We start from the raw sequence: 71,530 nt of genomic DNA, 5'->3' as shown, positions 1-71,530 counted from the left end.
TGGCAGTAATCTCTGCAATCCCTCCAGGAATACGGTATTGCTTTTGATTTACTATTTTGCTTGGTAGGGGCAGTTCTAGTGGCTTCCACTTGGCCTTTCCCACCATAATAGCCCTCACTACACGAGTTAGAGAACCAACGTGGGGATTCTGCCAGTTGCTCAGTATGTCTATGCCAATTATACATTCTGAAACTGGGGAAATAACTACAGGATGGGTCCAGGGGCCCACTGGACACACTGTGAGATGGACCTGAGCTAAAAATCCATTGATCACCTGGCCTCCATAAGCCCCCACTCTGACTGGTGGTCCAGAGTGACGTTTTGGGTCCCCTGGAATTAATGTCACTTCTGAACCAGTGTCTAATAATCCCCAAAATATCTGATCATTTCCTTTTCCCCAATGCACAGTTACCCTGGTAAAAGGCCTTCGGTCTCCTTGGGGAAGACTTAGAGGAAGATTAACAGTATAAATTTGTGGCAGTGTAACAGGTTTCTCCCCCATAGGGAACTGGCCTCCCCTTCATTCAAGGGGCTCAGGGTCTGTAAGCTGTTTCAAGTCTGGAAATTGGTTAAGGGGCCGTGACTCTGTGTTTTTGTAATTCAAGTTAGACTTCTGTTCCCTTGACCTAGAACTCTTTTGTTTATACAGCTCCAACAAGAATTTAGTAGACTGCCCTTCTATTGTATTTCTAGGCACCCCATGGTTTACTAGCCAATGCCACAAATCTCTGCGTGTCATATAATTTTGATGCCTCCTTTGAGTTTGTTGTCTATTATAATAGCCGCGTCTACCCTGTCTTTGGTGATTAAGTGCTGCCACCTGGCTTCTGCCAACTCGGGATCCTGTCATCCCCATTGTGTTTAAGGATTCCAGCTCAGTGACAGCAGTTCCTACAGTAATATCTGACCTACAGAGAAGTGCAACCACAGAGCTCTTGAGGGATGATGGTGCTAGTCTCACAAATTTATTTCTCACTGTTCTGGTAAAAGGTGCATCCTCTGGACATTCCTGGGTTGTAAGAGCAGGCTTTGCATGACAAATCCACTCTAACATCCCAATCTCTCTAAGCCTCTGGATCCCCTCATCTACATTATACCAGGGCAGTTCTGGCATTTCAACCTCAGGTAATGTTGGCCACCTTTTGATCCATGTTTCAACCAACCACCCAAACAAGCTGTTAACACCTTTTCTAACTGCTCTAGCTATAACATTGAATGCAGAATCTCTGCTTAGTGGGCCCATATCAATAAATTCAGCCTGATCCAGCCTTATATTCCTCCCACCATTATCCCACACTCTTAAAATCCATTGCCACACATATTCCCCTGATTTCTGTCTATATAAATTGGAAAACTCACACAGTTCTTTTGGAGTATAACATACCTCCTCATGTGTGATACTTTGTACCTCACCTTTAGGGGCCTGTTGGGACTTTAGTCTAGTTATAGGTCTAGAAGAAATGAGGGGTGGTGGGGGTGGGTCATGAAAAGAATCATAAATATCTTCCAAGCCATTTGCTTCAGGGCTTTCATTTGCAGTTTCATTTGGTGAAACAGGATTAATAACTCTAGGGCTAATCCCTTCAGGAGGAGGTTGGGTGGCCAATTCCTCAAGGCAGGCTGGAGGTGGGGCGGCTATGTCCTCAGGGCAGACTATTACAGGGTTATCTAAAGAAGGCTCAGCATGGTCTAGGGTTTCAGCCTCACCCCCAACATCATTATCAATCCATATGTCAACATCCCATTTTTCAGGGTCCCACTCCTTTCCAATCAATGCCCTCACTTTAACGGCAAACACCATGCAAGACTGAGATTTCAGTTTACGTTGTAAAGTTGCTACTCTAACAATAAGATTCTGAGTCTGATTTTCAGAGATCTCAAGTCTACGGCTACAGGAAATAAAATTTTCCTTCAGGATACTCATAGAAACCTCTACATCTTTCAGACGGTGCTTAAGCTTCTTGTTTGAAGCCTTAAGCCCATCCCTTTCACCCTTTAATGTAGACAGTGTATCTAACAACAACCAACCAACATCTCTATAACTCTTATTTCTACAAAACTCTGTAAAGGTGTCAAAAACATTATCCCCCAGAGTCTGGCTTCGTACAAGCGAAGCATTAGGAGAATCGAATGATGATATTTTGACTATCTCCTTTGCCAACTCAGTCCATGGATTGGGAGTGTCATTCTGATTATGGGAATCAGAGTCCTTAGTGTCTCTGAGCCCAGTCAGAGTAGAAAACCATTCATAAAAACCCATTTTTAAGATTCTGTTCCTTAAGAACCACTCCTGGTACCAAGATGTATTAGTTAGGGTTCTCTAGAGAAACAGAATCAACAGGGAACACTTGCAAATATAAAATTTATGAAAGTGTCTCACGTGACCGTAGGAGTGCAGAGTCCAAAATCCACAGGGCAGGCTGTGAAGCCGATGACTCCAATGGATGGCCTGGATGAACTCCACAGGAGAGGCTCACCAGCCAAAGCAGGAATGCAACCTGTCTCCTCTGAGTCCTCCTTAAAAGGCTTCCCATGATTGGATTTAGCATCACTAATTGCAGAAGACACTCCCCTTTGGCTGATTACAAGTGGAATCAGTTGTGGATGTAGCTGACGTGATCATGACCTAATCCTATGAAATGTCCTGATTGCAACAAACAGGCCAGCGCTTGCCCAATCAGATGAACAGGTACCACAACTTGGCCAAGTTGACACCTGTCCCTAACCATGACACCAGCCATTGTGTCGTCCTCAGCCATTGAGTTTTCCCAGCAGAGGTCTCTGATAATGTGAATCAGAGAAAAGCCATTTCTGCTTGATCATGTCCGAATTTCTGACCCACAGAATCTGTAAGCATCATAAAAGGGTCATTTTGAGATTACGTGATGGGGTCTGTTTCTTGGTAATAGTAACTAGATCAAGTCATAAGAAGTGAGGCTAGAGAATCTGGTTGGGCTGGACCATGTCATGCTAAGGTCTTTGAACTTTATTCTATAGAAAACCAGTTTTCAGGGTGGAAAGGGTTGCATCATAGTCAGATTTACTTTTCAGAGAACTCATTCTGACTGCAGTGGGAAGACTAAATTTAAGAAGAGCAGAACTGATAGCAAGGAAAATGGTAAGAGTCTATTGAGAGATGTTGAGCACATTTACTGGGATGGTAATGAATAAATGAGAGGGGAGAGGCTTGACAAAAACATTTAGGAGTATGACTTAGTTTTCCAAGGCTGTTATAAGAAAGTACCACAAAGCCACTGTTGTTGGCTTACACAACAGAAATTTTTTATCTCACAATATTGGAGTCCAGAAGTCTGAAATCAAGGTTTTGGCAGAGCTGTGCTTTCTCTTAAGGGAAGAATCTTTTCCATGCCTCTCCCTCCTGGCTTCTGGTGAGTGGCCTGCATTCCATGCTGTTCCTTGGCTTGTTGTGGCAACAAAATTGGGAAGGAAGAAGTAAAACTCTCACTGATTGCAGATGATATGATACTAAATGTTGAAAACCCTGAGAAATCCACAGCAAAACTACTAGAGCTAATACATGAGTACAACAAAGTGGCAGGTTACAAGCTCAACACTCAGCAATCTGTAGTGTTTCTATACACTAGTAATAAACAATCTGAGAAGGAAATCAAGAAAAATTCCATTTACAATTGTAACCAAAATAATAAAATATTTAGAAATAAATTCAACTAAAGATACAAAAGACCTATACAAAGAAAACTACAAGAAATTGCTAAAAGAAATCACAGAAGACCTAAATAAATGGAAGGGCATACAGTGTTCATGGATTGGAAGACCAAATATAGTTAAGATGTCAATTCTACCTAAATTGATTTATAGATTCAATGCAATACCAGTTAAAATTGGAAAAACTGGTATGCTAGGTAACTGAATCTTTTTTTCTCTATTCTGCCAGCATTCCAGAGACTTGTGGCACCTTAAAAAGCTTCAAAGAAACTGTTTCCAGTTCCATATCCTGACATCTGATGGGGTGAGTGGGTTATCAGGGTGAGAGTGGATTGGGTAGTAAATAGGTGGTTAAAGTCTCCTTGATCTAGACTCTTTAAGAGCTTCCAGAATGTTCCCCTTTGCTCTGACCTCTACACTTGTTTTCTGGGTACCATGCTCTAAGAGGTTAAAGCCTTGACCTAAATTTGTCAGTTGAGTATACTCCTAGAAAATGAGTAATCCAACAATTAATTGGTATTTAATGAAATTCAGTAGGTCTGTTTTTAAAGTGCTAGCTGCTGTGTTACCTGGATACAGTAAGACTTTAATGCTTGTTTAATTGTTAATTGGTGTGTTAAGCATTTAATGTCTGTTTAATTGTTAGTTGGTGTGTTTGATCAAGTTATTAATTGATGTGTTACTTAAATATAATGCGTTAAATGTCTGTTTAAATTTATTACTTGGTATATTACTCCATTTTTATTAGCCAAATGTTCGTAGTTGGTTTCTGACTAGGGAGATCCTTTTTAAAAAGGAAACATTTGGGCTGTATTGAAAATTGAAAAGATTGTAGTTATGAGTCTATAATAAAAGGGTTTATTTCTGTAAAATAATCTGGCTTCAAAATGATCTAAAATGAGAATAGTACCATTAGTTAAAATTAACAATATTACAGTTAAAATTGTTCTTCAAAAAGGTAGAAATGGGATGAGACAATATATTCAATCCTTTTGTTAGCTGTCCCTCTCAGAAGTATTTCTGTTTCTGATTTTTGTACAGCTAACTTTCTGTTTGTGTCTGTCTGTTCAATGTATAGTCTTATACCTCTGGATGGTGAAAGAGAAACAAAGATTCTTTAAAAAAAACCCTTTCAGAATTGCCTAATAAAAAATAGGTAATTTTATATAAATTGGTACTTCTGAAGTTAAAAGAGCAAAGAGAGAGAAATAACTATCTGAACTGCAAGATGCAAAACTTTAGTTTTGTAATTACTATAAACAAACCTGGACATTAGAAAGAACCAGCCTTGGGATTCCCCTAAGGGCTGCCTCTAGAAAAAGCAAAGATCTTTTCCAATGGTCCTGGTCAGAGCTCTTAGTAAAATGAATCTAATAACTGCAAATAATTAAAGAAGGGCATAGAAATGCTAAAATGCCATGGCCCTCACCAAAAGTTTTCAATAAGCCAGGCTTCATTCTGTAACTGAGAAATCAGGAGTTAACGTGTGAGTTTGATTACTGACTCATTGCAGATATTCCTTTTTGCTTTCTGTTATATTGGAGTAGACAGAAGGAAATTAATGAAATACATAAACACTCTCTTTTACATGCCAGGTTTTTGCTTTTTCATATCTATAATTTCATCCATGAAGTGTTGATTATCATAATATAATTCTTACAAAATTATAAAATTGTCACAAATTCAATCCAAATTTTGTGCAGTGTCCATTGATTTAAATTACAAAAAGGTTTATAAAGCTAAATGTAATAAATTAATAGATTAATGTGAATAAAAAATATTAAAATGAGAGATTATGCCTCAGCCAGTAGATGTTTATTATAGTCAGGTTTGTCCTTATTTGAACAAAGATGGATATGATTAATCTCCTTGTACATGGTCAAGAAGTGGATGAAAGGCCAAATTTAAGGATGATATAAAAAGAAAACCAAGCATTGATTCCTGGCCCATGTGCTTCCCCAAAACAAGCAAACAAACAAACAAAAAAACTAACAAAAATTCAACAAATGGTACTGCAATAATAGGATACTTACATGGTAAAAGAATGAAATGTTACCACCCGTGATACAGTACACACACAAAAAAAGAAAGAATGAAAGAAAGAAAACAAGCATACAATAAAGGTTTAATTACTTATGTTTATGGTCCTCTTGCAGTGAATTTGGGCTGAATGTTGACCAGAAAATATGATCTAGATTCGGAATTATCAGCCAAAGCCAACAACATACCAGGTAGAAGTCAGTGACAAATTTTTAGAATGTATTTAATAATGAGGAGAATAAAACCCAAACCAGAATAATGTATAAAGGCAGGTAAATCTCTAGGCATAGTAAAATCTGGCTCTGAAGCTGGAATGAAGGGAAACTAATTGATTGCTTGGTATTGGCTCTACAAATCTTGCTGCAATTGACATTCTGTTACTCTATTGAACACCAACTCAAAATAAAATGTTTCTCCATTATTCTATTTTCCTAAAAGTCTTAGTAAGAGAGGATTATATTTCCTGTCATAATGTGAATATTTTTTCTGTGGTATCAATTAATTTTATTTTAATAATTATGGAATAAGCAAGCAGAGTCTTCTCCTCTATTCCTTCTCAAATCGCAGTTTGTTCCACTGTAACTTTCTCACGGCATTTGAAGCTTCTGCATTCCACGGTTGAGCAAGAATGAACCAGTTGTGTAAAATACGGCTGCCATCTTGACCACTTGGAAATGTGGCTGGAGGGTAATTGTATGTGAATAAACATGGAACAAAGAATAAGTTAATCACAATTATCTGGGAGTTGCAGGTGGAGAGAGCTCGCTTTCTTCCTTCTGCACTCTGGTTACACAGAGAATGTAAGATTCAAATACAGATGATCAGAATTATAAAATTCACCGCATGTATGGCTCCACTATTAAAGACTATGAGTAGATGCAGGCAAATTTCAACAGAGTTTGCATATCACAGAAGTGATCAGTAACATTAGGGCCACAGAAGGGTTATTTCAAAGCTAAAATAATCTGTGCTGAAGAGTGGATGCAAGATTCCTAATCCCCACCCCCCAGGCCAGATTCAACAGCACACCACAGACATGTGGCTTTCCATTGTTGTGCATCTCAGGGGATTTCAAATGGCAACATACTGATCAAAGGACATGAGGAGGAGCAGCGACATCTCCATGCACTGGAAGAAGTGAACTGCAAAGATTGGGTCAGGTACTCATTCTAGGAGATGATGTTCTTCTCAGAAAAAGCATCTCTAATCAACTTGGGAGCCATGGTTGTGGAGAAACAGACATTAGCAAAGGATAAGTAGAAAAGGAAGAAATACATGAGGATCCCTAGCATTTGCTTCAGATGGTCATAACAATAAGTAAATTTGCCAGCAGAGTTGCAAGGCAGAGAAAAGATGACAAACACTATTTCCTCTTTAGACCATCCATCCCATGTTAACCCAAACGGAAGAACTCATTCACGCTGCTATTCAGGTCCATGCTTACAATAGATGTGGAAATGACACAGGTGATGAATGGTTTATCCTCAAAGAGAATTGAGAAAGTGCTTATTTAGTAAGAGCGTTGGAGTTGGACTCAACTATTACCTTATAATTCTAATTGATAGGCAACAGACTCAGTTGTTCCAAAAGGTTTTCGTGCATTATAATCCTATGGGAATTCTTTCTAATGCCAATTCCCAAGCTTTAACTATGGAAACTTCCAGGGGAAAACAAAGGTTTGTGGAGGAGAAACAAAAACAAGTAGGTGATTCATTGTGTTCTCTATCAAGGTTTGAGAATTGCTGACTTTGCTGTGTGATCTTAAGCAAGTTATTTTAATGTTGTCAAATGTTGAATTCATGTGAAAACTAGAGACCCTTACAGACAGTTTATTAAGTGTATGCATATATGTATGTCATGTGCGTAGATATTGGTCTCAATAACTGAAAAACAATACTCCTATAATTCAAAAATATTCAGTTTGGAGATTTCCTATCACGAAAAATATGTTTTTTTTTAAATATATTTATTGCCATAACAAAACAAAACAAAAAAATGCACATTCTTAACATACGAACATTCCATACTTGGTGTACAATCAATGGTTTACAATACATCACATAGTTGTATATTCATCACCATGATCATTTCTTAGAACATTTGCATCATTCCATAAAAAGAAATAAAAAGAAAAAACTCATACATACCATTCCCCTTACCCCTCCCTCTCTCATTGCCCACTAGCATTTCCATCAATCCAATATATTTTAACCTTTGTTCCCTATGTTTTTCTATACCACTTACCACTCCATTTCATTGATCACCAGTATTTCAATCTACTCAGTTTATTTTAACATTTGTTCTCCTATTATTTACCTATTTTTAATCCGTATTTTTTACTCATCTATCCATACCATAGATAAAAGGAGCAGCAGACACAAGGTTTTCACAATCACACAGTCACATTGTGAAAGCAATGATTTGGACACCTATTTGTATTCATTATTCTTGATCCCTTCAATTTCTTGATTGGAGTATTTTAAGGAATTGTTTTTCCAACTTTTGGCTCATGGTGGACATATTACCTTCATTGTCATTAAGGACACATGAGATGTTTGAATAAATCGCAGAGCCTGGAATTATGAAGGGAAATTACCATGTACATGAAATTATCCATTACTCATGCTAGATGCATGATATTGCTGTTTTAAAAATCCAACTGGTTCTACATCTTTATATACTTATGTAGCCTGAGTAATGTCTTCACTCACATGATTTTCTTACCACTATCTTTCAGATGTTTTTCTACCAATTTTTATTCCTTTTGAAACATAATTTTAAAAGTATTTCAGAATCTTCATGCAGATGTTTCTCCATTATTCTTCATTATATCCTTTCTTCAAAAATATACATATTTACATAAGTGCAATTATCCTGTAAAATTATTATACATTCTCATTCTCAGTTTGGATTTTTTTTCAAGCATTTTTCCTTGTAACTAAAGGGGATCCTTAAGCAATTATGTACTTTAACAGCTGCAAATTCACATAAAAATCTCTTAATATCAAATTTTACCATTTGTCTTTTTGTTAATCTAAGGAATTTTCAAATTTTCACTCGTAAAAAAGCTTCTGAATGAGTCTCTCATCATTTGTAAATTTTTCTGTATTTTTAATAATGCATCAAAATAATTTCAATGGAATTACTGAAGCAAAAGAGATGCATATGTATAAAATTATTAGTAATGATTATTAAGCATCCTTCCAATTTGGTTTTATCAGAATTTATTAGAATTATTTTAATTATAGAATAAATATATTGCATATTAAAAATATCCAAAGTCTGCAGTAGGGTGAACCACAAAAGTGTCCTCCCCAAATTCTTTATTTTTCCAGTTCCATCCTCCATTTACTCTAATAAAACTACATAGTCAGGTGCATGGTGGTTTTGTAGTAGAATGCTCACCTTTCATGCCAGAGATCCAGATTCAATTCCCAGACCGTGCAGCCAAAACAAAAAACAAAACAAAACAAAAACTACATAGTCACAATAAAACTGGAAGAGTTTATAAGTCCAGCTACAATAATTTTGCTCAATATGATAACAATAGCTACATTATATTAATTAGAAATTCTGAAAGCAGTTCCCAATTATTTCTTGAGTATAAAAAAGAAAATGAATTAATTATTATTTAATTTTGATACCATTGATTCCTAAAGGAAGCTAAAGACAAAAAGGCAGTTTCCTTGGCTATGAGGAAAGGAGCAGTAAGTTCAGATAAATAAGTAAACTATTATAAGGGACTTCTCTTTTAAACTACATTCTTATGAAATAAAAAAGTGATGGAGATAAGTTTGTGGGCAGATAATGGACAGCCATGAAAGCCAGGTCATGAAATTCTATTTTGTTTTGAATAAGAAAAAAAAAATTGAGGACGTGAAGATAAGAAACTGGCACTTTTAACTCTGTGTGTGATTTGTTTCAAAGCAACACTGCCTCAGAATTTAAACATTTAGTTCTTCCATTATTTCCTAATACTCCTGGACTGTGCTACATTTTTGTTTATAAATCTCCACATACCCAGTTTGAGGGATATATTTTCTCTTCTTTAAAGTCTCAAGTTTTCCATCCACCTGTTTGAATTTTAACCTGTTCAAATGAATCTGTTCCCAGGAGTCTGTATGTATGCTCATCTTCTCTTTTTTACAAGAAAATTAACATCTACCTTTATCCTCTATGAACCAATATAAATATAGCTTTATTAAACTTGCATTGATTTGAACAAGAGAATCCTAAATTATATAATATTTTGGTAGTATTACCTTATAATTTATATATATATGTGTATATATATATTTTTTGTATGCTGTATGGCAGGGTCACATTTCATTATTTTTCCATGTGAGTTATTGTAGCATCATTTTTTGAAAACTTTTTTTATTGTTTGGTTTTCTTGTTTGTTTTGCTTGTTTCTTTGTTTTTTGGGAAGTGTGTGGGCCAGGAATCGAACCCAGGTCTCCTGTATGGCAGGCAAGAATTCTACCACTGAACTCCCCTTTCACCCCCAGATATTCTTTTGTTGTTGTTTTATTTGACCTGTACATTCTCTTGCAAAGTAGTGTGATCATTTATCTTGTTCTATTATATACAACGTTTGACCTTTGATAGAGAGTTTGACTGGGTTAAGTTGGTCTACAACTAGGAAAGTTACTAGGTAACTACTCCCTCTAGCATCCATACTATATGTCATATAAAACAGCAATTCCCAACCATCCATGAAAATTGCATTCTAGAAAAGAAAATTTGTAAAGCAGCAGAAGAGGATACCAACTGACACCTTCACTTCCTATCCTGGCCCCCAAATCAAGTTTTGTAAATTTCATTGTTGAACAATTAACAAAGCAGCAAACTAGGTACATCATGAATAGTAGTTAAGGAAAGAAAAGGCAGAGAGCAAATGAAGTCAGAGAAGGAGAGAGTAAAATGTCAGTGAGCACAGGGGAGGGGAGGAAAGAGTAGTTTGACCAAACTTTCATCACAGCTTCTTTCCCCTTGACCCCCTGCAGTGTTATTTTCTGCCAAATCAGCAAGAGTGTGCAGTTGTGGGGTCACATGAGGAAGGGTCACCAGGAGCAAGTGTATAGAAGTGCAGCCCTATCTATGCACTGTTCCTGAAACATCACCACTAATCTTCAAGTCTTTACATGAAAGGATCCTGAAACACTGAAACTCCTAGGCTGGTCTCAGCACCATGTTGTGTTTACTCTCTCCTTTGTGAGCAGAGAGGCTTTTGAGAGGCAGTGTAGTCTTACTCCGAGGCTGGGGAAGTTTTGGTAGCCTGAAAGACTGTAAACCCTCTATTTTGGAAATATGCTCCAGGAGCGCAATCTCTTTTCAGGAGACAGACTGGCATAGAGCCAATCAAATCAGTCTTGAGGAGGTCACATGAAGAAAAGATTTCAGACAGATTGCAAAACTTATCCCAATAGTAAATAGCTGTCTTCCAATAAGCATATTTTTCATATCTTCAACTTTAATTTACTTAGTAGGTGAAAGGTGAAGTCTGTATAAAACATGCAAACACTGTACTACTTTGTGTTTCAGTGATACTTTCAATCATGGGAGGCTATGGTGATTGGGAATTTACAGAGGGAGAGGACTCTGCAGCCCACCTTCACACAGCCCCCCCTCAGAAGCCCTGGGTTAGACAAAATATCAGCATCTAAGTTACAGGAGAAGGGTGTGAAAATAGGGGAAGTTTCTCAATATGGTTTCTGAAAACTTCCTTATGGAAAAAACTATTCCTCTGCTCTGAGAGAGAAATGCTTCTGAAGCTAGATATGGTCCTACAAGTTCCCTTTGGAAAAAAGCAGGAGTAAAATGTTTCTCTCTTAACTGTGTTGGATATTTATAGTAATTCCCACAAATCTTAGACTGCCTGAGTCAGGCTTTCAGCCTCATTAGCTACAAGGAAACCATGTCTCCCTATGCAGTCCCAAAGGTTCATCCAGTGGGTGACTCAGACCAATCAGTTAAACAGCAACTCACTCTCAATTGTGGGTGAGGAATCCTCATTCCATTCTCCTGATGATATGCCAAAGCACATCTCTTCTAGAGGGTAGGAAAGTCTTTGAAGTCAGCTAAAGGCACATATAGGTCAAACAGGCAAGGCAGACTGTGAGCACTGGCTCCTCCACACACCTCAGTGTGGATTTAAGTCAACTTCTTTTTTTTATTAATTAAAAAAATTAACAAACAAAACATTTAGATATCATTCCATTCTACATATGCAATCAGTAATTCTTAATATCATCACATAGTTGCATATTCATCATTTCTTAGTACATGTACATCGATTTAGAAAAAGAAATAAAAAGACAACAGAAAAAGAAATAAAATAATAATAGAGAAAAAAAACTATATGTACCATACCCCTTACCCCTTGCTTTCATTTACCACTATTTCAAACTGAATGTATTTTAACATTTGTTCCCCTATAATTTGTTTTTATTCTATATGTTCTACCCTTCTGTTGATATAGTAGCTACAAGGAGTATCAGACATAAGGTTTTCACATTCACAGAGTCTCATTGTGAAAGTTATATCATTGTTCAATCATCATCAAGAAATATTGTTACAGGAACACAGCACTACCTTTTCAGGCAATTCTCTCCAGCCTCTACACTACATCTTAAACAACAAGGTGATATCTACTTAATGTGTAAGAATAACCTCCAGGATAACCTCTCGACTCTGTTTGGAATCTCTCAGCCATTGACACTTTGTCTCATTTTACTCTTCTCCCTTTTGGTTGAGAAGGTTCTCTCAATCCCTTTATGTTAATTCTCAGCTCATTCCAGGGTTTTTCTCAGTCCTTTGATGCTGAGTCTCAGCTAATTCCAGGATCTTTGTCCCACGTTGCCAGGAAGGTCCACACCCCTGGGAGTCATGTCCCATGCAGAGAGGGGGAGGGTGGTGAGACTGCTCATCATATTGGCTGGAGAGAGAGGCCACATCTGAGCAACAAAAGAGTCTCTCTTGGGGGTGACTCTTAGGCCTAAATTTTAAGTAGACTTGACCTATCCTTTGTGGGGTTAAGTTTCATGTGAACAAACCCCAAGACTGGGGGCTCAGCCTATAGTTTTGGTTGTCCACACTGCTTGTGAGAATATCAAGAATTCAACTTGGGGAAGTTGAATTTCTCCCCACTCTCAGCATTTCCTGAACAGGGCTTGCAAATACTTTTCCAGTCACTGAGGAAATCATTCTGGGATTCATCAGGGGATCACTCTGGACAAACCAACAAAATCTCATGTGCTACCTGAGATTCCAAGTACTTATGACATTCAATCAAACTATCTACATGAGTTATATTAGGAAATGCTCTAGTCAAAATTAAATTTTGTAACAAATAAACATTTTTTGCTTTAGTCTCACACATAAGGTGACATTTTAAAGTATTATCATCTATTTTCAGCACCCTGCAATAATGACATTCCTTTGTTCTTCCTCATGCCAAAACATTTTTAAAATTTGTACAGTGAACATTTCACTATTATTATACACTCTAGGCATTCCTAGATTATACCATCTCGATCTTTAACATCTATCTTTCTTTCTGATTTCATTTATGTCCCCAGCCCTCCTCCCTCTATCATTCTCACATTCAGCTTCATTCAGTGTTTTAACATAATTACATTACAGTTAGGTAGTATTGTGCTGTCCATTTCTGAGTTCTTGTATCCAGTCCTGTTGCACAGTCTGTATCCCTTCAGTTCCAATTACCCACTATCTTACCCTACTTCTATCTCCTGATGGTCTCTATTACCAATGACATATTCCAAGTTTATTCACTAATGTCGGTTCATATCAATGAGACCATACAGTATTTGTCCTTTAGTTTCTGGCTAGTCTCTCTCAGCATAATGTTCTCTAGGTCCATCCATGTTGTTAAATACTTCATAAGTTTATTCTATCTTAGAGCTGGATAATTCCATTGTATGTATATACCACAGTTTGTTTAGCCACTCGTCTGTTGATGGACATTTTGGCTATTTCCATCTCCTTGCAATTGTAAATAAGGCTGCTACAAACGTTGGTGTGCAAATGTCCGTTTGTGTCTTTGCCCTTAAGTCCTCTGGTTAGATACCTAGCAATGGTATTGCTGGATCATATGGCAATTCTATATTCAGCTTTTTGAGGAACAGCCAAACTGCCTTCCACAGTGGTTGCACCATTTGACATTCCCACCAACAGTGAATAAGTGTGCCTCTTTCTCCACATCCTCTCCAGCACTTGTCATTTTCTGTTTTGTTGATAATGGCCATTCTGGTGGGTGTGAGATTATATCTCATTGTGGTTTTGATTTGCATTTCTCTAATGGCCAGGGATGTTGAGCATCTCTTCATGTGCCTTTTGGCCATTTGTATTTCCTCTTCTGAGAAGTGTCTGTTCAAGTCTTTTTCCCATTTTGTAATTGGATTTGCTGTCTTTTTGTTGTTGAGTTGAACAATCATTTTATAAATTCTGGATGCTAGACCTTTATCTGATATGTCATTTCCAAATATTGTCTCCCATTGTATAGGCTGTCTTTCTACTTTCTTGATGAAGTTCTTTGATGCACAAAAGTGTTTAATTTTGAGGAGCTCCCATTTATTTCTTTCTTTCTTCAGTGCTCTTGCTTTAGGTGTAAGGTCCATAAAACTGCCTCCAATTATAAGATTCATAAGATATCTCCCTACATTTTCCTCTAACTGTTTTATGGTCTTAGACCTAATGTTTAGATCTTTGATCCATTTTGAGTTAACTTTTGTATAGGGTGTGAGATACGGGTCCTCTTTCATTCTTTTGCATATAGATAACCAGTTCTCTAGGCACCATTTATTGAAGAGACTGTTCTTAAGTCAGCTTCTTAATCTCTTTGATTTGAAAGTTCTTTTGTAAAATGTTAGTAATAAAAATAATTATTTAATATGATTAATACAATTTTCTCCCATTTCTAATCCTGTCTATGTTTCACATCAGTATATAAAAGAAAGAGCTGAGAAAAGTTAAAGGAATTATTGAATATTGTTTTTTGTATTACATGATAATTTTTAAAGATATGTCTAAGAGTATATGCTCCTGTACTTCTAGGGAATAAAGTTTGATTCTTTCTTTTAATGTGGTTGCATGTTATTAAAGTTGGGATAGATTAAATTACAAAATATCTTCCTACCTGTGAGACTAAATTAATACCAAGATCTCTGGCTTACAGATGACCTGTTTGGTAAATGATGATGAAGCATAAGGTCAAGGTGGGGATGGGGAAAAGAGGTGACAGTCAGAAATGGAGTTGGGATAATGTCATGAATGAACTGCACCATGCTTTGCACTTTTATTGCAGGGACCAGTGTCAACCAACAGCCCCATGTTTCCCAGAGAAACTGCTTGGAGAAAATCATGCCCCAATACCTGACCTTTGTTGTGAAAACTGGACTGGTAAAATCTCAAGGAAGGTGTATGGCAAGTGGCAACAATTTGGGGCCTCAGTTTCTCTAGAATAAATGGGAATAAGAAGGTTTACCTTTAGAAGTCTCTGAAATGTCTAAAAATAAATAATATACATAAAATTAAGTTTTATGGTTCAGAAAAAGTGATAAAAAATATTTATGTTCTTATTCATCAGCCTTAAATATGTGGAATTGAGGCCAAGAGGAGGGAAACACACCACTTAAGCCCACACAGCTGAGAATTTGCAGCTGAGATGTAAGACTCCAGATCTTTCAATGACAAATCTAAAGCTCTCTTTATTTAAAAGCATAATACTGGAATGTCATAAGCCTTCTTGGCCTGGGAAATAAAAAACAGCCAATGAATGTGACCCTGCATGAAACTTCCTAGTCAAAAGATCCTAAATTAACTCACAGTTCTCAGGCAATGATCAAGATTCCCAGTTATGGTGGGTAAATTTGCAGAGTGTCCTCTTCAAGGAGTTCATTTAACTGCCCAAAGGCAAGAAGCTGTCAAGGATCCCTTGAGGTTCCTTCAAGCTCTGAGGTGAATTGACCATGAAACCTCATTAAATATTCACTATACACTGCCCTGGAATCCAAGTTCTGCCAAAGTACTGTCAGTGTTTGACATGTCTGAGCATTTAAACATGGACCTTTAAAATTGAGGTCAGATGACATCTGAGGTTGGAATTCTTTGGGGTTTTGATCTACCCTTTTCTCACATATAATCTAAGGATAAATTAGAGCACGATTTTTTTTATACTGAATGCAGATGCACACACCACTAACTCTTTTTATTTTTTTAATTTACATGGGCAGGCACTGGGAATCGAACCCAGGTCCTCTGGCATGGCAGGTGAGCATTCTTGCCTGCTGAACCACTGTGGCCCACCCTAGAGCACGATTTGAAACTTTGAACATTAAAGTTGTATCATACTCAGATAAGATTTTCAGTGAATAATTCAGAAACTCTGGCCAAATTCTACCCCAACTAGTGAAAATGGAAAATTGTAGCAATAAACAATTTTATTAGCATTAAAAGTAACTTCAGAATAAAAATCAGATCCCTCTAAGCAACATTAATGTTTTGGCAGGAGATGTGAGAAAGAATGTAGAAAAGGGAGTGAAAATGAATGGATAGAGAACAACAGTTTTATTTACTATTTTAATTTTTAGTATAGATGAGAAAATTAAATTGCATATAGAATTTATATCAGATATCTCCTCTGTGCTATGCCAAAGCATGAAATATTTTTATTACCAATATTTAAGGTCTAATCATATTCATTTTGATAAACAACATTTTCATTGGTTAATATCCATTTATTAAACAGATATTTATTGAGTTTCCACTCCAGGCTGTTCTAGATTGTTAGTGGAACATAAGTGAACCAAAAAGAAAAGAAATTGCCCACCTCATAGCTTTAGTCTATTACAGGAGGCAAAAAAAACCAATAAACAAACAAACCCACAATAAGTAATAACTTATACTGTATAACAGAGTGATAAGAGTATGGAAAAATAAAGCATAGGTGAAGGGAGGGAATAGGCAGAATAGGACTCAGTAAGAAGAAGAGGAGAGAGTTAGTTATGAAACAGTAAGAAGGAGCCTAGCCAAGGGAAATCCATGAACGTTGTGAGGCAGTAGATGTTTTGATGTGTTCAAGTTTGCTAGCTGCTGGAATGCATTATACCAGAAATGGAATGGCTTTTAAAAAAGGAAATTTAATAAGTTGCTAGTTTACAGTTTAAAGGCTGAGAAAATGTCCCAATTAAAACAAGTTGATAGAAATGTCCACTCTAAGGAATCCAGGGAAAGATACCTTGGTTTACGAAGGCCGATGAAGTTCAGGGTTTCTCTCTCAAGTGAGAAGGCACATGGTGAACAAGGTCAGGGGGGTTCTCTCTCATCTGGAATGGCATGTGGTGAACATGGCATCATCTGCTAGCTTTCTCTCCTGGCTCCCTTTCACAAAGCTCCCTGGGCGGTGTTTTCCTTCTTCATCTCCAAAGCACTAGCTGATGGACTCTTTGCTTCTCATGGCTATGTCATTCTTCTCTGCTCTCTCTGAATTGCTTCATTTTCCAAAATGTTTCCTCTTTTATAGGACTCCAGAAACTAATCAAGACCCATCTGAATGGGTGGAGACATGCCTCCAGCTAATCCAGTTTAACAACCACTCTTGATTAAGTCATGCCTCCAGGGAGATGATCTAATTACAGTTTCAAACATACAATACTGAATAGGTATTAGGAGAAATGGCTGCCTTTACAAAATGGGATTAGGGTTAAAATATGACTTTTCTAGGGTACATACATCATTTCAAACCAGCACATGATGTGTTCACAGAAGAGGAGGGAGGCCAGTGCAGCTAGAGAAGAGAGAGAGAGGGGGGAGAAGAGGTCAGGAAATTCACTGTGACCCAGAACAGGTAATGTCGTGAGGCCACTGCAAAGACTTTGGCTTTTCCTTGAATGAACTGGAGGACTCTCACAAGATTTTTAGCAAAGTTGTGATTTGATATGACTTATGGTTTATTAAAATCTCTTACTTTATGTTAAAAATCAGTTTTCCATTGTCTTTCAGATATCCAGAGGCATTTATCAAAACCACCACTTTTTGATCTGGCAATATTCTGAAAATTCTTTGAATAATTACAATAACTATAGAACACCCACTTAATGTATGCAAAACCATTAAATTGCTGAATAAATCATAAATTTCATCATACCTAGGGAAAACCAAAAAAGAAAATAAAACAAAGTTAAAACCATTTAAGCATTGGAAGATTTTTGCAAACTTCTGTTTATCAGACTTTTGTTGGAAGGAAGAAGGTTAGGTAGATGTCACTCAGCATTAGATTGTTCTTGGGCTGAATATTGTGTTTCCATTTCTCCTTGAAAAGTATCATCACAGTTCATAATGAGAGGTAAGAGTTCAAATAGCAAAAATGTGTTTGAATTTGAGAGTGTGATGGATCAGATATGAATCTGCATAGGTCATTGCAATCTGGCCAGAAGAGTTTTATTTTATAGTATTTCAAGTCCTTGATTCACATGTTCATGAAGCAGTTGAGCTTCAATACTATGGACTTAATGTCCTTTTGGATCTCTAATAATATATAAAATGGAATTTTCCAAAGTTGAAAATTTTATCTATTTTTTATTTTTCCTGAAAATATCAAAATACCTATAGATCATTTGATAGGCCATTGAGGGATCATCCATGGTTCCATAAATCCCATGAGGAAGTTCTTGCTTTTATGGTTTTAATAATCACATCTATGGTCAAGAATCCTACATTTCTTCTGCCCAGTTCTGAGGATCAGATCTATTTATTCAACATCTACTGAACATTGCTACTTGGTTGTCTGGCATATTTCATCCAACATATTTCAAATAAAACTCATCTTTTCTCTTTGTTCCATCCTGCATTCTACCTCTACACAGTGATCTAAGCCAAAACATGGATTTCATTTATGGCCTTTCTCTCACAAACCTTCATTGTATCTTATATTGTTTTGTTACTAACTATCATTTCAATCCTTTTATATCTCTTCATTATAGCTTGGGTTTCTTTATATGCAAAGTCTGACATAGAGATTTTCATGCAAATGATTTATAGGAGAAGGGTGGAGGGAAGCCAAGAGTAGGAGAGAGAAGAAAGTGTATGGTCTCTGCTGGGGACTGGCATCAGCATGGAGCCACAGAAACTCTGGAAGACACATTACACTAGAGAGCTGGTTTCAATTTGAGGCAAGGTGTCTAGCCTTTTGTGTCCCCATGCCAGTCAGGCATTGTGCCTTGGTGGGCCCTGGGGGAGAGGAAATATCCCTCAAGTGAGCCAGCTTTCATTTTATCTAGACAAGTAGGGAGCTATGTGCTATTTGCAGCCTGGGACCAAAGTGGCTGGGACATGGGGGCCAAGATCTGGTGAATGAGACTCATACTGATCACAATGTGTGTCCGCCACAGTCTGAACACCCACTGGCACCAACAGAGTTCAGGTTACCATTCTTCCAAACCTAAATCAGTGGGATAGCCTCTTGACTGTGTTGCCGATTCCAATCTTGTTCCTATGCAACAGGTAGAGTTCTCATTACAAATTTCAAGTCTCACTGAACTCATTTGTTCAGCATTTCCCCCATTGTTTTAGGCATTAAACCTTAGCATAACTATAAGACAATTCTGCATTTATGTCTCTCCAGCTTTGTGACTTCCTTTATATACTTTTATCTTCTTATTGCCCAACATAGTGCATTGCATACAATGGGTATTCAAGAAATAATGAAGATATGTATTAACCACAGGTATACTGAATTTTTAATGTTTCTTATTATATTATACTCTATTTAACTTCTTAGCCTTTGTTGTACATCCCATCTCCAAAGGATTCTCTTACCAAAACCTCATGCCTATTGATATTATGGAAAGATTTTCATTCTTTAGGTTCAATGTTTTATGTCTTTTATCGAAAGGACCTTTCCTGACTCTCTCCTGGCTTTTGCTGAGTATCCCTCCTATGTGCTTTCATAGTCCCCTATGCTGTTTTAATTTCTGACCTATACAGAAGTTCTCCCAATGAATAATAAACTCTCTGACGCTCTACAGTAAGGCAAGACCTGGGTCTCTTTTTTTTCTCCACTGAATTCCAGCAACTGTTACATTATTTGGACTGAAAGATATTTATTGCTTAATTAATGAATGAAGGAGGAAGAAAGTAATGTCATATATGCACCTTAAAACTGACGTGAGTGTAGACAAAGCTACGTGTTTTATTAAAACCACATTTAATAATGAATTCTACCGAAAAGCAAATAGAGTAATTCAGAAACATAACATAAACAGGTCACATTCATAAGATAAAGAAGTTTTGCTGACAGAGGGAAAACACCAATGTAAACTAATTGCTCATTGCTGGGATCTTACGTCCTTTATAATGACAATAATAACATTCATTTCACAGATTGCTATGTGAACTGATTGAGAGAGCACATATGAACATAAACACAGGGCTGGGGACACAGGGCTTTCATATATTCCATTATATGTCTGTCTATGTACCTACAAGATAAAAAGAATAGATATAATACAGGGAATTTTAATCATGAAATAACCTAAAAAGAATCATCTTCAAATTTAACTTTAAAGAAGCCTCAGAGCTCATATAACCAAAATCATATCAGCAGTTATTCCCACAATGGATTCCCTATTTTGTGTTTAATTTTTATGGTTTTGTTTTGTTTTATTTTGCCTGGGCAGGCTCCAGCCACACAGATGGACAAGGCGAGCAGAGGGAAAAGGAGAAGCCGGCGAGAGGGAGAGACTGGAGACGGGCACCGTCCTCCTGTGCGCAGACATCTCCCCGGCCCGCAGCTCAGGCCGCCCTCTCGGGTGGGGCTCGGGAGCCCTGGGCAGGCCTCACACTTCCACGCGCGCAATCAGAACGCCGGGACCGCAGCGGGGCCCGAGCAGGGCGATCCTGCGGGACAGGGTCCGAGCGAGAAGGAGGAAAGGGGAAGGAGAGAACGAACGGATGGGAGGGTGGAGAATCGGGGGCGGCGAGGCGCGGAGGACCCAGGGGCAGGGATGGAAGGAGGAAAGAGGACGCAGGCGGGGCGCAAACGGAAGGACCTGGGAAGGCGCGGGCTGGGCGAGGACGCGCACTCAAGTAGCCAGAGACCGGAGGAGGGGCTGCAGGTGCGGAGAGACGCGGCTGCGCACCACCGCGCCCGCGCGGAGACGGCCAGTGAACTGCAGACTGTCGGGCTCCCGGGCGGCTCCAGGGCGCGGGCGGCGTCCAGGGCGCGAATCCCCTGTGAGGCCTGCGCCGCTGCCCCTCGGGCCCGCAGTGTCCGGGACCTTAACGGGGCTCGCGCGAGCCCGCGAGGGCCCGGGGCGCCCGCCGACACGCAGACTCCTGCGCTGGCCGTGCCAGGCCCCCGCGTCCCGCGGGAGCCGAGTGCCGTGGAGGGCTGCGTCCCGGCCTGCCGGCGCCGAGCGCGTTTCAGCCCCGGCTCTCGCCGCAGCCGCAGCCTGTCCGACCCGCCGCGAGAGAGATGAAGGAGCCCGCATCGCCGCCGCGGGCCTGAGGTGGGGCGTCTCCGCCGGCGCCGCCCCGCACGGCCCCGGGACAGGCAGACGGCGGCCGGCGACGAGCGCGTCCGGAGGATCCGTGGAGCCGGGAGACCGGTGCCGCCGGAGCCGCGTCTGGGCCAGTGTCACATCATGTCGTAAGTGTAACTCCCATTACAGCCCAATAGCCTTATGAAATTGTTGTGGTATGTTTTACTGATACATAGCCTACAACCCTCTGAGTGTGATGTTATTAATATGCCTTAAAAGGTATTTTTTTTTTGAAACTTATTCAGGAAAGAAAAATAGCCCCTATTTGCCATATCATTTCGTTTTCTCATGTAAATCCCAATTTTATTCTGCTGTTTTCCTTAAACCTGAAGAATTTTCTTTTGCATTTCATGTAGCACATGTCTTTTGGCTATGTTTTCTCCCAGCCTTAAGTTTTCACTTAAAGTCTTTATTTTGTCTACATTTTAGAAAAAAAGTATATTTGCTATTTGTAGATTTCTAGCCTGTTAATTATGTTTCTTACTTTAGCATAGCAAAGGTGTCGTTTCATTTCTGTACCAGTGTTTCTTAGATATGTTTTTCTCACCTCATTTTAATATTTTCTCTTCATCTTTGAATTTTATCAAATTTATTTAGATGTCTAGGTATGACTTCTTTGTATATATCCTGCTTGGTGCTAGAGAAACTTTTTTTGAAACCATGAATTTGGGATTCTGATGAAACAAAAATTGGAGGCAAACTTTTCTTCAAATACATTGTTTTGTTCCTTTCCCTCCTCTCCTTCTGTGACTCCAAAAATTGCATTTTAGAATGATTGATACTGTTTCACTGTTTATTGAGAGCTTGTTCATTTAAAACATTTTTATCTCTACTTTGTTTAGAAAAATTTCTATTAATGGGTCCTCGAGTTCACTAATCCTTTCCTAGGCATTGTCTAACCTGGTGTGATTTCCATTCAATGAAACTTTGATTTCATACATTTTGTTTTGTAGCCACAGAATTTCCATTTAGTACTCTCCTGAAATCTTTTATCTTATCATTGAATTTATTCATCTTTTTCTTGTAGATTTTTAAAATATTTTATTTTATGTTTAATGCAATCTTATCAATCTATATTCACACACTATTCACTCAATCTGAGGTATACAATCAGTGGCTCACAGTATCATTACATAGTTATGCATTCACCACGATCAATTTTATTCTACATTTTCAGGCAATTACCTCCAGCCTCTCTGTTACACCTTAACTAAAAAAGTCATATCTTTGTAATGCATAAGAATGACCTTCAGGATAACCTCTAAACTCTGAAATCTCTCAGCCACTGACACTTTATTTTGTCTCATTTCTCTCTTACCCCTTTTGGTCAAGAAGTCCCTTGATACTGATACCTAGTCCCAGGTCATTCTAGGATTTCTGTCCCATGTTGCTAGGGAGGTCCACACCCCTGGGAGTCATGTCCCATGCAGAGAGGGGGAGGACAGTGAGTTTGCTTGTCATGTTGGCTGAGAAAGAGACAGACCACATCTGAGCAAAAAAAGAGGTTCTCTTGGGGGTGACTCTTAGGCCTAATTCTAAGTAGGCTTAGCCTATCCTTTGCAGGGATAAGTTTCATATGAACAAACCCCAAGATTGAGGGCTCAGCCTATTGCTTTGGTTGTCCCCATTGCTTGTGAGAATATAGGAACTTTCCAAATAGGGAAGCTGAAATTTCCCCCTTTCTCACCTTTCCCCCAAGGGGACTTTGCAAATACTTTTTATTCACTGTTCAAATCACTCTGGGATTTATCAGGGCATCACACTGGACAAACCTACAAATTTTCATGCCCTATTCAAGGTTCCTTGTACTTATGCTGTTCAATTAACCTGTCCAAACAAGTTATATTAGGAAATACACTTGTCAAAATATAAATTTTGTACCAAATAAACATTTTTTGCTTTAGTCTCACACAGAAGTTGAAGTTTTAAAATATGAATGACCATCTATTTTCAACACTGTGCAATATTGGCATTCCTTTGTTCTTCCTCATGCAAAAACATTTTTTAATTTGTACATTTAGTCACTATCATCATACACTCTAGGCATTCCTAGATTATACCATCTCAGTCTTTAGTGTCTATCTTTCCTTCTGATTTCATTTGTGCCCCCAGGCTTCCTGCCTCTATCATTCTCACATTCAGCTGCATTCAGTGTTCTAACATTATCGTATTACAGTCAGGTAGTATCATGCTATCCATTTCTGAATTTTTACAGTCAGTTCTGTTGCACAATCTATATCCCTTCAGCTCCAATTATGCAATATCTACCCTATTTCTATCTCCTGATGACCTCTCTTCTTAACTGAAATTCTCTAAGTTCATTCATCAATGTTAGTTCATATAGGTGAGACCATACAGTAGTTGTCCTTTTATTTCTGGCTAATGTCACGCAGCATAATGTCCTCAAGGTCCATCCATATTATTACATGCTTTATAATTTTGTTCTGTCATACAGCTGTGTAATATTCCATTGCATACCACAGCTTGTTTTTCCACTCATCTGTTGATGGACATTTGGGCTGTTTCCATCTCTTGGCAATTGTAAATAATGCTGCTGTAAATATTGGTGTGCAAATGTCCATTTGTGTGTTTGCCCTCATGCCCTTGGAATAAATACCTAAAAATGGTATTGCTGGGTCATATGGTGATTCTATGCTTAGCTTCCTGCGGAACCACCAAATTGCCTTTCACAGTGGTTGTACCATTTCACATTCCCACCAACAGGGGATAATGTGCCTCTTTCTCCTCATCCTTTCCAGCACTTGTCATTTTCTCTTTTATTGATAGTGGCCATTCTGTTGGGTGTGAGATGGTATCTCATAGTTTTGATTTGAGTTTCCCTAATAGCCAGGGAAGTTGAGCATCTTTTCATGTGCCTTTTATCCATTTGTATTTCCTCTTCTGGGAAGTGTCTGTTCATGTCTTTTGCCCATTTTGTAATTGGGTTGTTTGTCTTTTTGTTGTTGAGTTGAACAATCTCTTTATATATTCTGGATACTAGCCCCTTACTGATATGTCATTTCCAAATGTTGTCTCCCATTGTGTAGGCTGTCTTTTTACCTTTGTGACAGGGTTTTTGATGCACAAAAGTGTTTAATTTTGAGGAGTTCCCATTTATCTATTACTTTCTTCAATGCTCATCCTTTGGATGTAAGATCAAGGAAACTGCCTCCTGTTACAAGTTTTATAAGATATTTCCCTACATTTTCTTCTAAAAGTTTCATGGTCTTAGCTCTAATGTTTAGGTCTTTCATCCAATATGAGTTAATTTCTATATAGGGTGTGAGATATGGATCCTCTTTCATTCTTTGGCATGTGAATATCAAGCTCTCCAGGCACCATTTATTGAAGAGATTGTTCTGTCCCAGGTGACTTGGCTTAACTGCCTTATCAAAGACCAATTGTCCATAGATGAGAGGGTCTATATCTAAACACTCTATTCTATCCCATTGTTCAGTATATATATCTTTATGCCAGTACCATGCTCTTTTGACCACTGTAGCTTTGTACAATGCCTTAAAGTCAGGTAGTGTGAGACCTCCAACTTCATTTTTCTTTCTCAGGATATTTTTAGCTATTTGGGGTACCCTGCCCTTCCAGGTAAAGTTGGGTATTTGTTGTTCTATTTTTCAAAGTAAGTTTTTGGGATTGTAATTGGTATTGCATTGAATCTATAAATCAGTTTAGGTAGAATTGACATCTTAACTATATTTAGTCTCCCAATCCATGAACACGGTATGCCCTTCCATTTATTTAGGTCTTCTGTCATTTCTTTTAGCACTTTCTTATAGATTTCTTTGCATAGGTCTTTTGTATCCTTAGTTAAATTTATTCCTAAATATTTTATTCTTTTGGATGCAATTATAAATGGAATTTTTTTCTTGATTTCGTCCCCTCAGATTGTTCATTACTAGTGTATAGAAGCACTACAGATTTTTGAGTGTTGCTCTTGTGATCTGCCACTTTGCTGTACTCATTTATTAGCTCTAGTAGTTTTGCTGTGGATTTTCTGGATTTTTCAATGTGTGGTATGTCATCCATAAACAGAGTTTTACATCTTCCTTTCCAATTTTGATGCCTTGTATTTCTTTTTCTTGTCTCATTGCTCTGGCTAGAACTTCCAACACAGCATTTAATAACAATGGTGACAGTGGACATCATTGTTGTGCTCCTGATCTTAAAGGGAAAGCTTTCAGTTTTTCCCTATTGAGGATGATGTTAGCTGTGGGCTTTTCATATATTCCTTTTATCATGTTGAGGACATTCCCTTCTATTCCTATCCTTTGAAGTGTTTTCAACAGTAAAGAACATTGAATTTTGTCAGATGCCTTTTCTGCATCAATTAAGATGATCATGTGGTTTTTCTGCTTTGATTTGTTGTTATGGTATATTATATTAATTACTTTTCTTATGTTGAACCATCCTTGCAAACCTGTGATGAATCCTACTTGATCATGGTGTGTAATTCTTTCAATGTGCTGCTGGATTTGATTTGCAAGAATTTTGTTGAGAATTTTTCATCTATACTCATTAGAAAGATTGGTCTCTAATTTTCTTTTCTTGCAGTATCTTTGTCTGGCTTTGGTATGAGAGTGATGTTGGCTTCATAGAATGTGCTGGGTAGCTTTCCCTCCTCTTCAGTTTCTTTGAAGAGTTTGAGCAGGATTGGTACTAATTATTTCTAGAATGTTTGGTAGAATTCACATGTGAAGTCTATGGTCCAGGAGTTTTCTTTTTTGGGAGCTTCTTAGTGACTGATTCAATTTCTTTACTTGTGATTAGTTTGTTGAGGTCTTATTTCTTCTCAAGTGAATGTTGGTTGTTCATGTCTTTCTAGGAAGTTGTCCATTTCATCTACATTGTCTAGTTTATTAGCATAAAGCTGTTCATAGTATCCTCTTGTTCTAGTTTGCTAGCTACAGGAATGCAACACACCAGAAATAGATTGGCTTTTAATAAAAGGGGATTTGTTTTGTTAGCTCATGAGGAAAGACAGCTAACTTTCCACTGAGGTTCTTTCTTACATGGGAAGGCACAGGATGGTCTCTGCTGGCATTCTCTCCAGGCCTCTGAGTTCCAACAACTTTCCCTGGGGTGATTTCTTTCAGAATTTCCAAAGTCTTGGGCTGAGCTGCAAGTGCTGAGGTGAGGTATGCTGAGCTGCTTGGGCTGTGCTACATTGCACTCTGTAATTTAAGCCAATTAAGTCAAGCATCATTCATTGCAGCAGACACATCTCCTAGCTGACTGCAGATGTAATCAGCAACAGGTGAGGTTCAGGTGCCATTGGCTCATGTCCACAGCAGCAGAACTATGCATGTTCACCTGGCCAAGTTGACAGCTGAATCTAACTGCCACACCTCTCATTACCTCCTTTATTTCTGTGAGGTCAGTGGTTATGTCTCCTCTTCCATTTCTGATTTTGTTTATTTGCATCCTCTCTCTTCTTTTTGCCAACCTTGCTAAAAGTTCATCAATTTTATTGATTTTCTCATAGAACAATTTCTGATTTTGTTGATTTTCTTGATTGTTTTCATGCTCTCAATTTCATTTATTTCTACTCTAATCTTGATTACTTGTTTCCTTTTCTTGCTTTGGGATTAGTTTGCTGTTCTTTCTCTAGTTCTTCCAAATGAACAGTTAATTCCTTGATTTTTGCTCTTTCTTCTTTTTTTGATATAGGCATTTAGGGCAGGAAATTTCCCTCTCAGCAGTGCCTTCACTGCATCACTTAAGTTGTTTAGTTGCTTTGCTGATTGTTTGGCTGATTAGTCGGTTTGTGGAAATTTCAGGATGTGAATCTGGAATTGCTAGTTATGGGTTTACTGTTGTTTGCATAAACTCATGTGAATAATCAGGTGGGTAAAAAAGATTAATTTTTCTAGTCTTTAGTCCTGGATGAAAGGATGAAAGAATAACAAGATGTCATGTGGTCCTCAAAGTCCAGTCCTGTGGTTTCACTTAGTTTCTGCAGATGTGTTTCTTCTTCCATATACTAAATCTGTACCACCTCTTAAGGGTCATCTGGCTTCTTATTCCTTAACTCTTTAAGAGCAAGGTGCCTGAACAGTACAATCTGTAACTTTTAATTTAGAACCATTAACCTCTCTACATTCACTCTACCACAAAAACCAAGCAGATGTCTTTTCTGACCCTCATCACACCCCCCTGGTGAATTAAATTGCCTTTTTCATTCTGGCCTGTTGATAAACCAGGATTGGAATATAAGGAAGGAAAAGGAGGAAGCTTGATATGCAGTTAACTAAAGACTTTTATTTTTCCCCAACAACATAAGGAAACCCAAAGTCACATCTTTAGTCAAAGTGAGGGTTCTCCACTGGAGGAGATTGGTGGAGTCTTAGACAATTCCTAACTTTTTGGGGACAACTTTGCCAATCCTTGCCCCACTGCAAACAGTCTATCTGGGGACAATGAGATGGTGTTTCTAAATCACATAACAGGTTAGAGATTGTTGTATTGGAGATCATGAACAATGGCTTTTGAATTCTTTTGTCCTCAATGATGACATCAGCAATCCAGCTTTCTATTTTCCCATCCACCTGTCTGGTAACAGATAATATGATAATACGATTCGTAATATGATAGTGAAGTGAGAGGAGCTTCAGGCAAAAGGCCACTGAGTCTCCATCTCAGGTGTTTGCTGGAGGATCATGGATCAACCCCTCACTCCCTGCTTTCTGGGCAGGCACTAGATCAGGCCTGGAGGAAGAATGGGCTTGAGGCAGAGAGAAAAGATGGAAAAGGCTTATCCTGTGGGAGAAATAAGAGTTTTGTTCTTCAGGGTAGGGCAGGGTCTGGAACTAGAGAGACCCAGTTGGGAGAAGCCCTGGGGGGATCTGACCTGGGGATCCTCCTACATTTGGACTGTGGCTTGCTCCATACCTAATGCCAGGGTGGGAACCTCAGCATAGGCCCCATGGTTGGAAGCCCTGATGTAGAGAGAGTGGAGGGTCCAGGACACTCTGGGAGCCCTGGCAACTGGTGGCCAGTCTCTAAGTCCAGATGTGGCCCCAGAAATGGGCCCTAGTATTGATGATGCTCCTTGTAGTAGGGAAGACTGAGATGTATTTAAGGACTTGTATGCTAACAACTATAAAATTCTGGTATTTACTCCCTGTCCATTGCCCTTTTCAAACACATCCTTGTGTCCTTCCTCAAGGACAGGCTGTGACAAGAAAATACAGAAGTAACTGTCTTTAAGTGTTGATGAGTTTTAGTAAATTTATGCAGTTGCGCACCCATCACAGCCATCCAGTTATAGAAAAATTCCAGAATTCCAAGAAAGTTTCCTCATGTGCATTTCCATGTAAATCTCTACTCCTCTCCCTGGTCCCAGACAATGACGTCTGCTTGTATCTCTGCATTTTTCTTTTCTATAAATTTATATTAAAATGTAATTATACAATATGCAGCATATTCACTTAACATGATTTTTAGATTCATCCATGGTGTCACATATAGAAATAGTTTATTCCTTTGTGTTGGTGAACATATTCCATTGTATTGAAACACCACATTTTGTTTATCCATTCAACTAATGATGTGTGTTGGACTGTGTTCACTTCTTGGCTCTTATGAAGAAGAGATGCTATGAACATTTATCTGTAAATCTGTGTATGAACATTTTCATTTCTCTTGGGTAGATACCTGTGAGAGGTATGACTTCATACATTAAAGTGCTGAAAAACTTTCAGATTTTTTCCCAAAGTGACAGTGCAGTTTTTCTTTCCCTTTAGCAATGTATAAGAGTTCCACTTTCTCCATTTCTGGGTAAAACTGAGTATGACCAGTCTTTTTGATTTTGGAGATTTTATAATTTGCTTATGGATATCTCTTATGGTGTTAATTTGCTTATCCATGATGACTATAATGATGTGAGGTATCTTTTCATGTGCATGTTTGCCTTGCATAATTCTTCTTTTGTTAAGTGTCTATTCAAATCTTTCACCTATATAAAAAAATTGTGTTTTTATCTTACATTTTGAAGAGTCCTTTATATATTCTGAATACAAGTTCTTTACAAGGTATCTGTGTCTGTATATGAAGCATCAATTCTTTATGGAATCTTTTTGATGGGCAAAAGTTTTAGTTTTAATAAATTCTGATATATTAATTTTTTATCTTATGAAATGTGCTTTTCTGCCAACCTCAGAATATTTGCCTAACTCAATGCCACAAGTAATCTCTGCAAAGTTTTATTATATAATTTTCCCAACTTTATATCTTATTTTAGTTACTGGTTATATATCTTTTTTTTTTTGGCATACTGAGCATTACAGGCCAGGATTATTTGTTTATTTGTCCCTCCTTCCCTCCCTCCCATAGATTTCCCTTCTCAGCTCTCTTTCCCTCCCTTCCTTACTTTCTTCCTTCTCTCCTTTGTTCCTTCCTTTTCTCTATCTGTCTCTCTCTTTTTTTGTATATGATTGTATAGTATTCCAGTGCCATTTCTTGAGAAAAGTATTCTTTCCACATATGTGTGTATTTCTGTTTCTGGGCCCTTACACTATACCAATTACTTATATGTTTCCTTTCATCAGTGCCACAGTGTATTTATTGGATCTTATCATTTCAAGTAAGTCTTGAAATCAGGAGTGTAAACTATTGAACTTTGTTTTTCTCCTCCAAAATTCTTTTGGATATTCAAGGTTTTTTCCTTGCCTTATCAATTTTAATATCAACTTTTAAATTTCTACAAAAAACACCTTGTGATTTTTATAGGATTTCCATTAAATTAATAGATCAGTGTGGAGGGAATGGCATCATAACAATGTTGCATCTTCCAATCCATGAGAATGCATATCCCTGCAATTATTGAGGTCTTATATAATTTCTCTTCATAATGCTTTGTACAGTTGCCAACTGTACATAGTTGTGCTAAGGGTACAAAGTTATCAACTTACAGATCTTGCCCTTTTCTCCCTTAGCATACTAAGTATTTTTTTATAATACTATAAATGGAATTGTTTATTTAATTTCATTTTAATTATAGTACTAGTATATGTAGATAAATTGACTTTTATAACTCAATCTTGTATCCCTTGCAAACAAGATAGATGTGTTTCCTTGACTCCATTCTTCTCACCACAGTCTGTCTATAAAACGATACCACTTTTATCTTTCTACAACATACCTCTGACCATTTTACTCTCCTACTTAGGTGCTTTGGATATCTCTTTAGCCTCAAAGTTCTTGTTTCCTGAGCACATCACACTAAGTTGTCATTATGTGTTTCCCAACTGTTATCTGTTTCAATCTCCCTATTCCATGTAGCATACTTTATTGTCATACTGGGCCACTTTCTTCTCAAAGAGGCTACCTAACATCAAATTCCAAAGCCATTGATGGTCTTTGACTTTCTTGGCTGAAACCTGTGATTTTCTGCACATGGCAGATACTGACTCATTCCTGCAGACCTAGCTCAAGTATGGCTCTTCCTGGGAAAGTTCGATCAACTCTCCTCTTTCTAATTAGAACTAAACACTTCACCCAGTATAACTTTCATGAACTTGCATACATGCATCAATTTTAACAGCAGCAAAATTTAATGCTTAGCATTCTTTGAAATTATATTGCTGTTTTATTCTTTCCTTCATTAAGTATGAGCTCCTTTGAATGTCATCTAGATCATCAGTGAGTTCCTGGTATCAAAAATAGTGCCAGGCACAAGATAAATGCTAAATAAACAGTTGTTCAATAGATATGCAAATGACACTGTTAGTGGAAGGGAAGAAGTGAACAGGGGGTAAGAGCACATCTTAGCTCAGTTCCTCCTATGTGGTGACCTAGGGCAAGTCACTGAAAATTTCTCTCTTCTCTGAACTCAACTGTGAGATGGAGAAAATTTACAACTCCTTGACAGGGTTGTCTAGAGAATTCCTTGAATTATTATAGGTAAAGAGCTTCAAAACACTAAATGGGATGGTGTTAGCACTCCATTCATGTGAGCTGTTAGTTGTCTGATGTGTTTTCTTTTTCACTCAGCAATGGATCTTGAAACTTTTAGTTTTGTGCATATAGCTATAACATATCTTCTCATTGCTATGAAATATATTTTAGTAAAATTATTAAAATAGGGAATATTTACATAACTGTGGTTTTATACTGCATAACTTTTATAGAACAGAAATCTGTAATTCTGAAGTAAATTTCTGTCAATCTTTACAAAAATGCCTTTTATATTTTAAAAGGCCTTCCATTTTCTATGTAAATACATGCATTCACTTTTATCCTTATCTAATAATTTTAAGCACATATTCTTTTTAAAATATTTTTATTGAGAAATATCCATACATGTACAGTCCAACCATATCATAGAATCAATGACTCACAATATCATCATGTAGTTCTGTATTCTTCACTGTGATCATTTTTAAATATTTGCATTACTCCAGAAAAAGAAATACAAAGTGAAAAATGAATTTATACCTTTCATAGCCCCTATCCCTCTCTCTCTTTGACCCACAGTATTCAGTGTCCCCAATTATTATCCTTTATCTCCCCATATTATTTATTTACTTTTTATCTTTATATATGTATATTTTTATTCATCTTTCCACCCTGTATAACAGGGGCATCAGACACATTGTAAAATCACACAGTCACATTGTAAAAGCCACATAGTTATACAGTCTTCTTCAAGAATCAAGGCTACTGGGACATAGTTCAACAGTTTCAGGTACTTCCCTGTAGCCACTACAATACACTGCAAACTAAAAAGGGATATCTCTATGATGCATAAGAATAATCTTCAGGATAAATTCCCAACTCTGTTTGAAATCTCTTAGCCACTGAGACTTTATTTTGTCTCATTTCTCTATTCCCCGTTTTGGTCAAGAAGGCTTTCTCATTCCCATGACACCAGGTCCTGGCTCAAAGCTGGGAGTCAGGTCCCACATTGCCAAGGAGATTTACACTCCTGGGGGTCGTGTCCCAAGTAGTGGGGAGGGCAGTGATTTCACCTGCTAAGTTAACTTAGAGAGAGAGTCCACATATGAGTAACAAAAGAGGTTCTCGGTGGGTGACTCATAAGCTTAATTATCAGTAGGCTTAGCTTCTCTTTAGCAGGAATAAGCTTCAATTGATTGTCTCCATTTCTTGTGAGAGTATCAGGAATTCCCCAGATGGGGTAGTGGAATATTTCCTCTTTCTCCCCAGCCCCCCATGTACCTTCTTATCCTCTGTCCAAATTACTCTGGGATGCATACATCAGGGCATCACACTAACCTGTAGAAACCAACAAGATCTCAAGCCCTATTTGAGAGTCCATTAATTATGGTGTTCAAGTAAGCTGATCATACAAGTTATATTAGATAATGTAGGCACATATTCTTACATACTGTTTTCAGTTATCTGAATAATTTGCATCAAGACTCTTATTTTTTATTTTATACCTGGATGTATAAATCCTCCAAAATGATATGCAATAATCTAATTTTTCATATATTATAAATTAATCCTTTATCATATGTTCCTACAGATTTCATATGTGTTCCCTTTTATGCATTCTACATAGGTGATAAATAGATATTCATTTAGCAATACTAGCTTCACAATCATTGAGATAGAGCAATTCTTTCATCTCAATATAATAAAATATAACAAATTTCAAATATGTAAGTACATGTGCACTTCAGGATAAACCACTTAATGACACAATGTATTATCCTTTAATAAAGTTCTGGATTCGATTTAATATTCTGTTAGAACTCTGGTCTATTTTAACACTTGAGATTAACCTCAAGGTAATCAAGTTCTTGTCCTCATTTTGTAAAATTTTTGTTTCAAATAACATTATACCATAGTATCAATTGAAAGTCTTTTATATTTATATGCTTTCAAGCAGTTTCTAAAATCTGGATTATCACACTTTGAATGTCTGGTAAATATAAATTATACTCCACTGAAGTGGTCCCACCAGTGTTTTAAAGTCATATAAAATAATTTTTTTCTCTGTGTGATTATGTTACCAATATGCCATATAGTTAGATTAATTCAGTTTAATTTGCTTTCAATTTTAGAGTTTGCTTTTTTACATTTAATTCATTTTTAAAAAATGTGTAAAATGTACAGGGATCCTTTTTTACTTGTAAAGTAACATTTGATATGCATTTTTCTCCACCTTGTTTTATTTTCACAACCCCACTATATCATGACCATCACCAGATAAAGTAAACTTAGATCTTTTCCTTCATCTTAACCTTTTGAGTGAGATAAAGGAAACCTTTTACCTGATTCTCCAACTCCTGCCATTCAACTACTGCCATTAGTGGTATTTCTTGACTTTTGTTAGATAAATAAACCATAACCTTGAACCTATTTGCTGTGGCATGTTTGTAGAATTCTGTTACATGGCAGATTCCTAGAAAGGGGATTCCTGGATTTCTGGTTAATGCCTAGGTATTTTGGACATCACTTTGACATCATTTTGCCTCCCCAACAGAAATGTACAAACTGCCTGTTTTCCCACAGTATCTCCAGCAGGATGAACGGGATTTTTACAATCTGATGAATGAGATTTCTCTCTCTGTAGTTTTAGTGTGCATCTCCATTTTATCTGTGAGTGAAATTGTTCATCTTTCCATATATTTATGTCCACCTGCTTTTCTTTGTTTGTGAACCTTTGTTTATTGCATAAAATAGATAAGATTATGTTAAAATTGGGATCTATAGGATGTTGAGTTATCCAATTAAAAAAGTTCATCCTTTTTGTTGTTTTTTGGGGGGGAATCTTTTAAAGTTTTCTTTATATAATATTTACAAGTTTACTTCTTTGCAAATTTACTTCTAGATATATTTATTGTGCCTAGTTAAAGGATATTGATTGTATTTTAAGCCACTTTATTTTAAAGAGTTTATGGGAAAGAAGCTTCCCTATTGTTAAGGGTTCACTAGTGATTTACCACACAGAACAGGAAGCACATCTGCTGAAACTGAGTGACTCTTGGGGACTGGAATCCTAGGATCACTTGGCATCCTCTGTTCTCTTTTGGTCCTTCACCTAGGATTAGAGACTAACAAACTTTCTCTTTTCTATCGTCCCAATTATTCACTCAATTTTCTCCAATTCCCAAGAGGGAACCCATGACTAGAGTTCTAGGCTCACATCCTGAATTTTCCATAAACAACCAAGCAACCACCTTTTTTCCCTGATCTCCTATTCTGATACACCCTAGGAAGGAGAAACTCAATCTAGTAGTAAGGAAAAAGAATGCAAGAAAACAGAATGATTTGCAATAGTAATCACATAGTCCATTCCATCTCATAAGGCTAATACTGTTTCACAATTTTGTTATTTTTCTGTATGAGCATATTCCTGTATTCCTATGCATTTCCTCGAAACTTGGCTAAAAACGAAAAGTTCTGAAAACTATGAACCCGCATTCTATAAGGATGAATGCACCGTAGGAAGTGGTGTTGTCAAAACACTTTTGGAAGAGGCTCTCAACCTGCTGTTTTTTTATTGGTTTGGGGCCAGTTGTAGCAGTATCCAATCAAGCTTGAGCTCCAGACTAGCATTTCATTTAATCCAATCAGATTTAGACTTTCCAGAAACCTTATTTGCATATGCGTCTATAAATCCACCTCCATGGAGCAGAAGCGCCATTTTCTTCTTACTAGTGAAAGATGCTTCTCCGTCTGGGTTCATCTATTTCCAGAAGGGTGTACGGAAACCAGCTCTGTGTTTTGGAAAGAGGCTTTTGAAAGCACAGAACCAGGAATAGGCAGGAGCTCTCCTGTTGGATTTTAGGTGGTTTAGGATCTTGTTCGAATCATGCCGGATATTCGGGTCTTATGTATTGTCCAAGTCTGTCTCCCTTCGGGCACGAGTCCAGAGAGCCAAAGTTTCCCAAATGGATGGCTTGAAAGTAATGTGGTTTTGTCTGAGATTTTTTCCTTTCTACGTCTGGTACAACTTGCTTGTAAGTACTCAATCCCTTTTTTTTCATTTACAGGTTGTACACGTCACTACTAATGCACGTCAGTAATCTCACATATCAATAATTAATAATCTCCCCCTACTTTTTTTTTAAGTTTAAGATTTCATTGTATGTAAGTTTTCTACTAAGACCATTCTAAAATACAAAGTAAATAGAATTTGCATAATTCATAGTGGTGAGCATCATTCCTGATGTTAGTCTCCTTTTTATTTTGGGGGGTTATAAATGGCATTTTCATCAGTCTCTAAAACTTACCATCACTGTGATTCATTAGTGCCCTTTCTTCGGCATGTATTAAGAATTTTCCTTGCTCTTGCTTTTCTTTTAGGGAAAAATTTGCCTGTCGGTATCTTTTAATGAAAAGATACTCAGAACATTCTAGACTAATTGAAGTAACTTGAGAAAATAATGTGGGTGAAAAAAGTCAGCTTTTCAATTTTTAGTTTTTCTCTTTGAGTTGGAAGATTTTCTCCATTCAGTGGTAATTTCCCATTTTACTCTTCAATATCCTATGTGTCTCCTAGACATTTTCATCTGAATTGTGTATAGAGTGGAATCTTTTTGAGTTGTGTAGACTAATGCTGTTTTTGGCTGTCTCTGTTGTTTTTCATTCTCAGGTGTCTCAGACATACAATGAAATCACCTGAAAATGTGACTTTGCCTCTGTTTCCATAGTTCTTTACTCGTGTCAGTGCTTTGAGTATTTTTCCAGAATTATCATGAATATTCTTGGCCTCTGTGACTTTCTTTTGCACTCCTAATGGCAGTGAGACTGGAGTATATTAGTTGATGCTGACGAAGCTTATCTGTTCTCTCTCTTATTAATCATGTTAGAGTTGCTTTACTTCCAAAATGGGTTTTGAATTTAAAACATAAAAATGTGAGAAATTACATTCTATTGCATATGTTAAGATGATCATGAGTGTGTCTCCTTCGATTCATTGCGTATTGAATCTTCTCTGAGTTCTTGGAAATAACCACACTCAATTCATGGCTCAAGCCAAAAGACACTTAAAAAGGCACATCAATTTTCAAATTAAGTTCTATGGTCAACTGAACTTTCCCTGTCTGCATCTACTTCCTGGAAATTGTTTAGTAAACCCATGAGTAGTTTGGACCATATACAGAATGTGACCTTTTCATTTCCATTGCTGGTAAGCTGTAACTTTAGTTGGCATACAGCTCACCCTTGATTAGTTACAGGTTTAATGTCAATCATATTGATGTACTTTCAGATTGGTAATTTGATTTAATTTTCTTTAGGGACTAACAACAGGTATCCCATTTAATTCCAGGCTTCCCTCAATCGGCTTCTGTAGGAGCATTACTTCCACAGTAGCAACATGTCTCTTCCAGTTTCTGAGGATTGTTGGAGGACCCATGAAAGCAGAATGGGAAAGTACCAAAGCTAAGTGTGATCTGAACAAATATCCCTATAAATGTCTCCAGCAGCTCATGTGGATATGTCCATGAAAACATCCCTGCCAGCATGGAATGCCTCCACATTCTGCACATCAGCCTGACCCCATAAAGAAAAATGGAGAATATCTTTCTGTGTTGTAGGTAAGATGTTTAGATTTTTTTAGTGGATTTGGGTGCTGTGATTGCTGACGTTTAGATTTTTTTAGTGGATTTGGGTGCTGTGATTGCTGAGGAATGAGTAGGCAACAGTGTAGCTGTTTGAGATTGGGAGTAGACTACTCTAAAATCCCCTATAAGTATGGACGAGGGCACCAGCAAACCTTAAAGTAAAATTTCTTCTGGGAGCTGGATTTGAGAAGGGATATTCTTACCTCTCTGATGATATGTTTCCTAATAAGCTGTGAGTTATTACCATTGCTTATTCTGTAATGTGTATCAGTACTTCATTCCTTTTGATTGTTGAATAGTATTGCATTGTATGCATATGTAACATCTCAAAATTTCTTTCATCTATTGATGGGTATTTAAGTTTCTCCCACTTTTTGGCTACTATAATTAGTGCTGCTATGACCATTCCTGTACGGGTCTTTTTATGGACATAGGTTTTCAGGTTTTATGTTTAAATAGTTGGGAATGGGATTGCTGGGTCATATGATAGTTCTATATTTAACAGTTTGAGAAACATGTTGAGAAATTGTTTTTCCCAGTGTGTGCACCAGTTTATATCTCCAGTAGCAATGTATGAGGGTCTGTTGTTTGCTTTTAGCCATCTTATTGGATTTGAATTAGCATTTCACTTTTTTTATTTGAATTTCATTAAAGAATAATGATATTGAGCATAGTTTCTTAGGCTTATTGGCAATGTGTAGATCACTTTGCATAAATATCTTTTACAGATCTCTGCTTATTTTTTATGTTGGGTTATTCGTCTGTAAGAGTTCTTTATATATTTTGCAGACAATTACATTATATATAATTGGCAAATATTTTCTTTCAGTAAGTGATTTATCTCTTCATTTTCTTGATGGTGTCTTTTCAAGGACAAAAGGTTTTAATTTCGATAAAACTCAATTTACCAATTTTTCTTTTACTGATTGTGCTTTGGTCTTGTATATAAGGAATCATTACGTAGCTTGAGGTCACAATATAATAGTGCTAGCTTTTACATTTAGGTGCATAATCCAATTGAAATCAATTTTTATATGATGTGATATAGGGGTCTAGTTTCCTCCTTTTGCATATATGGACATCCAATTTTTCCAGAACAATGTGGAGAAAAAACTGTTCTTTCCCTATGTATTTTCTTGGTGTCTTTGTCACAATTAATTCACCACAAGTGAAAATTTTATTTCTGGACACTCATGCCTATTCCATGTCTATTCTTGTCTATTCATGACATGGATCTTTTTTTATGTCGTACTACAGTGTCCTTGTCACTGTAGTTTCATATTCAGTTAGATTCAGGCAGTGTGAGTCTGCCAGTTTGTTTTATCTTTATCATTGTTTTGGTTACAGATTTTATTTATATTCCTATATGAATTTTAGAGTCAGCTTGTCAATTTCTGTAAGAAAAGACTGTTACAATTTTGAGGGCAGTTCTGTCAAATTTATAAATCAGTTTGTGGAGTATTCTGTTCTTAACACTATTTACTATTGTGATCCTCGAATACTGTTTGCCTTTCCGTTTAATTATATCCTTGACAGCATTCAGCCCTGTTTTGTAGTTGTCAGTTTAAAACTCTTGTACTTCTTTCTTTTATTTTTATTGTATAGTGTAACATATATACAAAGCAAAGAAATAAAAAAGCAATAGTTTTCAAAGCACTCTTCAACAAGTAGTTACAGTACAGAGCCCAGAGTTTGTCATGTGGTACCATAAAATCCTCCAGATTTTTCCTTCTAGCTGCTCCAGAATATAGGAGGCTAGAAGGTTTAAATATTCTTTTATCATCAGCCTGAGGCCCTGTGTGTGACAAGCCCTGGGCCAGGGGTCCTGACACAGGAGTGTTTTGGGTAGGAGGAGGTCCTGTCCTTGGTAGGTGAAGGTGCATAAACAGAACCCAAAACTGTAACATCTTTGCAGGGTCTGGGGATGCTGAGAGAGGGCCAAGGAGCCAGAACTGAGTGCCAGATCTGCTGTACTGAGGGGTGGACAACTGCCCTGCAGGAGTTGCTGACCCACGCCCCGAGGTGGGGGAAGGAACCCGGTGTGGGGGAAAGAACCTTCAGGATGGGGAGGATGCTGGGCACAAAGCCCCCAGGTGGGGATGAGTCTGCAGGACAAGTACCTCATACTCACATCCCCTTGGCCTGGGGAGCACATCATCCCAGAACGAGGGCCCAGTGAGGCTGGAGTCAGAGCCAGGGAAGCCTGGTGGGCCAAGGGGTGATGGAGGCTGGAAATCATGATACATTCACCCTCACATAACTGCAACCAGCATCTGCAGCGCTGACCACACACCAAGCCACATGTCACTTCATCTGAAGTGACAGCTGCCTCCCAGCTGCCTTATGGCATTGAGCTCCCAGAGGAGAAGATTGGGGCAGATGTCCAGGAAGCCTGCCTGAGGCCCCCAGTGGGACAGTCTCTGTTTCAGGCACTCAGTTGAGACCTCTGTCCAAGCTAACACCTGGTTACGCTGCCCCCTGCACACTGGCACCTGAGGCCAGGACCATGTCTGGGGTGGCTTTGACCATGGGCCTTGGGCTGGCAGGGTGGACAGCTAGAACACTGCCCCCTCATGCCACTGGCCCACCCCCATGTCCTTCCTCTGCCCTGTGGTGAGTGGCCTTCCCACCTGCCACCCTCTGGGGTTATACCCCCTTCCCCATTCTGAGATCAGGCCATCCTTGATCATGGGCCTACTGTGCAGTGAGATTCTCCAAGCTCCAAACTGGCGGGACCTCACCTCTCAGTTTTGTGGCTGAGTTTGGTTTAAGGTTGGACTAGTTAGAGTTTGCCCATTTTCACACCCCTTGCCAGGCTTTGGTTTTGGGCTCTGCTAAGATAAAAAAATCAGCACGATAACAATGGATTGGCTACTGTACACATTTTTCTCTACGTTTTAGTGTAGACCATAACTCCTGGGGACTCCTGATCACTTCTGAATTGTAAAGTCTCTTCTGAAGCCATCTAACAACCGGGCCTTCTGGAAGCATTTCTTTACTTATAATTCCAGTGATTGCATAACAATCCTAGTTTGCTGCTTCTTGATTCCATGTGCAATTAATGATTTCACAGATAATTCCCTATTTTACTGAGATTTTCAAATTTATCAGCATTTCCTCGCCAATAGTAATCCTTTCTTTTAAGAATATTGGCATTGGTTTTTATACCTTCCTTGTTTTCTGGCTCTTATTTGTGTTTAATGTATTTTTATCTGAGATAGGGCAGTGTGGTATACTTTATTTCTGTCCTAAGAAATAAGTCTTCAATTGGTATATTGATTGTTTTGCTCTTCATGCTTCTAATTAATGAATTTACTGTCTGTGGATCTTAACTCATTGAAAATATGTGTCATATGTGCAGGGCACTTGTCCAGTGGTAGAGCTATAGCTATGGGCAGGGCACAGCTTCTGACTGCAAAGATGATTTAGGCTCATGATAAGGACAGAGGAAAAGCAAGTCATGATGGGACAGCACCATTGATCTTTTTTTAAAAAATATTTTTATGGATAAAACTTAACATACAAACATAGAAACATTCTTAACATGCAAACATTCATTACCTGGGGTACAATCAATGGCTCACAGTATCATCACATAGTTAGTGTATTCATCACCATGATCATCTTTTTTGAACATTCACATCACTCCAGAAAAAAATAAAGAAGGAAAAAGAAAAAACTCATACGTACCATACCCCTTACCCCTCCATCTCATTGACCACTAGTATTTCCATCTGCTTAATTTATTTTAACCTTTGTTCCCCCTAGTATTTGCTTATTTTTTACTCATCTATCCACACCCTAGATCAAAGGAGCATTGGACATAAGGTTTTCACAATCACACAGTCACATTGTAAAAGTTATATCTTTATAAAGTTGTCTTCAAGAACCGAGGCTATGGGGACAGTGCCATGAATCTTTAATGGGAATTTCTTCAGGTACCACCTGGATGCCTGGAGGGGCACCTGCCTGAACACTGGTGGTGAGACTGGACCCCAGGAAGAAGCTGTCAACTTATGTGATTAAAGGCTCAAGATTCAGCCAAGAGCTGCAGTCCAGGTGCTCCCAGCCAAAGAAGTTGGTGACAAAGGCAGAGGTAAGAGGGAGCCTGGGGTGCCTGCATGCCCCAGCCAGATGGGAGTCAGATGAGGCAGAGAGTGTGGGCAAGGAGAAGTGGCGAGCAGGCAGGTGGAGGGCAGGAGGGGCAGTGAGCAGGCAGGTGGAGGGCAGGAGGGGCAGTAAGTAGGCGGGTGGAGGGCAGGAGGAGCAGCGAGCAGGCAGGTGGAGGGCAGAAGGGGCAGTGAGCAGGTGGGTAGAGGGCAGGAGGGGCAGCAAACAGGCAGGTAGAGGGCAGGAGGGGCAGCGAGCAGGCGGGTGGAGGGCAGGAGGAGCAGCGAGCAGGTGGGTGGAGGGAAGGAGGAGCAGCGAGCAGGCAGGTGGAGGGCAGGAGGAGCAGTGAGCAGGCAGGTGGAGGGCAGGAGGAGCAGCGAGCAGGTAGGAGGAGGGCAGGAGGGGCAGTGAGCAGGTGGAGGGCAGGAGGAGCAGCGAGCAGGTAGGTGGAGGGCAGGAAGGAAGAGCAGTGAGCAGACAGGTGGAGGGCAGGAGGGGCAGTGAGCAGGCAGGTGGAAGGCAGGAGGAGCAGCGAGCAGGCAGGTGGAGGGCAGGAGGAGCAGTGAGCAGGCAGGTGGAGGGCAGGAGGAGCAGCGAGCAGGTAGGAGGAGCAGCGAGCAGGTAGGAGGAGGGCAGGAGGGGCAGTGAGCAGGTGGAGGGCAGGAGGAGCAGCGAACAGGTAGGTGGAGGGCAGGAAGGGCAGAGAGCAGACAGGTGGAGGGCAGGAGGGGCAGCGAGCAGGCAGGTGGAAGGCAGGAGGAGCAGTGAGCAGGCAGGTGGAGGGCAGGAGCAGACATGGGTTCCTATCTCCTACTTTTTGCTCTCTTTGTGTTTGCTCCAGTGCCGGAAATGCAATGCCTAATTGACTAATGATATGTGAAGAAGTAATTTGAGACTAAGAATTTGCCTCTGAGTACAATTTCGGCTCCATCCAAAACTTGTTGATCTATCAAGGGCTTTTATTAGACCTGTGTTTACACTGTAAATTCCACTTTTCCTGAATTTTAGTGGGGGTATGTCTTGTTCTATTCTTGCTTTGAAGAATTTGTTGGGGTGCTTGTAAAAGAGCCTAGGATAAACACTTACAGTATCTTCAGATTTTGGGAAAGAATGTCCACTCTCTAGTTGTGTTTTGTTGGTTTATTAATTATATTTTCTGATTACATTATGCTTTACCAGTTTTTCTTACTCTCTATCTTAAAGATTGAGAGAGGTATGGAGGAAATCTAACAGGGATATATTAAACACCCAATGTTTTCCTGACATTATCTTTAGACATTTCTAGGAGTTTTAGACTTATTTTTTAATTTTATTTTTCTTGTTTAGTATCTTGGTTTTTGTTTTGTTTTGTTTTTACTTATTTTTATCTTACTTTGGTCATCCTGTGTAGGATTATAATATATCTTCATAATAGAATTTAGATATTAACAGTTTCCATTGAAGCTTTATTCATTTAATTCTATTCACATTGAAATAGTGTTCAAAGTTAAAATTGTCAGCACTTTCTTTTTTGCTTTTGCCTAATAACTATTGGATGATATTTTAATGTTGTTCTGTATTATTTGTTTATCAACCAATAGCTCTCTTTTCTACTTTATCATGATCTGAGATATATTTTATCTTTTACTAGAAAAGATGGAACCTCTGTATTTGGTGCTGGGCTAGGGGGTGGGTCAGCCCCTCAGCATCTACTGACTGTTTCCTCAGGCACTGGGGGTCCCACTGGGACCAACTGGGGTCAGCCTGGGGTGGGCACCAGGGGCCCTGCTGGGGCAGGTGGACAGGGTCTGGTCTCCTTGGATGTGAGGGGTCCCACTTGGGGTGGGTGGGTTGGATGAGGGCCTCTGGTCATCCACTGGCTATGTGTCTGGGGAAGCAAAGTCTTCAGGGATCTAGTGTTTCAAGACTTCCCTCTTTCTGCTCCAGCTTTTCAAACTTAGTTTTAAGCTATGCTCATCTCACGCTGTTGGCATTCTGGAAACTTCTATCTTGAATAGTCTAGAAAGAGCAGTCTGTGCCTAGGGGTAGGTAAGGTGGTAGCAGCTCTGTGCATGTGTGTATGTGTCATATATGTGTGTGTGTGCACGTGTGTGTGCAGCAGTACCTGTGCTGGGGCAAGGGACCTAAACTGTCTGGCTCTACATTTTCCCACTGGGGGGCTTCTGATGCTCCCTGCTACTCAGAAAATCTGGGCTGGGCTAGAACTTTCCAAAAGAATTTCCTGGGACTTGAGGGAAAACCAGACAGAGATGATCACAGAAGCTCTCTGTCATGGCTGGAACCTCTTGTGATGGCCCGACTTCCAGACACAGGCTGTGGGTGAGCACAGCAGACCCTCGGGGTCTGGGCAGATGCCTCTGGGGCTCCCCGCCTTGAAGCCATGTCCAGTCCGTCCGGCTGCTGCCCATCCTTGTGCCAGCTCTTCTGGTGGGGCCGCCCTGCTGGCTCAGCCTAAGGGACTGATTGGCCCTTGTGCTCTGCAGGGAGAGTATAAGGAGCTGAGTCCCCTTGTATTCTTGGTCTTCTCCACACCAAATTGGGTGAGGTTGGGGTCTTGGAACACCCCGGATGACTCAGGTTAACTGGGGAGGGGCTGCTCTCTGCTCTGTGCCCTCAGGTGGGGCCAACTAGCAGTCAGGATGGGTGGACGGCCCAAGGTTCGGGGCCCCGCTTGCTCGAGCCCCCACCCCAGCATCCATCGTTCCATTCTCTGGACTGTTCCAAATGCTTACAGGGAGCACTAAGCAAAGATCTCTGGGTCCCTGTTCAACCTATTGGACAGGGGAAAGGACCACCAGCCCAAGTGCCTGGGCCTTGCCTCCCAACTATTGTGCTTTGGCCGTGAGCCCCAAGGGCTGTGGCTGCCTGGCATGAAATGTCCCGTTCTGCAGGGATTCTCTCCCAGGACAGCAGCATCTTGGAGGTGACACAACTGGGCAGGCAGTGGGTCCAGTGCATACAGCCTCTGCTGCCATGCAAGGAGTGTCTGAATGATGGTGGCCCCCTGTCTCTGGGGCAGGCCTGGCCAGATCCTAGCCAAGGGCACCATTCTTGCCTCTTAAGTCAGTGTCCTTGGAAAGGAGGGACTCTTTGGTCTAGGTTGGCCAAGGAGCTTCCCTGCAGGCCTGCTGCACAACTGCAGGGGGAGAAGGAGACACAAAGGAAAGTGTCAGTGGGAAGGGAAGGCCACTCCAGCAAGCACTGCTTCCCACCCACACACCTGAGCATGACAATGGGGACAGAGTTTTGCTGGCTTTTGTTCGCCTTCTTTTAACCCCAGAAGAGTTTTAAAAAACAGCAGGCACTCAGCTCTGTGCTGCCTTGGTGGCTTTCCACCAAAGCCAGCTCAGTAGGAATGGAGGAGAAAAGCCTTTTCTTCTGGCTTTACTCCCACCCACTCTCCTACTGTCAACCCACCCGTACTCCCACCCACACAATCTTCCTCCATCCCTCCATATTTAGTGGTCTCTCTTTGGGGGCCTCTCCCCGCCTGCCCTGCTATGGGTTACCACCACCCACTGTTAATTCCAACAGTAAATCAAAGAGATGTTTGCTTCAATTTCTGATGCTTTATAAAATGGAATGCTTCCATGAGAGCTTCCCAGGCATCACCTCCAGGGTGTGATTAGCCTTGGGGGGCCACAACCTCATCTGTGGTCAGCACAGAGCACCTCCCCCTTGCCCCGGACCCAGCTCCCCGGTCTCAGGAGGCAGGAGGGGTCCGGCCTGCCACACAGGAGAGAGTGGGGAACCCACAAGCAAGTCAAACTTGCTCCATTTCTCCTATCTGCTAGGGTCTTTGTGGGGCTCTGGCCTGGTCCTGGCAGACTTGTAGGAGAAACTGCGGTGGGGATGCCCTTCCTGGAATCAAATGACTGGCACCCAAGGAGAAAGCCCTTTGCCCACCCCCTCCATCTCCCTGTCCTCCTGCAGCAGGAAAATCAGCTTCTTGCAAACATGAAGTCACAGGTGCTTAGATGGTGCAGGAAACACTCAGAGAGCTTGGGTCCTCGTAGGCAGCTCTGAGCCACCAGACAGCCCTGGGCCTACCCAGCCTGGGGAATGGCCCTATTTGCTAGAGCCAGGGTTCATTGGGCAGCCTGGCATCCAAGCTGGCCATGGTCCTCATGGGTGCAGGGGAGCACGTGTGGACAGGGTGGTGCATGGAGGATGGGTAAGGAGTCCTTGGATAGGGGCTGGGGCATTGAGAATGCCCTTTGCAGAGGGGCTGGAGGCCAGGCAGTCCCTGGAGAGGATGTGGCCTCTGAGTCAGTGAGAACTAAGCTAGGCTCAGCCTCTCCTTCCCTCGTCTCACCCCAGGCAAGCACTTCCCTTTGCCAGACCACAGCGTCTTCATTTCTAGGTAGGGATAACTGCACCTTGATCCAATCAAACCACTCGGCAAACAGTAGGCGCCTACTAAACGGCAGCTCTCTTCTTTCTCCTGAGGTTGGGAGGAGAGAGCTAATAGCTATTTTCAACCACCAGGATCTGTCTTCTTTCCTGAGGGCTGGGGAACAGATTTGTTCCGTGTGAGTGATGAAAGACAGCAGAGGCAGTGGAAGCAGATGGAAGCATCAGGATGCAGCTTTTGGTTAGCGTAAGGATGACTGCAGCTTTGGGAACAGTTCAGAGGTGTCTGGACCACCACTTCTGGACAAAACCAAGTCCCCTCCAAAGCCTGTCACCAAGGCCATCTTGGTTCTTCAGGGGCACTGTTCACAGTGAGTGTCATGTCTTCTCTTGAGGCAGAGGTGTTGGTGGTGCCACAGCCCTCTCCATAGTCTCACGAATGGAGCAGGATGAGCTTGTCCCAGTTGTTGCCCACAAGTGGCCACATCCACCCTCCCACAGGGCACAAGGGCACTGTCCCAAAGCCCTGAGCATGTGCTCTCGGCTGTGCCCTCTCCAGTTGGCTCAGTAAAGCACCCCATGCCTGTCCTGCCTCCTACCCACCTCTTGTCCCCTTCACCCTCCACCCTACCTCTCACCAGCCCAGACATCTTTTCTACTCCAGAAGCCGTTGACATACAGTGCTTTGTGTACTGCCTTCCATTTCACATTATGCAGTGGTATTTTCCAACCTCTTTATGTTCTTGTAATTAATATTTAATATTTGCAAAACTGTTCATGAAAAACAGAACAAAATTTATTTAACCCTTTCAGTTTAAATTTTATTTACTACGTTCAAGGCTTGCAGGATTATGACATTATTACATGTTATCAGTTGATCGGTTGTGGGAGTAACTGTCACATCTCCCTGATGTCCATTTTCTCCTCTCATAATAGCATTCTCAAGTTTTCTCTGGGAACAAATCTGTGCAAAGTAAAGACCTTTTTCCCACTCTCCCTGAGAATTTAGCTAAGAAGATGTACAATGTTGCATATGCAATTCTTTCAAGGAGGTGTGCCTTTTACTTTCATTTTCCTCCTTTCTGCTGGTGGGAATACAGGTGTGATGGCTTAACCAGGCATAGCCCTCTTGGACCATGTGGTGAACTGGGGAATGGAAGCCACGTATGATAGAATGAGATAGAAAACCTGATCCTTCACACTGTGGATCTTTTATGCCACATTCTTTCTTATAGAGGCAAGTAACCAACCACTAATTGCCTATGACACCCTTATCCTGCTTTTCCACTCACCCTCAGCTTAAGCTAATCCCAGTGATGTCATGGGGTGCATCCAAGTTCATGAGATGACAAATAAGGGTTTTCATTTAAAGCCTCCTCCCACCAGCCACAGAACGATGGGGGCTGAGATTGTGCAGTAAATTGAATCATCATGAACTCATACAAAAAGAAAATATGTGTTGGACAAGTTGGGATGAGAAGAGCAAGTCCAGTGAGTGTGAAGGAGCTGACAGGCAGGAGGGTAGTGGCTGGTCTGGAGCTGCAGTGGGAGGCACTGGCTTGGGAGAGACAGCCCAGGCTCCAGGACCCATGCTCAGGAAACACATGGACCAGCAGTTCCGTTCTTGGTAATGGCAACTCTGTAGATGACGCATTCATATCAAATTATATACATACAGTATTTTAAATATATACATATTGTGTTTCATTGCTTTTTTTCATTTAACTTTGCATGAAATTAAAAGTCAAACGTATTTTTCCACGGGGAGGATTCTTTCACACTTTCTAAAGCATTAGGGTTGCACAGCCCCTAGATTTATGAAATCCTGGCCTGACCATTGTCTTCTTTTTGGACAGCAAAGTGTTTTCCAGAATTCTGTCACCGTTAGCAGCTCCATGAACTCCGTTGTGTCCAGAGTTCAGTGTCTGCTTGCTGCTCTGCACTGAGTTAAGGGAGGTCCCCAAGAGAGACAAGGTGGGTCACGTAGCAGGTGCATTCCTCTGATGAAGGTCGGGCTAGAAGGCATGTAGGACTGTGTGGTGGGGACAGTGAGGCCAGGGAGGGGAGGAGGAGCCCCAGGGGGTGGGCGGGTGGGGGTGGCCCCATGATCTGGCCTGGCTGCCCTCAGCCCTTCCTCTGCATGGTCCCAGCCCTGCCAGAAGAGGGACCTGGCCCTGCCCACTTGTTTGTTCTTCTTGAGCTTTCCATTGAAATGTCTGTCTGCTGAACCTACAGACCCAGGGCTTCTCCTCCTCTCCCTGGGCCCTCCTCCAACTCTTCCTCCTGACTCTCCTCCTCCTCAAGCCCTTCCTCCTGACACTCCTCCTCCTCCAGCCCTTCCTCCTGATGCTCCTCCTCTTCCAGATCTTCCTCCTGATGCTCCTACTCCTCCAGACCTTCCTCCTGATGCTTCTCCTCCAGACCTTCCTCCTGATGCTCCTCCTCCTCCAGACCTTCCTCCTGATGCCCCTCCTCCTCCATACCTTCCTCCTGACGCTCATCCTCCTCCAGCCCTTCCTCCTGACTCTCCTCCTCCTCCAGCCCTTCCTCCTGACGCTCCTCCTCCTCCAGCCCTTCCTCCTGATGCTCCTCCTCCTCCAGCCCTTCCTCCTGATGCTCCTCCTCCTCCAGACCTTCCTCCTGATGCTCCTCCTCCTCCAGACCTTCCTCCTGATGCTCCTCCTCCTCCAACCCTCCCTCCTGACTCTCCTCCTCCTCCTCCAGCCCTTCCTCCTGATGCTCCTTCTCCTCCAGATCTTCCTCCTGATGCTCCTACTCCTCCAGACCTTCCTCTTGATGCTTCTCCTCAAGACCTTCCTCCTGATGCTCCTCCTCCTCCAGACCTTCCTCCTGATGCTCCTACTCCTCCTCCTCCAGCCCTTCCTCCTGATGCTCCTCCTCCTCCTGACCTTCCTCCTGATGCTCCTCCTCCTCCAGACCTTCCTTCTGACTCTCCTCCTCCTCCAGCCCTTCCTCCTGATGCTCCTCCTCCTCCTCCAGACCTTCCTCCTGATGCTCCTCCTCCTCCAGACCTTCCTCCTGATGCTCCTCCTCCTCCTCCAGCCCTTCCTCCTGATGCTCCTCCTCCTCCAGCCCTTCCTCCTGATGCTCCTCCTCCTCCAGACCTTCCTCCTAACGCTTCTCCTCCTCCTCCAGCCCTTCCTCCTAACGCTCCTCCTTCTCCAGACCTTCCTCCTGATGCTCCTCCTCCTCCAGCCCTTCCTCCTGATTCTCCTTCTCCTCCTCCAGCCCTTCCTCCTGACGCTCCTACTCTTCCTCCAGCCCTTCCTCCTGATGCTCCTCCTCCTCCTGAACCTCCTCTCCCTCTCCTTCCTCCTCCTCTTCCCTTTTTCTCTTTTGGTTTGTGTGTTGTGTTTTTATCAAAGTGATTACGCCAAAAAAATTCCGAAAGAGTGTTACAAAATTGAAACTTGCAGTAAATGAAATCATGGAACTCAGCCTGGTTGGGCACCTTCCAGCCATTTACTTCCCGTCCCCATCATGACAGCCCCCATATGCTTATAGACCCCCGAGTCAGCGAGCCTGTTGCTCTGCAGAGGCCACGCCCCAGGGAGCCTCCACTGAAGCCCTGGGTGGCCCTCAGGGAGCAGGGGATACCTGCGGGTTTCTTGAGCACACACCAGTCTGGGGTGGGCATGGGTGTTCTACCATGGATTGTAACCCTGCGAGGAGATGACAGAAGCCCTCAAGTACAGGACTGGACCCTGTCTTCCAGTCCTTCCTTCACTCAGAAAACACCTACTGAGTGGTGACTCTGCCAGAAACCGACCCAGATGCCAGGATATAGAGTCAGACAGGAGGGGAGCCTCCTGCCTTCTCAGAGTTCACACTCTGCCAGAGGAGAAGCAGTCCACCAACCCTGAGATACATGTATCACAGCTGTGCTGTTATGTGTTAGGGAAAACTGATGCAGTCATGAGTTTTGTAGCTCATCCATCATGATGGGGTCCCTCTGCCCCTGACTCTGAGCTGGCTGGTGACCTGATCTGACCCATCAGAATGTTGCAGGAGTGAGTCCCCTGGCTGGGCCTTGAGTGACCCTGTGGTCTCCTGGACTGCTGCCCCAAGACCTCCAAGTAAGGAAAAGGCTGTGACTCTGGGGAGAAAGCCACTGTGTCCAGCAGACAGCCAGTACCAAATGGCTTTCTAGGACCTTCCAGCCCAGCCTATAGCTGCAGGAGACCCACCCAGCCATACCTCAGAATTGTGACCCATGATAAAGTGCTGTTTGAAGTCCCTGGGCTTTGGGTTCAGGTGTGACAAGCGTGCAGTCACCCATCTATGATCTGGAGAAGGCACAGAAGGTGAAAACAGTGAGACTGGAAGGATGAAGAAGAGTCATTCAGGCAAAGAGTGGGGCTCAGGGCCTCCCACGGCCTGGGCACAGCACATACCAAGCCATTGAAGAGGAGAAACATGGATGGCCTGCGGGGTGGAAAGGCAGCACAGCTGGCCCCAGTGCAGAGGTGAAATTTAGCTTCATTACTTTGCCCATCACTGCTGTGCACACAGCTGGCCACATGCTGGAGTGCATTGGTGCAGAATGAACACCTGTCAACAGAGTGACCCAGATCCAGTGTGGTCTGTGGATAACTTACAGCCACAAGCATTTAGGCTCATTTTCAAGTCTGTGGGTTGCACTGGTAGTGCTGCTCTGGGCCGGGGCTCTCTAATCTGGGCTGGACATGCCAGTGGGTGCCTGGGGCTGGCTGGACCTGGGTGGCCCTGCACGTGTGTGCCGTGTACTGGTCATCAGTTGGGGGGTAGTGGGTGACTTGTCAGCCTGCTTTCCCCTGGGGCTGTCCTTGCAACTTCCGAAATAACCCAGCAGCCCAGGGCCACTTCCATCACCTGCTATCAGCCATGACAAGCCCAATACCGGCTCAGAGTCCAGGAGAAATGGACCCTGCTCTGGATGGGAGAAGGAGAGGATGCAGACACGGGGTTGGGTAGCAATAGGCCATTTAGGTCATCAGTCTTGGCCTCAGGCCATCATGTTGAGGCTCTGCAGAAGACACATGAGTGGGTCAGGGGCTCTTCCTAATGTGCTTCCAGAACATTCTCCAATGGATCCTTCTGACATTCCTCTATCCCCATTCCAGGAGGAGAGCTGAGATAGGTCAGCAGCCAGGGCTGGGACCCCGGGGGGGGGGGAAGCTTCAGCCTTGGTGGTGGCCCTGCACAGCCCACTTCTCTTGCTACAGCTTGGCATCATGCTCCCAAGCAGGCGAAGTGCTGCAAATGGAGGCTTTAGGAGGTGCTGGCCATGACAGCTGGCAACTGGAAGCTGTTTGGCTTTAGCATGGGTGTGGTCCAGCAGCGGTGGCCTCACCCCTCATGGTCTGAGCTCCCTCATCGTCAAGCACAGGGCTTGTGGGGATAGCAACCAAGCTCCTCCCAGGTCCTGGCTGGGTCTTCACCACCAGTGCATCTCCTGCCCCCCACAGCCGCCAGGCCATCCCCCCAGCTGGCACCTGGAGCTTTTTCTTCACTGTGAAGATGGGTCCTTTCAACCCGTTGGTGGTTGGTCAGGAGAAGCCCATACTTCATGATAGCATGGTACTAAAAAACGAGGGAGTGCAAGGATCCATGACCCACCTTGGGAGGCATCTTGCCTTGGCACAGATGTGGCGATGTCCCCGGGGAGGTTTCCTGAGGCAGGACAGATGGTGAGGGAAACAACTTCTTCAAGGTCACTTCTTGGGGGTGTGAGGCCCTGCTCTCCAGTCCCCCAGCTCCGCTGGCCCAGCCCCTGCCCTTGAGCCCTCCGGCCCTGGCACCTCTGCTCCCCAGCCCCAGCACTTGAGACTTCCAGCCCCTGTTTCTGAGCCCTCCCCCCAGTCCCAGCACCAGAGTCCCCCAGTCCTGCTGGCCCAGCTCTGATGCCTTAGCCCCCTAGCCCTGCTCAAGCAGATACTGCCCTTGTTTCCTGGCTGAGTTACTTTTCTCAGGTTTTTCTTGCTTGCCTTCTCTGCCTCCACACTGGATGGAGCCACGACTGCAAGGACACAAGCGGACCACTCTCCTCCTCCTCACAGGGGGCTCTTCAGGAGCTCTGCTCTCCCTTGTGATGCTTGTAAGGGGCCTGCGGATGCAGCCCCTGCCCCAGCTGCCCAGCCGTGCCTTGATGCTCAGGGAGGCTACGGCCTCTGCCGGGCAGACCCCACTCCCCATGGGAGCCCTTGCACTCTTGCCCTGGCCTTCTGGCCTTTTACACTGGGCTGAAAGGCTGCCCTGAGTGGCGAGGAGTTCAGAGTCCGAGTCTGACCTTGGTTGGAAGTTGGTGACCTGGTCGTGTGGTCCTGAGAGGCCAGTGATTTCCCTGAGTGGCATCTTCCCCCCCCATAAAGGGGGCTGACAGTTCTACCTCCCGGGGAAGGGAGGAGGGTGAGATGCTAAAGACGATGCAAGATGGGACAGTGTGTGCCATGCCATGGACATCTCGCAAGCATTAACTCCCTTCCTTCCCTGAACTTGTCTTGTTTTCTGATCTTGAGCCAGTGGGTTCTGTTGTTACTAACATTTAGTGTAGTATCAGAAGCAAATGGAACAGAACAAGCAAAACTGGTTTAAATTCCTTTGCAAGTTTTTTCCTGGGTCACATTCCCATTTTGTTTAAGGAAACTGGGGAATCTGTTCATTTCTCTCGGCTTCCTTCCTCTCCACCTCTGTTGGCTTCATACATCTTTACCTATGTCGGAGCCCTGCCCGCCATACTGAAAGGCTCCAGATTTTCCCCCCACCCCAGCTCAGAAATGGTCCCGGCCTCTGCCATGAAGGGTTAGTCAGGACGTCCCACCACCTATGACCCAAACCCAATGTGTCCTTGGGGCACTCTCAGCTCATGGGATCCAGCCCTGTTGCTCCTGATGGTTTTCCATGCTCAAGTGTAAGAGGCAATATGGACACGGGATATTTTTGGTAAGTAGGGCTGAGTTAATACAGTTTCAATGTTAACACACCATCATGCCAGACAGCCTAAAAATACTCCACTTGAGACGTGTTCTCCATAAACAGAGTTCACTCAGCCCTGAGGATTCTCAAGCTGATTGTTGGTTTGGTTCTCAAGTGTTGTTATTACTAAATGTCTGATTACATCCCTTGGGCTCTGGGAAGACTCCCAGCTGGGGTCTAAGAGTTTGGACGATAGGGCAAACATGTCTGTGCACACCTCCTGGCCCTGGCACTCAGCTGTGTGATGCTGGGCAATTGTCCACCCTCTCTGTGCACGTCTCTCAATTTGTAACATGAGGGTAATTTAGTAGCTTCTTCAGAGTTACAATGAACTACTGTCTGCAAAGTGTCTCAAAGCTTGCACATGGTGCTTCAGCAAGGTTTACAGATAGTTAGTAATAGTAAGAAAAGTACCCCCTGTAAGGCAGGGTTACAGTAACTGCTTTGAGGAAGGCAATTCCCTCGGGGTCCAGGACAAGGATGAATGTAGAGGAGTAGTTGCTGTCACTCACTGAGATACCAATATGTTTTATGCACGTCACATCACTGAACCCCACAGCCTCCCTCACCCCCATAGCTGGTGCAGCTATCCCATCCTACAGAGGAAGGAATCGTCCCTCAGAGTCAGGCCCTGAGGTCATACAGTTCACTGTCATGAGAGCACATGACACCGTGCCTGCTGTCCGCGGTGCCCAGCTCCTGTCGGCTGTTCAGAAAACCTGCTCTCCAGGCAGAAGACCTGAGCCTCAGGCATCCATTGCTTTGCCCTGGAAGGCTGCGTGCATTGGCTTTCTGCACACCTGTGATGAAAGACTAAAGCAGCCGCACAAAGCAATGGACTCAGGGACCCTGAGTCTTGTTTGGATGATTCCTTCAGAAGCAGACCCTGATCCAAAGATTTAAGTGCAAGGAGCTGGGACATAGGAGAGCAGAGCAGACATTGAGGCAGGTGGCCCAGAGAAGGGGTGGTGGCCAGGGGAAATGAGGTCTGCCTTCATCTTCCACAGTCACCCCTGGCACATGTGGCATGCTGCAAACCATGTCAGACACATGCCTCGAGGCATCCCCTCCAGGGGCAGGAGCTGAGACAGAGGCACTCACCCCAGCCCATCAGCTCAGGGCTGGTTCCAGCCAGACCTTCTGAAGTACTGAGTGGTGGGGAGTGAGTGCTGGCAGCTGGGAGTGGGTGCTGGGAAGTGAGCCCAGCATGCCCAAGGGGAAGTGGGTGACACTCCAGAGCCTGCTACATGGGGCCTCAGGGACAGTTCTGGAAGGGGCAGGCGGAAGTGTCCCGGAAAGAAGATGCTGACCAGAGGGGCCTGTGGGCTCAACCTTGGGGGGAGTGAATGTAGGGATGGGATACTTGTGGCCTCCTGGAATTTGGCTTAATAAAGGGCCTGGTTTTTACTCTTCTTAATCACAGGCACCATCTTCAGTGAATTCTGATACAGAAGGGTCTCCGAGTTGGACCTGTTCCCCGGTTCCTGCTCTACTTCGGCATCACTGCCCACCGGGAAGACTCAGTCAGGACCTGGGCCATGGATGCTGGCAGTGGGACCCGGGAAGCCTCATCACCTATCCTGAAACTGGTGTGACTCAGCCCTAGAGTGAGATCCCAAGTTCTGCTCAGCCCTAAGTTGTGCGATCACAGGGCATCAGCTGTCCTGGAGCTTCGCAGCCAGGCTGGACCTGCCCTGGGCTCTCACAGGCATGGGCCTGTCTCCTTATAGACCTGACATGGCCCTCTTCTCCTCCAGAGCTCCTCAAAATCCAGCTCAGATTCTCATACACAGTAGGCACTTTACTAGATGTAGAGTGAATGGGTGCTCCAAGTTTGCTTGCTTACAGGAGCCCCGAGTGCCCCCATCCTCTTTAGTTATTTTGTATTTTCAGGTTCAGTCCCTCCCACCTTCTAGAAGGTGCTTTTACTGAAGTCAGAGAAGGTGCCCTCCTCTTTGGGGCGTGTAGGGGGCTCACAGCTGGGGCTGGCACACGGTGGCAGGGACATTCACGGCTGCCACCTCTCCTTATCTTCCCAGGCGGCCTCTGGTGGTTGGAGTTGGGATGTCAGCTGCCACAAGAACTCCTATAACTGGGGACAGCGCATCGAAGATTCCACTGGGGTGCCAGAGGCTTTCTTCCGCCACCCCTCACTCGAACCCCACTCCCAGCCCCCAGCCCAGCCCCCACGCCAGCCCCTCGGACTACGTGATTCTCTGAGACCCACGTGGCCCATTCAGGGCTTCATAGTGTTTTGGGGTTGACTGTGGCTTGGCTGGACCATGGGGTTGTTCGATTTAAACACAGATCTCCAGCCCATCTGCGTGGAGCCCCTCACCATGGGAGCTGCTAGAGGGGGGCCCCAGAGGGAGGAAATGGACTTCTGGCATTGGAAGGGATGTAGAACCCCTTTCCCTGGGGCTTCATGCAGCAGGTATTCCACAGAATTCGCTCACCTGATGTTTGACACCTGTAGTGCTGGCAGGGAGGGGATCTCCTCCTCAAACTGTCCCTTGCAGTGTGGAGCTACTGGGTCTAAGATCTGTGGTCATGTCGCTTTCCATCCTTTCTGCTTGATGATCAAAAGGTGCACCTAAGGACCAGGTCCTCCAGGCTTCTTTCCCATCATTGGGACACCCAGCTCCCTTCAAATGAAAGAACACTGAGAGTTTGAAAGGAACCCATCACCTCTGGGCACCCCCTTTGTACTTGTCTAAGCTTCTGACAATGTGAAAGATGATTTCAGAGGGAACTGTCTGCTTTTCATTGGATGATGTGGGATCCAACTTGGAGAGATCAGGCGACTTGTTGTGGGCTCTGAGGGCTGGGGGTCCGGTCAGTCTCTAGGGAGAGAGCTGGGAAGGGGCTGGCCAAATGCTGCACAGACCCTGGGCCACGAGCACCCAGGAGGGCAGGGTACTGCTTTCCCCTCACCCCTGTGACCTCCACCTCACAGGTGGCATGTGCAGCCGCAGTGTTGCCCCTGGCATCAGTAAATGCTAAACACCGATTTTCAGAAGGAGAAATGTGGCCTTGAGCACAATCCTCTTTGCGGCTTGCTATTTTTACAAGCTTCTCCCTATTCTTAGTAACTTTTAAAAATAAAGTTGTCAACAGCATCTCCTTCCCCTGTAACATTTCCGCCAAGACCAAAGATCTTAATGAACTGTGCATTCAATTACAGGAAGGAGGCAGCGAGGCAAGTGGGAAGGACCTGCCAGCCTCTTGGGGGAACAAACTTCCAAGGAGAGATTTATGCATTTAGAGCAGGCAAGCATCCCCAGGGAGAAGAGTTCCGACTTGAGCACACCTGTGAACACATTTAGCCTGCTGTCAAACCTGACAGTTTTGGTAAAAATGGTTCCAAAAGAGAAAAGAACAATTTTGGGGAAGAAAAGCACCTGTTTTTACCTCAGCTTTACCTAGGCAGCTGTCAGGTTATGAGTTAGGGAAACATACAATTTACCCAATTTCTTGCTAGTTTTGGTCAAACCCATGACAGCCCAGCAGGGGAGACCTGGCATCCTGCGGCCATTGCAACCCAGGCCGGTGGGCAGCTCTGTCCCTGACACTGGCTGACCCAGCCCCAACAGTTAGCAGTGCCCTTTAGCCAGTTTTTCATTCTCTCCTACAACACCGACGTGAAGCAAGGAGGACAAGATCTAATGAATTTCTTTTACCCAGTGGTAACCCTTGTCCAGCGTGGAACATTCTCTCATCCATTCATCATTTTGGTTCTCCTGGAGAGCTGACTGGGAGATGGGGTTCAGCACCCACTTGCTTATGGGGAGCACTTGGGGTCCAGGCTAGTGGAAGGGCCACAGAGGGGTCAGGATGGAGCAAAGGCAGGAGATGAGCTGGGGCAGCCCAGTGGTGACCTCACTCTCCGCCCTCTGCTGTCACAGCCTGACAATGGGTGACCCCAGGAGAGGCTGCAGTCAGGCCGTCCCGAGTGCTGAGTGATGCTGGCAATGCCATCTTCCCTGGAGCAGGAGCTGGGGCACTGCACAACCTCTGCCCACCTGCTTACCCCTCCACTCCCTTCAGCGGGGACATCCAGGGACCCCATCGATTCTTGGCCTCTTGCTCTGCTGGATCCCCATGGCCAGTGGTATGTGGGAAAAAAACAGCTCACAGAGTGGTGGGAGCAGACCCTGCAGCTAATACTCAGGGTATTAGCTGAGTATTGCTGCCCCTCGCAGAGTGCAGTGCACACACTTGGCGTCGCATCTGGGACACCTAAGGGGTGACATGTACTCTGAGAGTACAGCACCTTCTACGGGGGCAGGATGAGGATGTGTATTAGGAGATGGTGGCCAATGAGTCAGTGGGGACAGGCAGGGCTGGTTTTGAGAGAGATCCTGGAATTGCAGGGACCTGAAGAGCCACAAGTCTGGTGGGAGCTGGCCGAGGTGCTGGCAGAAGCTCTCCATCCAACAGGTGGCTAGGGAGACTCCGAGGTGCCCTCCCCCATGCCCAGCGTGGGGCACAGCATGTTAACAAGCATGCAATTTTTAACATTGAAGACATGTTTCCATCACACGCCAGCCTCTTGCACCACCCTTCTCCCTCCACCTCAGGGGCAGGGTGCCGCTGTGGTTCCACATTTATTTCTGTGGGAGACTGAGGTTCAGGGGTGGGCATTCTCGCTTAAGGAGGCATGGCTGCAACTCCAGGAAACCAAGACCCATTCTAACCCAAGTTTGCTCTAATCTGTTCTATTCAGAGTTTCCTGAACGGTCCTGGAGAGCAATGGGGTACCTTCCAGTTCCTTTCCAACGCCCGGGAGTATTTTATGGTTCTGGCTCAAGCCCACTTATACAGGAAGCCAGCCTGCACCTGCTGCTGTCTGCCAGGAGCTGATGAGTGTTCCAGAGCCTTCCATCTATTTGGGTCACTGGCGGCCAAGTGGGAGGTGGCTCTTCCTCTCACCTGTGGTTGCTGCACAGGAACAGTACTGCCCCCTGTGCTGATGTCATAATGTCCTCTCACTGGACAGGACCCTTTACCCTACAGAGCTCCCAGCAGCCTGCACCTATGACCCCCTATCTGCTGGGACCTATAGCCCCCAGACCTGGGTGTGACCCCACTGCTGCTTTGTCCTATTTCTTTCTCCCTGCACCTCCACCTTCCTAGGGGCCCTGAACCCTGAATGCTTCTAGCATTCTGCACTCATCCAGGAAGTTGCACCCTCCCAACCTTGCACCCTCCAGCTCTGCACCCTTTGGCCCTGCACCCACCAAGGCACCTGTACCCTCAAAGTCCCGCAGCCACCAAGGCACCTGCACCCTCAAAGTCCTGCAGCTACCTAGACACCTGCACCCACCAGCCCCACACCTTTCCAGGCTCCTGAGATCTCCCTGAAAAGCCCATGCACCCTCCCAGGCCCCTACCTGCCCTGCACGGCCTGTGTTATTCCATCCAAACCCACTCGCCCCAAATGGCTGGGATGGAGTCACTGGTCTGGACAGAGAGGCCTCACATGGAGTATTTTAAGAATTAGGGAGTTCAGCAGGTTTAAATACAAACAGTAAGTCAAAATCACAGCATTTCCTCTATGGGGTTCTTCAGAATATTACTTAATGACTAAATAGGAGTGACTTGTGCTTGGCAGATTGGTCGTCCTCGGGTGCTTTTGTCAGTTCTCAACAGTGCTTTTGGGCATAAAGAGCAGGGCCCTGAGTGCTGATGTCTGAGCCCAGCTCTCCAGAGCTCATGCCCTGGGAAAGCTGCTGAACCCTGCTGCCCCTCTGGAAGGTCCTGTGCCTGGAGTGTCTCCAGGACATGAGGAGGCCAGAGAACAGGTCTCCAGGTGCTTTCTGGCACCTGCGGGCAGCACCATTTCCAGAGTGTGAATCTGGGGCTTCCCGGGGGCTCCCCAACCCTCCAACCTTACAGCCTGGTTTCTGCTCTGAGCCTCGTGGTGGGGGTGGGGTACTCTGTATTCTTGGCTGGTCCCCTGGTGCCACCTCCTCTCCAGGATGTTCCCCAGCCTGCCCCCTCCCCCACATGCCACTTGCCCCCAGGGCCCGTGACCACCCGCAGCTACCGTGAAGACCCTGTTTCTGTCGTCCTCACCAGGAGGCATTGCTTGCCCATTTCAGGTAGGCCCCGCCATGTGTGGTGCTGCAGAGTGGGAGGGAGGTCTGTGCCTGATGGGAACAGCCCTCATCTCAGGACAGGAAGAGGGCTGTAGGGCCTGTCGAGGGGGCTGTGGGGCACTGTGTGGGGTTTACCGGTGAGCGAGGAGGTGATGCTGGCCAAAAGGGTTCCTAGGCACTGGCCTGAGGGGGCGGCATGGGCACAGTGGTCTCTGCAGGGTCCCTCTGAGCCTCAGCACTTCCATTCTTGACTGCCCTTTCCATTTGAGGGGCAATGCCTCTCCTGACAGTGGTAAAGTATCGTCCAGGGTGCAGGAGACAGGCCCAGGCATGCCTGGCTCTGCTTCTGGCATCCCTTCCAGCCAAAAGCCCACACATTACTGGGAACCTGCACAGGCTGAGGCTAACTAGAGGCAGTCAGGTTAACTAGGGGAAGTGAGGTTAAGTGGGGAAAATGAGGTCAACTGGGGGAAGTGAGGTTAACTGAGGCAGTGAGGCTAACTCAGGACAGTCTCCTATCTCCCCAGGAAAGGGATGCTGAGCACATATTTCTTCAAATCCCCTCCATCCCCACCTCAGAAGTGTGACCCTGATTGTCCTGTGCCTGTAGGATGTCCCTTTGCTTCCACCAGTGGTATCTGGGTGCCAGCTCCATTTGGTTCTGGGCAAGACTGGATGCAGAGGGAAATGAGCCTTGTCTACAGTCACCTGGGCTTGCACAGGTGCCCATGAGGACATGTGCAGTACCGTGTCCCCATCCCCTGGGCCTGCAGGGGTGCCCACGCAGATATGTGCTGTCACGGATCTCCTGGACCTGCATGGGTACCCATGGGGATGTGCTGTCATTGCGTCCCTTGGACCTGCACGAGTGCCCATGGGAAGATGTGCTGTCATTGTGTCCCCTGGATCTGCACAGGAGCCCATGAGAACATTTGCTGTCACCACATCCCCTCTCCCCTGGGCCTGCACGGGTGTGTATACCTGTGGTCCCAGCATTGGCTTCTTTCTGGATGGCAGTGGCAGAAGCAGACCGCCCCCAGGGCCCAGTGGAGAGCTGCAGTCCCAGCCGCAGAGCTGGTATAACCAAGACCCACCCTGCAGTCAGTCTGGGGCACCCCAAGATGAGCAAATTGCCCAGTGCACTGCTGACCTTGCTGCTGTTCCATGGTGGGCCCACCCTGAGGATGGCCTCTGAAGAGTGGTCACTTCTCTTTTGTGTTGCTGTGCAGGTCCCAGGAGATGGATCGAGCAGGGTTGGGTCCAGCTGAGTGCAGCTCCAGAAGACTCTCTGTCCAGTTGGGGATGGGCATGGACCCCTCAATTGCAGAGTTGGAGGGGGCAAGGCTCACCGAGCTTTCCAGTGGGGAAGCAGGTGTGGGTGGTGAGGTCGCTTGCCCAGGGTGCTCAGGGGTCTGGCAGAGCACTGGGTTCCTCCTGGGCCAGCAGCTCTCATGGCAAGGAGGCCCTGAACTCAAAGGCACTGCGGAGGTTTTTAGTAGGGCTCAGGTACTGCAGCTTCTCGGTGAAGAACCGGGAGAGACCTAAAGTGCGAGAGCATGCGGTGGGGATGTGCTGTCATTCAACTGAAGAGGAAGGGGCCACACGGCCCTCAGAGGGCTTTTACCTGGCTGAGCTCCCTGTGGGTTGAGCTGCTTCCAGCATGTTCCTGTGGGAGATGGGGTGTGTGTGGGGGGAGCACTCACCACTGGGGCACTGGGGACGGCTTCCTCCTTCACCTGCCAACCCCCATCCCAGAGCTCTGAGGACCGAGGAGACGGCCATGGCCATCGAGGTCTCCAGGGCAGCGTGAGGCAGGTGCAGCCGCACCCTAGGCCCAGTCATAAGCAGTGAACCTTCACAAGGGTTGACATGGATGATGCCCTCACAAGTCATACATTTGTTCACTCATTCATTCATTCTACCACACTTCCTGAGGGCTGTCACTGCTGGCCCCGGTTCTGGGCACCCCTGGGAGCTGGTGTCCTGGCGCATTCCCATCTCAACCCTCCAGAGCAACTCCACGGCACTACCAAGGAGGAAGCCCTCCCCAGGGGTTCTGGCTACAGGTGTGGGGGGGAGCTAGCCCTGGGGGTCTACTTCTAGAATCTTTTCTCCTGCTGGGCTCTTGACCCTAAGGGTGTATCACATGCCTTGCACCGCCAGGCCCCCCCCCCAACCTCATGACCCCCAGCGCTCCAGGTCCAGCCTGAGCATGCGGGGACCCCACCCCAGACACAGGCCTCCTTCAGCTAACGGTCAGGGCTGTTTCCATCCCCTCACTGCCAGGTTGTTTGTGTGCATTAAAAAGACAGAAGCAGAACAAGATGGGCCTGCAGTCCCACCTGGACACATGCTGAGCAGCCCTGGGGGGCAGAGTTGGGGGTGGCCACCCCTCAGCCCTGCCCCGGGCCTCCCTGCCCATGACCATGGGTTATTTGGTCCAGGAGATTCTCCAGGGTCGGTGGTGCTGGGCGCTGTCTGAGTGAAGGAGGGGTGGGGTTGGCTCAGGTCACTCCCCCACTCTGTTTGCCCAGCTGCCTCCCCTCACCCTGTCACCGCCCTTCCCTGCCCGGTCACTCAGTGGGGGCCCGCCTGACCTGGCCCCTCCATGGCCTCCCGAGGCCCTGGTGCAGCACCTCCCCAGGGTGGCTGGCATGGGGGTGGCCGGCATCGGTGTAGGGTGCCAAGAGTTTGCATTCTGCTTGGAAAAGCAACCGCTTCCTTTCTGACTCCTCTCGTTTCACACCTCCTTCCTTTTCTCCCCCTCTCTTCTCTTTTCCTCCTCCCTCCCTCCTCTTTTCTCCCTCCCTGTTTCTCTCTATTAATTTCTCCCTCCTCCTTCTGTCTCTGTCTCTCTTCCTCCCCCTTCCCTCCTTCTCTCTCTGTATGTCTAGGTCCCTTTCTTACCCTCCCTTGCTCTGTCACAGGCACGGGGTTCCTCTGTGTCTCTCCATCTCTGAGCCTCTCCCTCCCTACCCCTCTCTCTCTCCCTGTCTCCCCCCTCCTTCTCTTCTCCTTTTCCTCCATCTCTCCCCACCTCTCTCTCCTTCCTTCTCACACTCAGGTGCAAACACATCACACAGTCATAATCATCCAAGATAATTGTGTAATAAGGTGGAAACACCCTGAGGATTACTGTAGCAAGAATGAGGAGGGTTTGGACATTTTTTTCTGGACATGACTGACCCTCAGCTGTTGCCCCATCCTTATCCTCTCTGCCAGGCTCTGGGCCCTGCTCCCTGCAGTGCCCCACCCAGCAAGCCCTTAGCAGCTGACTGGCTTTAAGAAATTCCATACATGCCCCCCATGACTGATATCATTGAGTTGTATGTTAGTCTCTGGATGGCTTGGGATTTGTAACAAAAGGGCTAAAAAATGTTCCAATGGGTGTCTATTCTGTGCTCTTTAGAGGTTTTGGGTAAAATTGGGTCACAGCTGCGGTGTAAAGAAATGTGGCTGGAATGGCTGAGGTCATGGGGTGCTGGATGGACTGAAAGAGTGAAACCGGGGAATTTAGCCCCTGTCCAATGTCACCATCTTACAAATGCGGGAGTTGAGGTCCCCAAATGTGCCTGAAATGAGAAGATGTGGCCGCAGAAGAAGGAATGTGAATCATCCTTATGGAGATCAGCTTCCTGGCCTCCAACCCACAGTATCTGGCCTGTCCCAAGGGGAGCTCTGGGCCATGCCAGAAATGAGGCGCAGCAGGGTCTGTCCATGGTTGCATCTCCTGCGATGATCTCTCAGTCCCCAGGGAAAGGGGACGCTTTCTGTGCCGCTTCCCCACCCCCAGCAGCTCAGCCTTCACAAAGGCCCCACACAGAAGCCACAGTCCTGAATAACGTGCCCAGGGCATTGTGCCAGGTGGGGAGGAGCTGGGATCTCCTGCATATGTGTCACAGGACCTGGTCAATAGACTCGACTATTAATTCAGTTATGCTAAAGGTGTGACTTATGGAAAGGAAATGGACTCACCCACGGGCCATTTGCTGGATTGTGGATGTCTCTGAGCCACACAGGAGCCCCAGGCCAGCCCTGGACAGGCATGTGTCCAGGCAGAGGAACCCTGCCAGGCACAGGCAGAGGGGAGGCTGCCTCAGGGGCCCTGAGCTGTGGGTGGAGTCCTCTGTAACCTCCATGTCATGCCATGTCCCAGGGTTTGTTGCAGCCCTAGAAAGAAGCACCTTCTCCTCTAAACTTCCATGCATTCCACCTCCCTCAGAACCTGGCCCAGATGGGTGTTGTGGCTCAATTCAGGGAATGGGGTCTTGAAGGAAAGGGTGTGGGGGGCTGGGCCACACCTCCTACCGTCTCCTAGGAGAGGGGGGCAGAGACAAGCGCCTGCATCTTCTACACGCGGGTTTAGCCCCCAGGGAAGCTGTGGGGAAGGTTTCAGTCCTGGCGCAAGATGGGAACCATGGCCCAGGTGGCACTGCAAGGAAGGACAGTGGTCTTCAGTCAAGCCAGGACAAAGAAAGGGCATAGGCCCATGGCAGGTTACCAAGTGCAACCACTATATTTTGGGGACACCTTTCCTCAGGGAAGGTGGCTTCTAGGGAGAAAATGGGGCATGAAGGCTGAGCTCTCAGTCGGGTGGGGGGCTCTTGAACCTAAGAGCTGAGCTGGCTGCTGTTGGACCCCGCTCCAGCCTGGCACTCAGTCCAGGGTGCATTCTGAGCCCATGCTCTGCAGCTGGGGCCATCAGCTGTGCAGCCATGAGCAGGGCTTCTGGGAGAAATGAAGACCCAGCAGATCTTTCCTGGGCCCACGGGGTGGCCCTCTTCCCTCCCAAGGCCTTGGCTGACTCCTGGCTGCAGGGGGCCAGTGCTTCCCTACCTGCCCTCTTCCCTGTGGGCCCAGGGCAGGGCAGGCAGTATCTGATGCTGCCAGGGGAGGCAGGTGACCAAGGTGGCCCTCTAGGGTGCACCTGCATCCAGATGTGGAGGGGAGAGAGGGTGGCAGCCAATGGATGTCTCCACTAGCCCGGTGGGAACTGTGCCCTGGAAGCCCAGCTGGCCTGGAGGCACCTTAACAGAAGACTCAAGGTTGGAGGTGCCAAGGTGGGAGGTGGCAAACAGAGGTGCACACGTGCATGCAGACTCTTACACACAAGGAGACATTCTCACATGTACACACATTTGCTTTGAGGTTGAAGAGTCCAGAGATTCTTCCTCTCATGTTGAGCTCTGGACCCTGAGGGTGCATCACACATGGCCTTGGGGACAGTGGTGGAACCAGCCTCCAGCCCAACCTCAGGACCAAGAGTGCTGTCCGTGGTACTGCCTGGACTCAGAAGATTTGTTCATAGGTTCAAGGGCCACCTTCACAGAAAGGTCTCCAAGTAAATGTGTGGGCAGGAGCAAGCTTCCCTAGGAGGCAGGTTCTTCCACCTAAGAAATTCCATCACAAGGAGCAATGAATGCAGCCACTGGGGCAGGAGGGAAGCTGTCTGATCACAAAACATTGCAGGAACTATGCTTCAAGAAGGAGACCACACTCAACCCCAAACAGCACAAAGGTGTGGCAGGAGTCAGCAGGACTCCCTGCAGTTTGTAAAAGCATGCCTGCAAATGAACCTCTGGCTGTGAGATTTCTTCCTATCAAGCTGATGTTCCCAGGTCCTGGATTCTGGATGGCCAGCACCAATGGGCATCCTGTGAAACCAGAACCAAGGAGAGTCTATCAACTGTCCTCTCCCAGCCACTGTGTCTATATCTGAGGCTAGCACTGCACTGTCTTGGCTGTGCCCCAATAACACTTTGGGGTCTTTAAACCTTCAGCTGAGGAGATGCTTGCTCTGAGCTGATCCTGCTTCTGGTGACCGATGGATCCCCAGGGCCTCCAAGCTCAAGAGGCAACCTGAGAAGCATCAAGGTCTGTGGTTGGGGGCTGATGTCTGGCACTTTGACAACACATACACAGTACATGAGGATTAAGGGCAATGGCTGCCTCAGATCCATGAGATTTCAAGGAAGCACCAACTTGTTCAAACTGTTTATACTATTTGACCAAACCAGTTGCAATTGAATTGGATTGGTTATAAGTGCCTATTAAGAAGTTGGAAGGAAACCCCAAGTGGGGCACCTACCTTGTATGCAAGGGCATTTACAAGTTGCATGATCCAAGGACTAATCTGCAGCTGGGATTGCTGGCTGTGACAGCAAAGCACCTAACAGACATCAAAAATCACCTCTGTGAGATACACCGAGAAAAAGTGAAGAGGTTGTGTGTGATAGATGAGGTACCCCTTCGTGAGACGTATTTTCTATCTCAGGAATGTAAATCTCATACATTGTTCACCATTGAGAAGGCAAAAGAAATCCTCAAGCATGAGGTCAAGGAAATTCTGAATTTTCTACACAAGATATTAGGGTCTTACAAAAGAGGACTTCCCTTGGAGAAAAATGAACAGGTACCAAGTGGTAGCTCACTGAAGTGCCAGTCCAAGGTGACGAATTTTCCAGGGGTGGTTTTGAGAGACTTGAGTCTGAAATAAGGATGGTTAGAATGGATTAAACCATTTTAAATGGGTTTAACCCTGATGGGGAATCACCGAGTCCTTATCTCACGGTCCTCCTGGATTTGCCAAGCGTGGTTAGTACAGGGTCAAGCAGGAGCTGGTTGACCACGTGGAAAGATTGGATTGTTCTGCCATCATGGGGACACAGATATTTAGGTCAGGAATACATCACTGGGAGGTCATTATGGGAGAGAAGAATGAGTGGGGAGTAGCAATCTGTAAGGCATCCTTGGGTAGAAAGAATGTCTCCTTCTTCAATAAGGGTTTGTTTTTGTTGAAAACATGCTTGTCACAGACAATACTAAAACTTCTGCAACCCCAATTCTTTATTATTAGCTCCTCTGCAAAGCCTATTACTAGATTATGGTTTGGGTCTATTTATTTTATGATATCCTGGGAGATTGTCCATCTTTGTTTGCCAGTTTTGCCATTAGGACCACTTCTTTCTGTGTTCTCACAATATTCATAGGCATTCTGTATACAAGCCTTAAATAACAAAAGCATAACTTTGACTCTTCTAAGATTAAAAAAAAAAACAATCTGGTTAAGAGTTAGGGAGTTTTGGAACAAGATGATAGAATGATAAATAACATTTAGACATGGTTACTGCCCCAAGGAGTTTATAATTAGAATCATAATACACACTGACATAGTTTATCAGGCTAAAGACTGAATTAATTGGCAGAAACAAAATTCTCTTTATTTTAAAAGTTGTAACTCACAAAATTTTTAATTGATCCTCAGATTCTATATGACTTCTTATACATTGACAAAGCTATCATTAACTTATTCTAACACTAAATTCAAGAAATATATATATAGACTTGCTAATTATTACAAGAGATTGAGGCCTGGCATTCAAGTTGGCATCCACAGTATTGGAAATGATGCAAATATAGAGATTCAATAACGTGAAGGAAATATTTGTTATTTATATGTACATGACACAAACTGAGATTAATATATTAACCAGATGGCGTCCCTACCAAATTTATTCTCCCTTTGACCTCACCTTAAATGAGGTTGTCATTGTTTGCTAAAGCTGCTGGAATGCAATATACCAGAAAGGGGCTGTTTTTTTTACAACTGGAGATTAATTAACGTACAATTTACAGTTCTTAGGTCATGAAAATTCCAACTCAAGGCATCAACAGGATTATATCTGGATTCTGAAGACAGGCTGCTGGCACCTGGGATATCTTTGTCTCTTGGAAAAGCACCTGACTGGCATCTGCTGGTCCTTTTCTCCCAGGTTTTTTTGCTTTAAGATTTTGGATTCAGTGGCTTCCTCTCTGTTTTCTTTGGTGCTCCCTTAGCTCTCTGGGGTTTTTCTCTAAACTTCTCTGGGGTCTTTTTCTGTTTGCTTCTCTCAATCTCATCTCTGCTTCTATTTGTGTTTAATCCTCTTATAAAGGACTCCAGTAGATGGACTAAGACCTATCTTGAATGTGTGGGTCATATCTCAGTTGAAATAACCTAATCGAAGGATCCCACCTACAACAGGTCTACACCCACAGGAATGGATTAAATGTAAGAGCATGATTGTCTGGGGTACATAACAGCTTCAAACTAGCACAGGGGTGATCATCAAAAAATTAAGTTATTTGCAGACAAATTTCTTGGGAATGTAACACTGACAGGGTTTTTTTTTTTACGTTTTAAAAGAACGGTATCTGAAGAAGCCTGCTAAGCAGAGTCAGATTAATCCCAGGAAAACTCCTAAGCCCTAGAATATACAGGTTTTTGCATTTGGTCATTTGGGGCAGGAGAAACAGTTTCGTTTTTTTTAAAACTAGACTAGTGTTAAAATGTACACTTAATTATTTATATTCATTAGGAGAACTTTCTCTAAAGACGTATATCCATAAAATATACGTTCATTATTGACTTACCATTAACATATGGTTGTCCGTACTTTTCTATATTTTCATTTTCTTGATTATTAAAGATATTTCATGAATAACAAACTGCCAGTAGTTTGACTCTAAGGAATATCTGATTAAAGTTGAATATTCATTGCTTAAAAAAAAGCAGCAGCAGCAACCTGGTTAAGAATTAGCAGAAAAGCACATTGAAGATGATGAGTCATTGAATGTTTATTAACATGGCTAAAGGATTCTGATTCCTTTGGGCTTTAATGTTTTTGAACTTTAACTTGCTAGAACGTTTACTTTTTAGAACTTAATTCGCTCCCAGGATGTTCACCATAGTGAGAAGTTTACATTCATATGTAGTGGATTTCTGTGTTATGGGCAGTTTTTTAAATGGCATTGCTAGTTTCTGGCGCTTTGCCATTGAAATACCTTAATATTGTATTTATTATAATTGCAGAACCTCTGAAGGTTTGAAGTGGATAACATAACAGAGTATAATTTGGGATAGTGAATTACCTATCCACTGCTGCATAACGAATGACCTCAAAACTTGGCAGCTTCATATGATGCCCATGGGATTCCCTATGGATTCTAGTGAGTCAGGAATCCATGTGTGGCTGGGCTGCATCTTTTGGCCCAAGACCTCATCAGAAGGCTCAACCAGGTGAGGATCCACTTCCAAGCTTGTTCAGATGGTTGATGGCAGGATTTGATTCCTCATGAGATATTGGATGGGGGGGCCCAGTTCTCCATGTGTGTTCACTGAAGGTCCATTTCAGCTCCTTGCCATATGGGCCTCTCCTAATGGGACCTCAGAGTGAGCAGGCAAAAGAGCAAGGAAACATGCCCAAGATGGAAGCCTGTCTTTTTGGAAATGACATCTGTCTAGTCTCTTTTTGCATATTCCTTTGTCCAGTGGTGAGTCACTAGGTACAGCCCACACTTGGGTGATAGGAACCAGGGTGTGTGGTTACCAGGAGGTGAGGGCTATGGCAGAAGTTGCCCATCACAGATAGGAAATTTCCAGGAAGTACATTTTTCAGCTTTGGGGTAACCATTCTATAGATTTAATTAGATAATATTCTAACCATCCCAGGGACTTCTGGAGAAAAAACTCTGTATGTCTCCATGGTCTCCTGCAGGACGTTGAAGACCAGAGGTTGGCAATGGGAGTGTGTCCTTAGGAAGGTGGTACAAGGAGTGTCTTGATAGCTCCTGCTCACTTTGGATAGGCTGAGTGGTGATCCCCCCAGATTAAGAGCAATCTAAAAGCTGAGAATGTTGAGGTTACTGTTTGTTCCATCTCCTGACATTTCCTTCTTGTTCTTCAGTTGTCCCTCCCAGGGGAATTACATGTATGATGAGCTTGAAAGGAGAAACTAAGGACATTTTTCCAGTAACCAAATGCTGTGTGACAAATCATCTCAATAATTAGGGGCTTAAAACAACAATAATATCCCTGCTTATGTGCTTGCTCCTCACAATCAAACACCAACCCAGAGGCCTTGAAAACCTATCACAGATCATGTGCCTTCTCTGCTTATGACCCATGTGCCCTTCAGTCCCAGCCAAAGCCCTAAACCATTCTTGGCTCCTACCACCTCTCTGGCCTTCAGTCCCATTAGGCCGCTTCCTCCTGACCACCCCACCCAGACTGGCCTTGAGCTCCTCCTCCAGCCACAACTTTGCCTTGACTTCAGGTCCTCTGCACTTGTTTTTCCTTCTGCCCTGAAAACCCTTCCCATGGAAATCTGCATGATACCCCCTCTCCCCACAACTCATCTAGGTATTTTCCCAAACGTCCTCTCCATCAGGCTCCCCAACCTGTACATTCCCACTCCTCACTCTTTGCTCTCTTTCTTCCCGAACAACATCTGACAGACTACATCTTACCCTGCCTTCACCTTTGCTGCCTGTCCCCTCCTTCACTGGAATGTCAGTGTCGTGAGGGATGTTTGTCCATTGAGTTCATTGCTGCATGTCCTGCACCTCAAAATAGTACAAGGCACATGGCAGCTATGTGGTAAATATTTGAGTGAATAAATGAGTGAATGAGTGGTGTTACCTGTTCCTCTTTGTTCAAAGTAGGGACTAGATATTACCTTTTAAAGTGGTTCCATTTTAATTGGAACCTACTTTTTAAGTGGGACTGTTGGATTTTTGTCTTAGGGCAAATTTCCTGGTAAGCAGATGGTCACAAGCCAGACCTACAAAGAGATAACTTGGCTAAATTCCCATGGTGGGGGCAGTGGGAGACCCCTCATGCCCCCCCACAGCATGACCTAGCTCCTAAGGTGAGCTCTCCTGCCACGGTGAGGGAGCCCGTGGGGACTGGGAGGACGTAGCTTTCCTAGAGGAATCTACTGTTTGGAGGAGAGATCAGAAAGCCCCAAAGGGAAGACTTGATACCTTCCTCATAACTACACCAGGTAAGTGTAGCATTTGGCAGGTGTGGATGCAGGTGTGTGCTGGGGGCCGGGGGAGAGGCAGTACTCATGGAAGGCTTTTCTAAGGATGTGATACTTATGCCGAGACATGAACATGAGGAGTTAGCCCAGGGAAGTGTGGGTGAGAGAACACTCCAGAAGGAGGCCAGTGTGTTCAGAGGTCATGTGTCAGGAAGGAGGTGGGACTGGGTTCATTGGAGCTGGGCTTTGACCAGCTGTGTTGGATGGAAGGGGAGAGGGACACAGTCATTGAGAGTCCCTGCACCTCAGTGTCATGATTCCAAATCCTTTGGTGATATTCCATGTATCCTAAGCCAGAAAAAGAAGAAAGGAGCAGATGGGGCTGACTAGTGAACATCAACTAGGTAGGAGGGCCATTGGGCCAGGTGCCTCGGTGGGGCAGGTGTGAAGATTCCAGCTGGGCTTGGGGAGTGCCTGAGGGAATGAGATGGACAGACAGGAGGTGGGCTTGGGGAGGGCATGCTTGGATTCATGGTTTTGGACCATGATTTGGAGAAGTTTCTAGTGCTGCCAAGTCCCAAGGAAGGCCACAAATGTGTGGTGTGAAGGAGAACATGGCAGGAGGTGAGTTGGGGAAAGGGCTGAGCATCCTGTGGGGCCTGAAATTGCCATAATAAATGTAGTAGTTGGGGTTGCAAGGAGGGACACTTTCCAGAGTGAAAGGATGAGGGTGGCAGGGTCCAGAGGCACTGAGATTCTGTGTAGAATTATTCAACACTAACATGAGACCCAGGTAGACATTCAGACTTGATGAGGGTGCGCTTGGGGAAAGCAGAATCTTTAACTGAGAGTGAGAGGAGGAAAGAGAATATCTGACTTTTACCTGGGATTCTCCCTGGCAGCATTACCAGTATTTATTAGCACAACAGTGACCAAATCTCTTAATGCACTTTGCCTTCTGTGCATGCTTTATTCAGGGATAAAACTTCCTCATTTAGGCCGAAGACTAAGTGTGAATACCTGGCTCTGTGAGCAGAGGTTTTAGAGAGGTCATTTTGCTCTTTCCTGGAAGACTCACTGTTGAGGTTCCTAAGAGGGAGGATTTTCCTCTGCATCTGCCCAGCTTTGGCTCACAGTGATTGAAATGCAAAAATTCCCTCAGGACGCCACTAGCTAAGCGCCTCTGACCACGGGTGAGATGGGTGTGAGTTCCCATAAAGAACTCGGCCAGGGGGACTATTCACTCAGCCCCGCAGAGCCCCACTGTCTCCCGGGTACGGCGCCTCTTCCCCAGGTAGAAATCTGTTTTCAAAATCTCAGGCCAATGCAGACACGAACGCCAAATCCAATCTCTCCTTGCAAAGACACTGCTCCATTATATCACACCTGACCCACATAACCCCACAGAAGCTACGAGAAGAGGTTTCTAAACAATTACATAATGGCAGCTAAATCTAAAACCCTGAGTAGAAAATCCAAAATGTTTTCTCTCTAGGAAGAAAGGGGATGAATTGCAGCAAAGGAGTAAATAATCGAGTTACCTGAAAGGGGACCCAACAACTCAGCTGCGTTTGGGGATGAGGAATGGGGATGGATATTCACATTCTATCACAGTCAGTGTGAATGAAGGCAGCAGGGCTGGCGGAGGACCTGGCTGGGTGAGAGAGAAGGGAGCACTCAGCCCTGGAGAGCCCCTGCCTTCCTTCAAATGGGTGTGTTGTTTCCTTCAACACCAGCCTTCCTAAATACGTGCTGCACCAACCCCAGGTCTTTTCTCCCTTCCAGATCGTGAGGTTTGGGAGCTAGGGTGCATGGGGTATCAATTTCTTCTGACCTGCTGTAACAAAATGCCATGAAACTGGGGGCTGAAAACAGCAGAAATTTATTCTCACCATTCTGTGGGCCAGAAGTCCAAATACAAGGGGCTGGCAGGGACACGCTCCCTCCGCAGGCTCGAAGGGAAGGTCAGGGCTTGCTCTTCCAGCTCCACTGCTCCCCAGAATTCCCTGGCATTCCTTGGCTTGTGGCTGCAGCCTTCCATTCTCTGCCTCTGCAATCACATTATGGTCCCCCCTGTGTCTGTCTGTCTGTGTCCTCTCCCCTTCTTTAAAGACACTGGTCATATGGTACCAGCTGGCCCCACTTGGTCTAATCACATCTTAAAGACTCTATTTCTAATAAGGCCTCATGCACAGGATGGGGTGTTTCACCATGCTTTCTGAGAACACAGTTCAAGCCATGGCAGGGCTGCAAGGACCTCAAGAAGTGAGTGACAGCCCAGGTGTGCTGCATGGGATGGCTCTGAGAGGTGCAGACCTTCCAAAGCACAGTCCCTCATAACACTGCCCCCA

The 71,530-nt window shown here is 44.0% G+C and overlaps 1 protein-coding gene and 2 long non-coding RNA genes across 10 annotated transcripts; 2 read left to right on the top strand and 1 right to left on the bottom strand.

The window, feature by feature from the left end:
* The first annotated feature begins 2,722 nt into the window (after positions 1–2,722).
* LOC143672819 (uncharacterized) lies at positions 2,723–15,225 on the top strand. Of its 5 annotated transcripts, XM_077147297.1 has the most exons (5): positions 2,880–2,975; positions 3,052–3,118; positions 3,917–3,991; positions 6,793–6,887; positions 15,053–15,225. In XM_077147297.1, exons 1-5 carry the CDS (start codon positions 2,968–2,970, stop codon positions 15,210–15,212), a joined length of 405 nt encoding a protein of 134 aa, XP_077003412.1. In that variant the 5' UTR covers positions 2,880–2,967; the 3' UTR covers positions 15,213–15,225. The 5 variants fall into 5 exon arrangements, 1 of the variants encoding a protein (XP_077003412.1); XR_013170051.1 differs by lacking the exons at positions 2,880–2,975; positions 6,793–6,887 and adding an exon at positions 2,723–2,849; XR_013170050.1 differs by lacking the exon at positions 6,793–6,887 and adding an exon at positions 5,844–5,918 and having other exon boundaries at positions 2,883–3,118.
* Positions 15,226–21,267: 6,042 nt separating this feature from the next.
* LOC143672823 (uncharacterized) lies at positions 21,268–55,388 on the top strand. 2 transcript variants are annotated; one of them, XR_013170062.1, is made up of 7 exons: positions 21,268–21,394; positions 36,544–36,811; positions 38,754–38,860; positions 40,777–40,934; positions 47,158–47,275; positions 53,700–53,865; positions 54,316–55,388. It is a non-coding gene; the product is annotated as an uncharacterized LOC143672823 (long non-coding RNA). The 2 variants fall into 2 exon arrangements; XR_013170063.1 differs by lacking the exon at positions 38,754–38,860.
* LOC143672822 (uncharacterized) lies at positions 51,999–57,265 on the bottom strand. Of its 3 annotated transcripts, XR_013170061.1 has the most exons (4): positions 57,038–57,265; positions 55,957–56,082; positions 54,733–54,921; positions 51,999–54,368 (listed from the first exon to the last, which is right to left on the bottom strand). It is a non-coding gene; the product is annotated as an uncharacterized LOC143672822 (long non-coding RNA). The 3 variants fall into 3 exon arrangements; XR_013170060.1 differs by lacking the exon at positions 55,957–56,082 and having other exon boundaries at positions 57,038–57,256; XR_013170059.1 differs by lacking the exon at positions 55,957–56,082 and having other exon boundaries at positions 57,116–57,249.
* Positions 57,266–71,530: the final 14,265 nt, after the last annotated feature.

Source organism: Tamandua tetradactyla, assembly GCF_023851605.1.
Source record: "Tamandua tetradactyla isolate mTamTet1 chromosome 16 unlocalized genomic scaffold, mTamTet1.pri SUPER_16_unloc_1, whole genome shotgun sequence".
Lineage (NCBI taxonomy): Eukaryota > Metazoa > Chordata > Mammalia > Pilosa > Myrmecophagidae > Tamandua > Tamandua tetradactyla.
The sequence above is the reverse complement of the archived record's forward strand: the minus strand, read 5'-3'. Positions and strand labels throughout refer to the sequence as shown.

Excerpts from the sequence above, each read along its gene's own strand:
- LOC143672819 (XM_077147297.1), top strand. Across the intron at positions 3,992-6,792 it reads ATATCCTGACATCTGATGGG|GGGATTTCAAATGGCAACAT; the intron begins GTGAGTGGGTTA and ends TGTGCATCTCAG. Across the intron at positions 6,888-15,052 it reads AACTGCAAAGATTGGGTCAG|GGACCAGTGTCAACCAACAG; the intron begins GTACTCATTCTA and ends CTTTTATTGCAG.